The following is a 72,089-nucleotide window of genomic DNA, read 5'->3' as shown; positions in this document are numbered from 1 at the left end:
TTTAATAAATGCCTAACATCGGCAGGGAACCATTCCAAAGATTACGGGACACACTCATTCCGCATAGGCGCGGCCACGGAAGCAGCAAGAGCAGGAATGTCAGAAACGGAAGTTCAGAGGATAGGGAAATGGCGATCCACGTGTTTGGCAAGATACATAAGACTGGACTTGTTATGTTAACATGGTTTGTTTCTTTTGCAGGTGACGCTAAGCCAACAGTGTGGGTGATAGGCCACTCGTATATATATTGGGCAGAAAAAAGGGCGAAAGTCCGCCCAGGCGGGAGGAAATTAGAGTTTCATAACACATATTTCAACTGGAGAGGTATTAGAGGCCTGCAATGGCCACAGGTACTAATGGAGGTAATCAAGGTAGGGAGAGAGGCAAGAGGTCCGGTCATCTTAGTTATACAGGCCGGGGGAAACGACCTAGGTCATCACAAGAGCGCATAACTAATGGCAATAATGAAACTAGACACTGAGAGCTTCAGAGAATTTTTCACAAAACTAACTATATTATGGTCAGAGATTGTGCCAATAGCGGTATGGCAAGGTGCTCGAGACATCAAGGCCATCGAACGGACAAGGCGGATAATAAATATTCGGATGGTAAAATTTAGAAGAGACAGAGGCGGTGTAGTGATACGACACCGACAACTGGAAGGAGATAAATCAGGCCTCATACAGCCTGACGGTGTTCACTTAATGGATATTGGACTGGACATATTCCTGTCAGGACTCCAGGAAGTAGTGGAACAAGCGTTAAGAGTGATGGATGGGGGTCAGAGTCCTGCATACGAGTATGCAGGATCCTTCGTGGCCTGGAAATAGAAAGGACTTGTTGGAAAGTTACACTTGTTGGCCTACTTGCTGGTGTGGAGGCACAGGGCATGCTGCAACAAGCTGAATTATTTTAGAAATAAAATGCCTTTCTAATGGAATGAGTATAAAGAGTCAATAAAGCTGTGACCGATTCTCACCTATCCAGTTGTAAGAGTTACATTATTATATTGTCAAGGAAAGGGGGGCTGAGCGTCTGGGTTTGGTTGGGGATCCCCGAAGTCTACCTAGGCTAGATGCAGTTAAAAATTCTTATTAGATACACAGGCGGTGTAGCTTGCTTCAGAGCTGGGCTACTACGCTGACTAGCAGACACTGAAGCTTTGGAGCAGACCTCCGAGTAAACAGCTCTTCAGACTCAACCATCTGTGTTACCCCAAGCCATTGTGTATGTAGTTTCTTACGGTTAAAAGTGGGGGGGAGCGTCCCAACCCACCTGGAATTGACGATGCCAACATCACGTAAAACACTGCAAGGCGACTCCAAAGAAAGTCTCCATTTTTTCCAAAAATTGTGGCACAGACACCACTTCAGTAGCATCAATTGCCCCAGAGATGCTTAAAACGGTTGGTGAGGTGATTTTACCAAATCCTCAAGCTTTTAGTCTCCCCAGGATGACACAGGTGTAGAAAAGTCCTTGCGGATCCAAGATTTGTTCATCTTTATGAACGTGAGTCTGTCTACATTCTCAGTGGACAGCTGCGTGCGCTTATCTGTCAGCACACCACCAGCAGCGCTGAACACACGTTCAGAGAGAACGCTTGCTGCAGGGCATGACAAGATCTCCAAGGCGTGAGTGGCGAGCTCCGGCCATTTTTCCAGATTGGAAGCCCAAAATGAGCAAGGGTCCAGTGACACAGTCATGGCTTTGATGTTCACTTGGAAATACTCCTGTACCATGCTCTCTAGGCATTGACTATTTGTCAGATTTCTTGTCTCCTGTGGCCTTGCAAAGGATGGTCTAAAAAAGTGGTGAAACGATTCCACAAAATTGCTGTTACCAGCAGATACTGTGTTACTGTTATGGTTTGAGTGATGAAGACTCGACAGTCCCATGGTTGCAAGTTAGAACTGTGAGATTCACTACGTGCACCACTGGTGTTTTGTGGAAAAGCACATGTAAGATTCTGCAACAGCCTCTGCTGATACTCCTGCATGCGTGAATCCCTTTCTATGGCAGGAATTATTTTGGCAAGTTTACTTTTGTACCGGGGATCTAAGAGTGTGGCAACCAAGTAGTCGGGATTACTTTGAATTCTGACAATCCGAGGGTCATGTTGCAGGTAGTGCAGCAAGATGGCACTCATGTGTCTTGCGCATCCAGGAGGACCAAGTCCTTGTTGTGTTGGTAGCGAGGTAAGAATCATGCTTCCTTCCTCTGCCCTCTCCCCCCAACCTCGCACAACAGAAATGTGATCAAGGTCTCCATCATATGATGAGCCTTCCATGCCCATCGTCAGTTCGTACTCCACTTCTTCCTCGGCTCCTGTACCTTCCTCAACAGTTTGGATGCTACCATGCGCCCTGGTTAATCCCTCTCCCCCGCCCTCCCATGCCTGCCGCCTTGGTGCTGCCGACCGTCTGGACCTTGGAGATGTTATCCAATCCGCAAACGACTCCTCCTCTACACCTCCTCTTGTCCCACCACCTGACTCCGAATTCTGTTTAACGTGTGCTCCAGCATGTAAATCACAGGAATAGTCATGCTGATAATGGCATCATCAGCACTTAACATCTTCGTCGCCATTTCAAAACTGTGCAGAAGGGTTCATAGGTCCCTGATCTGAGACCACTCCTGCAGCATGATTTGCCCCACCTCTGGATCTCGTTGGCCCAGGCTATACGTCAGAACGTATTGCACCAGGGTTTGTCGGTGCTGCCACAGTCGCTGCAACATGTGCAGAGTTGAATTCCACCGGGTAGGCACATCGCATTTCAGCCGGTGAACTGGCAGGCCCAACGACTTCTGTAGAGATGTAAGTCGTTGAGCTGCGGGATGCAAACGGCGGAAGTGAGCACACAGCGACCGTGCCCTCTGCAGTAGGCCATCTAGTCCAGGATAGTGGGCTAAAAATTGCAGGTAAACCAGGTTCAACACGTGAGCCATACAAGGCACGTGTGTGACATTGCCCCAGCGAAGGGCCGCACCCAGGTTTGCAGCATTGTCGCACACGGCCTTCCCTGGTTGCAGATCCAGTGGAGACAACCATTCATGAAACTGGGTCTCCAGAGCTGACCACAACTCCTCAGCTGTGTGACTCTCATTTCCCAGACATTTGAAAGTAAACACCGCCTGATGCCATTGAGCCCTGCTGCCAGCATAGTAAGGAGGTGTGCAGGATTCCTTCTGCGCCGTTAGAAAGTGGGTGGCATTACCAGACAGGCTTTGGGTGCATGTGGAGGACCGAGAGGAGGTTGAGGAGGCAGAAGCAGTGGAGGAACTATGAGATAAGACGATTGACGCACAACTCGTGGGGACTGCAAGACTTGGACAGCAGCCCCTTGTCCTGCTGTCACCATAGTTACCCAGTGCCCAGTCAGCGACATGTAACGCCCCTGTCCATGCCTACTCGTCCAAGTGTCTGTGGTGAAATGCACGCTGTCACACAGAGTTTCTCAAAGTAGCGGTGATGTTGTGTGCGACATGCTGGTGTAGCGCAGGCACACCTTTCTTTGAGAAGTAGTGCCGACTGGTATCTGGTCTCGAAAATCCTCTGTGTCCACCAGGCGGAAAGGCAGCATTTCTGTAGCCAACAGCTTGCAGATGGTGAAATTCAACCTCTTAGCTTTGTCATGGCTAGGAGGAAATGGTCTTTTACTTGTCCACATCTGAGGGACCGAGGGCTGGCTGTTGTGTTTAGACGGGGTTGACTAGGGAGTCCCCGGCAAACTGCCGTTCTGTGAGGAAGATGCAGGCGGAAAAGTTAGGTTGCCTTGATCCAAAGGTGGTGCTCTTGATGTCGGAGAGCGCTCAACACCAGCTGGTGTTTCCACTTCCAAATGAAATGATGACATGCCAATCACACTGGCTGTTGCGGGTAAAAATGTGGCAGGTCTGCATCCAAAAACATGTGTGACTGCGGTCCCCCCAGCCACAGAGGATGAAGAGGCCGCGGATGCACAAGATGGGGCAGACAGTGGTTGGCCCGGCCCGCTAGGCCGCATTGTAGCACAGTGAGCTTCCCACTGCAACTTATGCTTCATATCCATGTGACGGTTCATGCATGAAGTACTCAAACTATGTATTTTTTGGCCTCTACTTAGCTTTTGGTGACAAATATTACAAATAACACCAGTTGGGTCATCCTTATCCATCTGAAAAAATGCCCAGGCTATGCAAGGCTTAGAGCCCATGTGACTTGAAGAGCCACCACGACATGTGGTCAGAGACAGAGTTGTGGTTGAGGATGCAGTTGTTGACATGCTTCCAGTACTCCGTCTCTGTCCAGGAAGGCGCAAACTAACCTCGTCTTCAATAGCATCCTCCTCCACCTCCTCAGCTGAACTCATTGACTGTCTGACTGTGGGTTGACAGTAAGTGGGATCTCCAACCTCATCATCATCACCCTGTGTGTTCTCACACCCGTCTTCCTCAGAGCCAACCTCTTCCTGCCCTGACCGAAAAGTCAAGTTGTCGCTCCAATCAGGTATTTGAGTCTCATCATCGTCTTCATCATTGTCTCCACTAACAAGAGTTACAGTATGGGAATGAGGGTCTACATTATGCTCAGAACCTTCTTCATCTGGTCCTGGATCCGACTCATAAAGATTCTGGGCATCAGTGCAGATCATTTCCTCGTCTGTATTAACAGAAGCTCTGGAGAAGACCTCTGTTTCCCAGGCTATAGTATGAGTAAACAGCTCTGCAGACTCAACCATCTGTGTTACCCCATGCTCAGACCGGCAGCTGGAGACTTGGGAGCTGTGAGGAAGCAAGTGCGATTGGGGTGACACCTCTGAAGACTGGAGTATTTGTGATGTTGAAGTTGAGGTGGAGGAGAGCCCACTTGAAGGAGCACTTGATATCCGATGAAGCACCTGCTGTTTTGTGCCTCATCTGGAACTTGTAGCGATGGGCATGTCCGTAAGAAAGGGATCGTATCACATTGTCCATGAAAAGAAGTAGACATCTTAGTTTGTCTGGAAGATGGTCTTTCTTCTGCAGATGTTACTCCCCCCCCCCACTGTGGGGGGGCTCGACCCACCAGCGGACAGGCACCAGTATTGGGAGAGGGGGGCTGGCTCTCAGGGTCCACCGCGGCTCTGGCACAAACCCGGCGACACGGAGGTCGCACTGGCAGGAACGGACTGGCCGTGTCGGCTTCACACTCCAGCATAGTCCATCTGCCCACTCGCGCCCGTAACCTCAAAGGGATGCGCAAGCGGCTTTTCTTCCCAGGGCTCTTCCCCGCCCAGCAGGAATGTGGGGGAGCTCAGGTCGGCCTTCCACTGTACTCCCTTACCTCCCTCGCCCTCTTTCCTTCTTCCGTTCTCCATCTAACCCCTCGGCTCTGTGGTGCCCGCTCTCCCTCCAGCTCTCTCCTTTTCACAGGTGGACTACCACGTGTATTCACACTGTGGTGAATCTTTTGGGCCCAGGCATAAGAAGTTGTCGAGGTAATGGATAATATGTGCGCCCATAGAAACATCCATTACAACCCATTCGAGGAAGCAACTCAACGCCTCAAATAGTGAGCAGGATCTGGACCACCCCATGGGCAAACAGCGATCTATATAGTATGCTCCTTCCCAGAAGCAGCCCAATAGGTGGACACTATTCGGAGGCACAGGTAGTAAGTAACCGGAACGCCACATCAATGTCTGTTTTGGCCATTAGGGTGACCCTTCCCAACTTCTTGATCCGCCTGATTGCCTGGTCAAAGGATGTACAGTATATACTACTGTACTTGGTTCCGCGTCGATGTTGTCGTTTACTGACCTGCCACTTGGATATGACAAATGGTGGATTAGTCCGAATGTATTGGGTTCCGTTTTTGGCACAACTCACAACGGGGATACCACTACGTCTTGTAAGGAAAGTGTTCTGAATGGAACCGCCATTCTACCTAAAGATATTTATTTTTTTAATTTTCTTGTCACGACGTCTGGGTATTGGTAGGCTGATTTTAGATTTTTACTCCAGCCTTTCTTGATTTTAGAAGGGCATGACATGCCTATATTTGTGTCTCCCCCTCCTTTTACTCCTCCACCTCTTTTCTTTTCGCATGACTCTATGTACTTGTCACTTTTCCATGTGTTAGTTGTGTCTTCTGAGCAGTTTGTCAGCTTTTGGACACCTTTGAAGGTGCTTTCTATGTGTTTCTATGTGTTTTTGTTTGCCTGCCATTGGTTTTAACGGTGTTCGACGGTGTTCGACGAACAGTTCGACGAACATACCGGTGTTCGACGAACCGAACCGAACTCGAACACTACGGGGGTGGCTCAACTCTCGTAATGTATCCTGGGAAAAGACCAGTAGTGAATTCCCGTCTTCAGTGTTGGAGGTGTGGCCGGACAAGACACTTCCAAAGGGACTGTCACAGCCCTGCTAGCCAGTGCACCACCCAAGCCCCCCTATCTAGAAATAGGACGCCCGGCCCACGAGACTCACAAGAAAATGTCCCCCAAGACTGTCCATTCTGAAATGGAGACCAAGCAGAGTCTGCCATCGTGATGCCTGTAACCACCCCCAGGCTCTGTTCATCTGTAGTTCTCCCAGTAGGAGGGAATTCGGTGAAGTTCATGGTAGACACTGGGGCGGCCAACTTCATTTTAAAATCCACTGAACTGCCCCAGGGTCTCTCAGTCCAATCTAATATTGATCGGTGTAGATGGCAGACCTAGCAAACACACTCTCACCAAACCTATTCCGATTGGCCCATTTCTGGAAGTAATGGCACAAATTGTCATATCCCTGACCTGCCTGGTAAATCTTTTAGGAGCAGACCTCTTGTCTAAATTCCGATCCCGAATTCAGTACCTGGACAATGGTCAGATGATCCTTACTGTAAAGGATCCAAACTCTGATGCACACATAGAGGAGGTCTGCATCTTACGGCGCTACCCACGGTTATGATTGACATATCAGATACGAATGGAAATCTCCCAAAAGATCTCAGGTTAGCTCCATACAGAGAGGAAATCCCTTCTCCTCTGTGGTCACAAGGCCCAGACAACATTGGGAGATTACCAGTAGGGCCAATACAGGTGTACCTCAAGCCCGGAGCGCCCTTTCCTAAGGTTTGCCAGTACCCGCTCACACATGCACAAGAACAAGGTCTACACCAGCAAATTCAGACCTTATTAGAGAAAGGGGCACTAATCCCCTGAGTCTCCCCGTGCAATACGCAGTTGTTTCCCATAAGGAAAAAATCCCAATCGGAGCAGCCGTCCGATTATTGATTGGTGTAGGATTTGAGGGCAGTAAATGCAGTGACAGTCTTGGAAACTCCTGTGGTGCCTAACCCACATACACTTCTCTCACAAATACCATCTACCGCAGGATGGTTTACAGTAATTGATTTAGCAGACGCCTTTTTCAGCATTCCACTACATAAAGACTGTCAGTTTCTGTTTGCATTTACCTATCAGGGCAGGCAATTGACTTGGACGGTGATGCCGCAAGGAGCGCAGAATAGCCCTAATCAGTTTGCAAAGAACATTTCTAGCTGTCTGCTGCCATGGCAGCTGGACAACTCTGCGGTCGTACTATTACAGTACGTTGATGATCTTCTTTTGTGTGCCCCCACGGAGCAAGTGTCCATCAGGGCCAGTGTTAGCCTCCTCAAGCATCTAGCAAAACTGAATTGTCGAGTCTCAGCCTCGAAACTTCAGTTTTGCCTCAGTCAAGTGGTTTTCTTAGGCCACTGCCTTACTCAGGGTGCCAGACATCTCACAGAAGAAAGAAAGACGGCCATCTACCTACTACCATTCCCAAAAGATCCCATAGAGCAGCAACGGTTCCTCGGACTATGTACATATTGCAGACAATGGATCCCAGACGCCTCACGTCTGATGCAACCCCTATATGATGCATCAAAAGAAGACACTCTGGCTGATGTAAACAACAAGGACCACCAAAAACTGCTGCAACAAGCCTTTGAGCAATTAAAATCAAGGATAATGACAGCCCCTGCCCTTGGAAACCCGGATTATGCTCAACCTTTCCATTTGTATGTCTCCAAGATGGGAGGGCATGCAGCCGGGGTACTCACACAGAGACACTGTACAAAGCAGCGCCCGGTCGGTTATTACTCAGCACGTCTGGACCCGGTAGCCAGGGCCTCCCCCAGCTGTCTACGAGTGGTTCACACCACACAGCAGTTGCTTGAAAAAATGGCAGACATCATCCTTGGACATGAGACTCACATTTATGCTCCACACGATATTGTGGCTGTTTTGGCTTTACAGCAACCTAAACTTCTGTCCACACAAAGACACTGGCAGCTGCAGTGTACGTTGATCTTGCCAGAAAATGTGAAATTACACCGGTGCACCACCATCAACCCGTCCTCCCTGCTACAAGCACCTGAAGGAGAGGGGAAAGTGGCTCCACCACATGATTGTCTGGAACAAATTACTGCGGAGTCAACACCACTTGTTTTAGTGGGGGAAGTACCCTTGGATGACCCAGAACTTACGTTATATACGGATGGATCCAGATATGCTGATACCTCTGACAGGTTTCATACTGGATATGCTGTCACAACTGAAAATACATTGGTAGAGGCTGCGGCCTTACCTTCCAGTATGTCAGCACAGGAAGCAGAGCTCAAAGCTCTGATTTCTGCTTGTCAACAGGCCGAAGGAAAACGTGTGAATATATTTACTGACTCAAGATACACCTTCTGGATTGCACATGACTTTGGGGAGATCTGGGCAAGGAGAGGCTTTGTCACGACAAAAGGTTCTCCTGTAAAAAATGCTGAAAGCATCAGACAATTATCATAGAATCATAGAATGGTAGAGTTGGAAGGGACCTCCTGGGTCATCTGGTCCAACCCCTTTCTCAAAGTAGGATTCACTAAATCATCTCAGACAGATGTCTGTCTAGCCTCTGTTTGAAGATGTCCATTGAAGGGGAACTCACCACCTCTCATGGCAACCTGTTCCACTCATTGATCACCCTAACTGTCAAAAAGTTTTTTCTAATATCTAATCTGTGTCTCCTCCCATTCAGTTTCATTCCATTGCTTCTAGTCTTTCCTTGTGCAAATGAGAATAAAGATGATCCTTCTACAATGTGACATTGAGATATTTGTAGAATGCTATTAAGTCTCCTCTCAGTCTTCTTTTTTGCAAGCTAAACATTCCCAAATCCTGTAACCGTTCCTCATAAGACATGGTTTCCAGACTGGTCACCATTCTGGTCGCTCTTGTAGCATCGGCGTCTCTGCCTCCTGCCCGGCGAGACGCCATCCCCCTTACCGCCGCTGTCCTGCTCTGCCATCTTCTGACCTCCCTGCTGCTGCTGCACGTAGCCTCCCCGGCTCTGTGCTTAGGGCGCGCGCGCGCTCCCTCCCTCTTAAAGGGGCCGCGCGTGCCATTCTAAAAAGTCCCCGGCCAATGGCCAGAGGACTTCCTCCAATATGGAGGTGCCCGTGCAAGGTTATAGCTTTGTGTGTGATACTCTGCTTCAGCCCTCAGGTCCCGCTGATAGCCTGACTACAAGTCCAGCCCGCCAGCCAGACTACAAGTCCAGCCCGCCAGCCAGACTACAAGTCCAGTCAGTCTGCTTGTCTACTCTCCAGCCTGACAGTCTGTCTACAGTCCAGGCCGCCAGTCTCTCTATGGGCTCTGTCCGCCTGCTTACCTGGAAGCACCTGCCCGTTATCTGCCGTGTCTACCTGCCAGCCTACCTGGTGGCTCCTGCCTGTTACCTGTCGTGCCTAGCAGCCAGCATACCTGGAGGCTCCTGCCTGTTACCTGCTGTGCCTGCCAGCTTGCTTACCTAGAAGCACCTGCCTGTTACCAGCCGTGCCTACCAGCCCGCCTACCTGGAGGCTCCTGCTTGTTACCTGCCGTGCCCGCCAGTCCGTCTGCCTGGATCACCCGTCAGCCTGCCTGCCGTGCTCATCTGCTGTACCGGTCAGTCCCTGCCTTCTGACTCGTGGGAGTCACCTGCTCTCATACAAGGTCGGTCCCCAAAGTAGAACCTGGTCCCTCTGCTCGGTCCTTCCCTGGTCACGGAGTCGATTGAGCCACCGTACGGACTTGGTCGCTCCGAATTTAAACCTAGTTACGCCCCTCTGGTCCCTCCTTGCACCGCAGCACAGGGGTTCCACCACCCGGACCCGTAACAGTTTGCATGGGCCATGGAACCCGGTGGCTCCCAGGCCCCTTCACTTGCTGACCTGTACCAGGAGGTTTCTCATCAGAGATCCCAACAGGAAACCATCCTGACCTACCTGCGGGCTGTCAACTCTCGCCTGGACATGCTGTCTGTCCCACCTGTGTCCGCCTCAAGTCAAGTGACACCCGCGCCGGAAGCGCCGCTACCTTCCAATACCACGTCATCCAGCCTAGGACCCCGGCCTTCTCCGCCTCCTCGTTTTGGAGGTGACCCTGTCCTATGTCGTGGCTTTCTGAACCAGTGCAGACTGCACTTTGAACTTCTGCCACACCAGTTTCCCTCCGACCGGGCCAAGGTGGCGTTCATCATGTCTCACCTCACTGGGGAAGCATTGGCATGGCTAAACCCTCTATGGGAGAGAGGGGATTCCCTGGTGTCCGATCTTCTGGCTTTCCTCACTGCCTTCCGGAAGGTCTTCGATGAACCCGGATGAAGGATCTCTACTGCCTCCTCATTGCTCCGTCTCCGCCAAGGGAGACTCACCGTGGCCCAGTATGCCATACGGTTCCGTACCCTCGCTTCTGAGCTTGCCTGGGACAATGAGGCCGTGGTGTCCACCTTCTGGGAGGGCCTTTCCGGTCGGATTAAGGACGAGTTAGCTGGCCGAGATGTTCCTACCACCCTGGATAACCTGGTGTCGCTAGCAACCCGAATTGACTTCCGTTTCCTATAACGTGCTAAGGAGACTACCCGGGAGAGAAGATTTCCTCGTCTTGCTCCTGCTTTCCAGAAACCGGCCTCCCAATCAGCAACTCCCCAGGCACGCTCGCCCGAACCTATGCAGATCGACCAGACCAAGATGGTCATATCTAGCCAAGAGACACGCCGAGCCGAGGGGAGCTTTTTCTACTTTGGTAATAAGGAGCACCTGATTCGTTCCTGCCCGGTGAAGCCGGGAAACTCCAGTATCTAGCACCGCTCGGAGAGGTTGTCCTAGGCAAAAAGTAAATCCTCTCCATTCTTGACTTCATCCGTCTCTATTTCCTGTGGAGAGAACCGCTTCTTTGAAACCGCACATCTGGATTCCGGAGCCACTGGGAATCTCATATCCCAGTCCCTTGTAGAGAAGTATCAGATTCCTACCAAACCTCTGGCCGAACCATTGGCAGTCGCTTCCGTGGATGGAAGACTCCTTCCGGTGACCATCTTGCTCGTCACAGAGCCCGTAACCCTGCAGGTGGTAATGCTGCACTCAGAGAGGATTTCCTTCCATGTGCTTTCCGGACTTTCTCACCCCCTTTTGCTAGGCCTACTCTGGCTACAGAAACATGAACCCATTCTGAATTGGCAATCTGATGAGGTGCTCCGTTGGGGGCAGGATTGCCATGAGACCTGTCTGATTCCGGTTCGCCCGGCTCGACCCTCATCTACTCCGACTAATTTACCCGGTCTACCGGCACCCTACTGGTCCTATGCTGATGTCTTCGACAAGAAGGAGGCAGAGACTCTGCCACTCCATAGGCCATATGATTGCCCTATTGACCTGATACCCGGTGCCATTCCACTGCGTGGGCGTATCTACCCGTTGTCGTTGGCCGAAACCCGGGCCTTGTCGGAGTACATCGAAAAAAACCTGGCTAGGGGATTCAGCTGGAAATCTTCCTCCCCGGCTGGAGCCAGATTCTTCTTCGTTAAAAAGAAAGACGGTTCACTACGTCCATGTATCGATTATAGAGGACTCAACCTAATCACTGTCAAAAACAAATACCCCCTGCCACTCATCTCTGAGCTGTTCGACCGCCTTAAAGGTGCGAAGATCTTTACCAAGCTCGATCTTCGTGGGGCGTATAACCTGGTCCAGATCCACCATGGAGATGAGTGGAAGATGGCATTCAATACCCTGGACGGTCACTATGAATACCGTGTGATGCCCTTCGGTCTCTGTAATGCTCCCGCCGTCTTCCAAGAATTAGTTAATGACATCTTCCGTGACCTCTTATATTCTTGCGTGGTGGTGTACCTGGACGACATCTTGGTCTTTTCTCCGGATCTTCCCTCACATCGGAGGGATGTTCGTCAGGTCCTGCTTAGGCTCAGGCAGAATCACCTATATGCAAAATTTGAGAAATACTTCTTCGAGCAGTCCTAGTTCGAGCAGTATTATCTCTAAGACAGGTCTACGGATGGACCCCGAGAAGGTCTCTGCCATCTTAAAGTGGCCCCGTCCGGAGGGGTTGAATGCGATTCAGCGATTCCTGGGCTTCGCCAACTATTACCGTCTCTTCATCCCACATTTCTCTTCCCGGACTGCTCCCATCTCTGCGCTCACCCGAAAGGGAGCAAATCCTAAGGAATGGCCGTCCGAAGCGGAGGAGGCCTTCCTCTCCTTAAAACAAGCCTTCTCTACTGCCCCTGTGCTGCACCATCCAGATAGCAACAAACAGTTCTTTCTGGAGGTTGGTGCTTCCTCTTCCGGAGCCGGAGCGGTGCTCACCCAGAAATCTCCATCCGGGAGAATGGTAACCTGCGGCTTCTTCTCTAAGCTCTTCTCCTCATCTGAGCGCAACTACTCCATTGGAGACCGGGAACTGCTAGCCATCAAATTGGCACTGGAGGAGTGGCGTTACCTGCTCGACGGGACTCTGCACCCAGTGGTCATCTATACTGACCTCAAAAACTTGGCTTATCTTCAGAACGCCAAAAGACTGAATCCGCGTTTGGCCCGGTGGTCTTTGTTCTTCGCCCTCTTTAACTTTACCCTACATTACTGCCTGGCAGACAAGAACGTTAAAGCAGACGCCTTGTCCCGATCCTTTCTGTCTTCCAATCAAGAGGAGGAGCCTATGCATATCATCCCTCCAAAGTGATGAATGTGGCCCCCTTGGATCTGTCTCATCTCCCACCCGGTAAGACGTTTGTAGTGGTTCCGGATCGTAAGAAGGTTTTTCACTGGGGTCATTCATCCAAATTAGCCAGCCATGCTGGCCAGAAGAAGACCTTCCTGCTCATTACCAGGCATTACTGGTGGCCTACCCTGCACCAGGATGTGGTAGACTTCGTCATGGCCTGTTCGTCCTGTGCACGCAACAAGGTTCCCAGACATCTTCCTGCTGGCCGTCTCCTGCCTCTTCCCGTACCTGCTGCCCCATGGCAACACATTGCTATGGACTTTATTACGGATCTCCCTGTTTCTGCCGGTTATACGATCATTTGGGTGATCGCTCACCGCTTTTCTAAAATGGCCCACTTCATCCCTCTGCCTGGTCTCCCATCTGCATCTGTGCTGGCTAAGGACTTCATCCATCACATCTTTCGTCTCCACGGCCTACCCCTCCACATTGTATCTGATCGAGGGGTCCAGTTCACTTTGCGCTTCTGGAGAGCTACGTGTAAGCTGCTGGATGTCACCCTGGATTTCTCCTCTGCTTATCATCCACAGTCCAATGGCCAAGTGGAGCGTATCAACCAGATCCTTACCAGCTACCTCCGGCACTTTGTCAACGCTCACCATACCGATTGGGTGGAGCTCCTACCATGGGCTGAGTTCTCCTACAACAACCATGAGAGCGAATCTTCTTCCAAGTCCCCGTTCTTTGCGGTCTACGGTCAACATCCCCGGATTCCATTACCCATCTCCGCTTCAGTGGACAACCCGGCCGCAGAGTCTATGGTCTGCGAATTTTCCACTATTTGGGAGGACACTAGATCCACACTTCTTCAATCCTCCGAGCGGATGAAGAAGCATGCTGATAAGAGACGTCTGGATCCACCTCAATTCCGTCTGGGAGACAAGGTTTGGCTCTCCTCCAAACATCCGAAAAAAATTAGCACCAAGGCACACTATAAAGTCCGTAATGACACTTGAATTTTTTCAATAAATTTTTATTGCCAACATCGTAGGACAGACTTCAAACCTTTTTTTCAATAAATTTTTATTGCCAATATCGTAGGACAGACTTCAAACCAACGTTAACATTGGTTTGAAGTCTGTCCTACGATGTTGGCAATAAAAATTTATTGAAAAAAAGGTTTGAAGTTTGTCCTACGATGTTGGCAATAAAAATTTATTGAAAAAATTCAAGTGTCATTACGGACCTTATAGTGTGCCTTGGTGCTAATTTTTTTCAAATATTGGTTCTGCATCTAATAGGCACCATCCAAAAGGAGTAGCATATATCCTTTCTCATGCTATATCTCCTCCAAACATGTTCGTCTCAAAATACCCTCCTATAAATTGGGTCCACGGTTCATCGGTCCGTTTGAAGTCCTCAAGCAAATCAACCCAGTAGCCTACAAGTTAAAACTCCCGGCCACCTTACGGATTCCCAACTCCTTCCACGTATCTCTCCTCAAACCAGTTGTGCTTAATTATTTTTACGACAATCCAGGTACCATCCCAGCTCCGGTCTCCACTGAGGACGTCTATGAGGTAGAGAACATTCTGGCCACCAAGAGGGTAAGAGGAAAAAACTTTTTTCTGGTGGATTGGAAGGGGTTTGGCCCAGAGGAGGGAACTTGGGAATCCAGGGAGAACATCCACGCCCCGCTTCTCCTTAAAAAAATTTCTTGCTGGCCTGAAAAAGAGGGGGCGTAAAGGGGGGGTACTGTAGCATCGGCGTCTCTGCCTTCTGCCCGGCAGAGACGACGTCCCCCTTACCGCCGCTGTCCTCCTCCGGCGTCTTCTGGCCTCCCTGCTGCTGCTGCTGGTGCACACAGCCTCCCAGGCTCTGAGCTTAGGGTGCGCGTGTGCTCCCTCCCTCTTAAAGGGGCCGTGCGCACCGTCCTAACAAGTCCCCGGCCAATGGCCGGAGGACTTTCCCTATAAAAGGCACCTCCTCCAATATGGAGGTGCCTGTGCAAGGTTGTAGCTTTGTGTGTGATACTCTGCTTCAGCCCTCAGGTCCCGCTGCTAGCCTGACTACAAGTCCAGCCCGCCAGCCAGACTACATGTCAAGCCCGCCAGCCAGACTACAAGTCCAGTCGTCTGCTTGTCTACTCTTCAGCCCTACAGTCTGTCTACAGTCCAGTCCGCCAGTCTGTCTATGGGCTCTGTCTGCCTGCTTACCTGGAAGCACCTGCCCGTTACCTGCCGTGCCTAACTGCTAGCCTACCTGGAGGCTCCTGCCTGTTACCTGCCATGCCTAGCAGCCAGCGTACCTGGAGGCTCCTGCCTGTTACCTGCTGTGCCTGCCAGCTTGCTTACCTAGAAGCACCTGCCTGTTACCAGCCGTGCCTACCAGCCCGCCTACGTGGAGGCTCCTGCTTGTTACCTGCCATGCCTGCCAGTCCATCTGCCTGGATCACCCATCAGCCTGCCTGCTGTGCTCATCTGCTGTACCGGTCAGTCCCTGCCTTTTAACGCGTGGGAGTCACCTGCTCTCATACAAGGTCGGTCCCCAGAGTAGCACCTGGTCCCTCTGCTCGGTCCTTCCCTGGTCACGGAGTCGATTGAGCCACCGTATGGCCTTGGTCGGTCCGAGTTGAAACCTAGTTATGCCCCTCTGGTCCCTCCTTGCACCGTAGCACAGAGGTTCTACCACCCGGATCCGTAACAGCTCTTCTCTGAACTTGCTCCAGTTTGTCAATGTTTGATGGAAGCGGTACAATTACCAAGACAGTTGGATGTTGTAAAGGTAAAAGCTCATACCCGACAAGACGCCCCTGAATCAAGAGGTAATGCACTTGCTGATCTCCATACGAAACAAGCAGCTCTTCTCCAGACATCCATGTCCATGGCTGTTTCGCGAAAGCAGACCAAACAGCTAAATTCCGTGCCAACTCAGGATCAACCTGCAGAAAATCATCAACCAGTCCCTCCAATCAGAAAACTATGCTCCACACAGCAGAAAGTCTCTAAAGAGGAATGCTAGTCATGGAAGGAAGCTGATGCTAAATTGATAGATGGGCTATGGAAAAAGGAACAACTAAATTGTTTGCCTCGACTCCTATATCCGGCCGTCGCAGCCTGGGCCCATGGACAGGTGCATCGAGGGAAAAACCAAGCTTTGCTACTGGTACAGAAACTTTATTGGGCCCCAGGAATTTCCACTGTGTTGAGCGCACAAAACAAAGGTTGCACAATATGCCAAACCTGCAACCCAGGCAGATTACAGAATGTACCGACAAAATACCTTGCTAAACCAGAGTATCTGTTCCAACGACTGCAAGTTAATCATATCACTCTCCCTAAAGCAGGACGATATGAATACTGCTTAGTGGTAGTGGATATGTTTTCCAGCTGGCCAGAAGCATTCGCAGTTCCAAACATGACTGCCAAGACTACCACCAAAAAGCTGGTCTCAGAAGTTGTTTGCCGGTACGGAGTCCCAGAAGTTGTCGAAAGTGATCAGGGACCAGCCTTTTCTTTATGCCTATATCAAGACATGCTTACTATGATCGGATCAACAGTGGCGCTGCATAGTCCTTACCATCCACAGTCAAGCAGCAAGGTGGAGAGATTGAATGGCACACTGAAAAGGCAATTGACCAAAATGACGCAGGAGACTACGGCCCAGTGGCCTGAGCTCCTTCCCATTGCACTATATCACATACGTACCACCCCCATAGGGAAACATAAATTGTCACCCTATGAGATACTATTTGGGTCGCAACCAGCTATAGCTTGATTTACCCCACAACAATTATCAGAAGAAACGGATTATGTTGCACAGAATGTGATTCAGCTTACCAAAGTACTAACTAACACCCATGCGTTAGTATCATCTTCTATTCCAGATCCAGCTGATGCAGAAGGTTGTCATACCCTCAAGCCTGGAGATTATGCGTATGTGAAGAGGCATGTTAGGAAACACGGACTAGAACCATTGTTTGACGGACCATACCCAGGACTCCCGACAACCCCAACAGCAGTAAAACTTGAAGGGAAGTCAACATGGATCCATGCTTCACACTGCAAACACCAACCATCCTGAGATGTTTTATGATAATATGTGTGGTTAGACTAGTCAATACCTGGAATAGCCTACAACAGAGTACTGACCCTTTTAATAACAAGTTCATTACTCACCACCAGATTTTGGTACAAGAATTGAGTCAATTAGAGAACAACCAGTTCAGTGACTGTTGGATATGTACTCACTCACCAGTTTCAGCGGCTAGTATGCCTTTTCTGGTGGTCCCAGTCACTCTGGAGGAATTACTAAACTGGACCAATTGTAGCGACGCCCTTGCTAATAACGCTACTAAGTTTAGTAGATTATGGAACACCACTGTAGGTATACCAGTAGTTGGGTGGGTGGATCTCCCCTGGTGGCAAGGAAATCTTACTGCCACCAGTAGACACCTACAATTTCTTGCCCTTAAAGGAAACAAATGGGTGCCCAGAAACAAGTCCTCCTTGACTAATTTAGGCTGCATACCAACTGAAGGTCTACAAATCAGTTTTGATGCTACCTCTAGTACGGCAGATGCTTTTATGCCGTCATAGTTGGAAAGATCCATTCATAATCACTTATGGGTACATGCAAATCTGTTTATAAAAGGTACCAATGACACATGTTATAAAATATCTGGTAACATCCCTTGTAATGAATCTTCTGAATATAAGCGTAGTGATCCAACATGTGGCAATCCGGATGTTGGATATTGTAGCCCCCTGGGACAAATGCCTTCATGGTGTATGTTATCAAATAACACAGTTTTTATTGATTTGGTACATAAATTAGTATTACAGCACTCCGCTTTATTGGATCTGCCATAAGCCACATATTGGGTCTGTGGGAATAATGCATATAAATGGCTCCCAGTCGGAGTAGGGGGGACTTGTACATTGGCCCGGCTAACACCAGCCACTTATCTTATTCCCCATAGTAAAGTAGATATGAGAGCCATCCCTCTTCATACCATCTATAAACGTGCCAAGGACAACACCCCACGCCAATCAGTAAGACCTCATTTAGTACAAATGAGTATACCCAATAAGATAGCCAGTACTGTCTTCCTCTACCCTATGGTAACACAAATGTGGGACAAATTAGTGGAAGTCACTTACTACTTAGATGACCAGATTTGGAGTGTATTGGAAGTAATTAATACTACTGTTGCAGTGCAGAATCAACTTATTATAGTAGCCAATCAACATACTTTAGTGTTGGACTATTTGACAGCAGCTCAAGGAGGGATGTGTCAGGTTATAGGCCCAGCCTGTTGTCACTATATTGACCCCGATTCAACCATACGGTTATAGACTAAAATGGAAGACATTAGGAAACTCAGGGAAGAATATAACAAACATAACGAATTGACCAAAGACAGTTGGTGGTCTGATACGTTCTCCTTTTTAAATCCTGCTAATTGGTTTAAAGGGATTGGTGGATGGATTGCTGGAACATTACAAGGAGTGTTGCACATTGCTGCTTGCATCTTGTTAATGTATGTCTTACTAAAACTAGTTTTTTTTTGTATCCCAATTTGCATGAGGAAAACCTGCCAGTCATCAGAGAGCAAGGAGATGTATGTCTTACTAAAACTAGTTTTTTTTTGTATCCCAATTTGCATGAGGAATACCTGCCAGTCATCAGAGAGCAAGGAGAACGCTGTCAACCAACATCCAGTGCTACTATACACGGACCTCCCAGATGAAACTCAGCATTGAGGACCTGGACGGCAAGGGAATGATGACCTTCACCCACACGCCCCGACTAACTTCACGTATCAAGATCAGAGCTTTATGATTATATCAACGGACAAGGGGAGATGGACATGCCGCGACGGCCTCAATTGGTAACAAGGACACTAATTGAGTGAAGACCAATGTCCCTCAGGCTCAAACCATGACCCTGGGAAAGCACCTCTATTTTTGATAATAACATAATTTTTTGGGGGGGAATGTAAAGGACATATCGATATTCATGCTATAGTTACGTTTACTTCATTTTTGATTGCTTGCTTCTAAAATCATGCTATTATTACTCCTTGCATAGCATACATTCATTTATTCTTTTCTCCTGCTTCACATGCAAATTTCTTACAAGAACCTTTTCTCTCAAGAACATTCTATGAAATACCCTGCTCATGTTATCTAACTAGTCTGAGCCGGGATGTATAACCTTGTAATTTTCCATCATGTGCCGAACTAACGATAATATAACCATATGTGTGTTTCCGTAATAATTGTACTAACATTGGTTTTAGCCTGTAGTATGGCTGTAGGTGATTGGCTATTGATATAAAACAATATATAATGCTAAGTAAAATAACGGGATTAGAGATTCTCCGAATCCTCCCATACAGAGCTCTGTCTCCATCTGGTTCCCTGATTACAATCAACCTTGTAACATAATAATTTGACACTCACTTGGTTAACCGTGAAGGGTCATTGTTGCCCTCCCTCAACACTGTTACAGACTCTGCCTGCTGCACTCCTGATATAGATTCTGCCTTCTGCACTCATGATACAGACTCCGCCTGCTGTACTCTGATACTTACTCTGCCTGCTGCACTCTGATACAGATTCTGCCTGCTGCACTTTGATACAGACTGCCTGCTGCACTCCTGATACAGACTCTGCCTGCTGCACTTCTGATACAGATTCTGCCTGCTGCTCTCCTGCTACAGACTCTGCCAGCTGCACTCTGATACAGACTCTGCCTGCTGCATTATGATACAGACTGCCTGCTGCACTATGATGCAGACTCTGCCTGCTGCACTCTGATACAGACTCTGCCTGCTGCACTTTGATACAGACTGCCTGCTGCACTCCTGATACAGATTCTGCCTGCTGCTCTCCTGCTACAGACTTTGCCTGCGGCTCTCTGATACAGACTCTGCCTGCTGCACTATGATACAGACTCTGCCTGCTGCACTATGATACAGACTCTGCCTGCTGCACTCTGATATAGACTCTGGCTGCTGCACTCCTGATACAGACTCTGCCTGCGGCTCTCCTGATACAGACTCTGCCTGCTGCACTCTGATGCAGACTCTGCCTGCTGCACTCTGATACAGACTCTGCCTGCTACACTCTGATACAGACTTTGCCTGCTGCACTCCTGATAGAGACTCTGCCTGCTGCACTCCTGATACAGGCTCTGCCTGCTGTACTCCTGATACATACTCTGCTTGCTGCACTCTGGTACAGACACTGCCTGCTGAACTCTGATACAGACTCTGCCTGCTGCACTATGATACAGACTCTGCCTGCTGCATTTTGATACAGACTCTGCCTGCTGCACTCTGATACAGACTCTGCTTGCTAAACTCTGATACAGACTCTGCCTGCTGCACTCCTGATACAGACTCTGCCTGCTGCACTCCTGATACAGACTCTGCCTGCTGAACTCTGATACAGGCTCTGCCTGCTACACTATGATACAGAATCTGCCTGCTGCACTATGATACAGACTGTCTGCTGCACTCTGAAACAGACTCTGCCTGCTGCACTCCTGATACAGACTCTACCTGCTGCACTCCTGATACAGACTCTGCCTGCTGCACTCTGATACAGACTCTGCCTGCTGCACTCTGATACAGACTCTGCCTGCTGAACTCTGATACAGACTCTGCCTGCTGCACTCCTGATACAGACTCTGCCTGCTGCACTCTGATACAGACTCTGGCTCCTGAACTCTGATACAGGCTCTGCCTGCTGCACTATGATAAAGACTCTGCCTGGTGCACTCAGAGACAGACTCTGCCTGCTGCACTCCTGATACAGACTCTTCCTGCTGCACTCCTGATACTGACTCTGCCTGCTGCACTCAGATACAGACTCTGCCTGCTGCACTCCTGATGCAGACTCTGCCTGCTGCACTATGATACAGACTCTGCCTGAAGCACTCTGATACAGACTCTGCCTGCTGCACTCCTGATACAGACTCTGCCTGCTGCACTCTGATAAAGACTCTGCCTGCTGAACTCTGATACAGACTCTGCCTGCTGCACTCCTGATACAGACTCTGCCTGCTGAACTCTGATACAGACTCTGCCTGCTGCACTCCTGATACAGACTCTGCCTGCTGCACTCTGATACAGACTCTGGCTCGTGAATAGTGTTGAGCCACCCCAGTAGTGTTCGGGTTCGGTTCAGTTCGTCGAACACCGGGATGTTCGAGGAACTGTTCGTCGAACTGTTCGTCGAACACCTTAGAACACCGTCGAACACCGTTAAAACCAATGGCAGGCAAACAAAAACACATAGAAACACATAGAAAACACCTGCAAAGGTGTCCAAAAGCTGACAAACTGCTCAGAAGACACTCTCTTTAAAAAAGCCGGCCGGCAAATTCAGCAGCGGCATACACCGGTACCCGACAATTTAGACAAGAAGGAATAGAGCATCACACATAGATTAGATAGATAGAAACATGTCAGTCACACATATAAGAAGCACAGTGACAGTGTTGGTTACTGCACTTGTCATTTAGTGTAAAGGATTTATTAAAAAAAATATTAGTGTTTTCATGCACCGTCTCTTTAAAAAAGCCGGCCGGCAATTCAGCATCTGTACCCGACAATTTAGAACAGAAAGAATAGAGCTTCACACATAGATTAGATAGATAGAAACATGTCAGTCACATATATAATAAGTACAGTGATAGTGTTGCTTACTGTACTTGTCATTTAGTGTAAAGGATTTATTTAAAAAAATAATAGTGTTTTCATGCACTGTCTCTTTAAAAAAGCCGGCCGGCAATTCAGCAGCGGTACCCGACAATTTAGAACAGAAAGATAGAGCATCACACATAGATTAGATAGATAGAAACATGTCAGTCACATATATATGAAGTACAGTGATAGTGTTGGTTACTGTACTTGTCATTTAGTATTAAAATAAAGGATTTATTATTAAAAAAATTGGCGTGGGGTTCCCCTTAATTTTAGGCTCTAGCGGAGGTTAAGCAGATGGCTGGGGCAGATGTTTGAAGCCTGGGAAGGGGGTAATACCCACGGAGCTTCCCAGGCTACTAATATCAGCCCCCAGCTGAATACATAGCCTTTACTAGCTATTAAAATGGGGGACCCCCCCAAAAAAATGACGTGGGGTCCCCCCCTAATTTAATAGCTAGCAAAGGCTAGGCAGACAGCTGGGGGCTGATATTAATAGCCCAGGAAGGGAGCCATGAATATTGGCCCCCTCCCAGGCTAGAAACACCAGCCGTCAGCCGCCCCAGAAATGGCGCATTCATAGGATGCGCCAATTCTGGCACTTAGCCTCGCTCTTCCACGCTGCCCTGGTGCGGTGGCAGGGGGTAATAGGGTTGGGGCTGATGTCAGCTTATAATGCCAGCTGACATCAAGCCCAGGTTAGTAATGGAGAGGCGTCTATAAGACACCCCCATTACTAACCCCATAGTCAAAGTTAAAAAAAACACAAACACCCAGAATAAAGTCCTTTAATTGAAATAAAGACACAATCCTTTATTGTTCTAAATTAAACCATACTTACCATCACGCCCATTCCAGCTGAAGCCAACGATCTCCTGCAATAAAAGAGAAATAATAAAGCAACCTCATCCTTACCTTTCCATGGTTCCCACGACAGCTTCAGCTCTGCTACATCGAGATGACAGGCTGGACCGCAGCAGAACGCTGCCATCCAGCCTGTCATCCCGCAGACACTGAGAAACGCAGGCTTGCTTGCGCTGCTCAGCGTCTCTCTGTGACGACATCCAGATGAGCCGAGTTCATGTCCAATGAACTCGGCTCACCTCATGCACGTCACTGACAGCGTGGGAAAATTCTCACGCTGAAGCGCTGATTGCAGGAGAATTTTCCCACGCTGTCAGTGACGTGCAGGAGGTGAGCTGAGTTCATTGGACATGAGCTCACCTCATGCACATCACTGACAGCGTGGGAGAATTCTCCTGCACTCAGCACTTCAGCGTGAGAATTTTCCCACGCTGTCAGTGACGTGCATGAGGTGAGCCGAGTTCATTGGACATGACCTCGGCTCATCTGGATGCCGTCACAGCGAGACAGTGAGGAGCGCAAGCATGCCTGCGTTTCTCAGTGTCTGCGGGATGACAGACTGGATGGCAGCGTTCTGCTGCGGTCCAGCCAGTCATCTCGATGTAGCAGAGCTGAAGCTGTCGTGGGAACCATGGAAAGGTAAGGATGAGGTTGGTTTATTATTTTTCTTTTATTGCAGGAGATCGTTGGCTTCAGCTGGAATGGGTGTGATGGTAAGTATGGTTTAATTTAGAACAATAAAGAATTGTGTCTTTATTTCAATTAATGGACTTTATTCTGGGTGTTGTGTTTTTTTTAAATACTTTACTAGAAATTCATGGCGGTCATGTCTAATACTGGCGTGACCCCATGAATTTTGGGCTTGGGGCCAGCTGATAATACCAAGCTGGCCCTAACCCCTTTATTACCCAGTGAGCCACCGCACCAGGGCCCTGGATGAGTTGGGTACAGCGCCAGAAGATGGCGCTTCTATGAACGCGCCATTTTCCGGGGTGGCTGCGGACTGCAATTTGTAGCGGGGGGGGGCCCAGAAAGCTTGGGCCTCCCTGCGCTGCAGATTCCAGCCCCCAGCTGCCTGGTTGTACTTGGCTGGACACAAAAATAGGGCGAAGCCCCACGTACTTTTTTTTTAATTATTTCATGAAATTCATGAAATAATTAAGAAAAAAAGGGCTTCCCTATATTGTTGTGTCCGGCCAGGTACAAATAGGCAGCTGGTGGATGGGGGCAGCCCGTTCCTGCCTGCTGTACCTGGCTGGACACAAATATAGTGCGAAGCCCCACTTCAATTTTTTTTAATTATTTCATGAAATTCATGAAATAATTAAGAAAAAAAGGGCTTCCCTATATTGTTGTGTCCGGCCAGGTACAAATAGGCAGCTGGTGGATGGGGGCAGCCCGTTCCTGCCTGCTGTACCTGGCTGGACACAAATATAGTGCGAAGCCCCACGTCAATTTTTTTAAATTATTTCAGGAAATTCATGAAATAATTTAAAAAAAATTGACGTGGGGCTTCGCACTATATTTGTGTCCAGCCAGGTACAGCAGGCAGGAACGGGCTGCCCCCAACCACCAGCTGCCTATTTGTACCTGGCCGGACACAACAATATAGGGAAGCCCTTTTTTTCTTAATTATTTCATGAAATAATTTAAAGAAAATTGACGTGGGGCTTCGCCCTGTTTTTGTGTCCAGCCAGGTACAACTAGGCAGCTGGGGGCTGGAATCCGCAGCACAGGGAGGCCCAAGCTTTCTGGGCCACCCCCGCTGCAAATTGCAGTCCGCAGCCACCCCGGAAAATGGCGCGTTCATAGAAGCGCCATCTTCTGGCGCTGTACCCAACTCATCCAGGGCCCTGATGCGGTGGCTCACTGGGTAATAAAGGGGTTAGGGCCAGCTTGGCATTATCAGCTGGCCCTAAGCCCGAAATTCATGGGGTCACGCCAATATTAGACATGACCACCATGAATTTCTAGTAAAGTATTTAAAAAAAACACAACACCCAGAAAAAAGTCCTTTAATTGAAATAAACACACAATTCTTTATTGTTCTAAATTAAACCATACTTACCATCACGCCCATTCCAGCTGAAGCCAACGATCTCCTGAAATAAAAGAAAAATAATAAAGCAACATCATCCTTACCTTTCCATGGTTCCCATGACAGCTTCAGCTCTGCTACATCGAGATGACAGGCTGGACCGCAGCAGAACGCTGCCATCCAGCCTGTCATCCCGCAGACACTGAGAAGCGCAGGCTTGCTTGCGCTCCACAGTGTCTCTCTGTGAGGGCATCCAGATGAGCCGAGTTAATGTCCAATGAACTCGGCTCACCTCATGCACGTCACTGACAGCGTGGGAAAATTCTCCTGCACTCAGCGCTTCAGCGTGGGAGAATTCTCACACTGAAGCGCTGAGTGCAGGAGAATTCTCCCACGCTGTCAGTGACGTGCAGGAGGTGAGCTGAGTTCATTGGACATGAGCTCACCTTATGCACGTCACTGACAGCGTGGGAAAATTCTCCTGCACTCAGCGCTTCAGCGGGAGAATTCTCACGCTGAAGCGCTGAGTGCAGGAGAATTCTCCCACGCTGTCAGTGACGTGCAGGAGGTGAGCTGAGTTCATTGGACATGAGCTCACCTTATGCACGTCACTGACAGCGTGGGAGAATTCTCCTGCACTCACCGCTTCAGCGTGAGAATTTTCCCACGCTGTCAGTGACGTGCATGAGGTGAGCCGAGTTCATTGGACATGAACTTGGCTCATCTGGATGTCGTCACAGAGAGACGCTGAGCAGCGCAAGCAAGCCTGCGCTTCTCAGTGTCTGCGGGATGAGAGGCTGGATTGCAGCGTTCTGCTGCGGTCCAGCCTGTCATCTCGATGTAGCAGAGCTGAAGCTGTCGTGGGAACCATGGAAAGGTAAGGATGAGGTTGCTTTATTATTTTATTTTTATTACAGGAGATCGTTGGCTTCAGCTGGAATGGGCGTGACGGTAAGTATGGTTTAATTTAGAACAATAAAGTATTGTGTCTTTATTTCAATTAAAGGACTTTATTCTGGGTGTTTGTGTTTTTTTTAACTTTGACTATGGGGTTAGTAATGGGGGTGTCTTATAGACGCCTCTCCATTACTAACCTGGGCTTGATGTCAGCTGGCATTATAAGCTGACATCAACCCCAACCCTATTACCCCCTGCCACCGCACCAGGGCAGCGTGGAAGAGCGAGGCTAAGTGCCAGAATTGGCGCATCCTATGAATGCGCCATTTCTGGGGCGGCTGACGGCTGGTGTTTCTAGCCTGGGAGGGGGCCAATATTCATGGCTCCCTTCCTGGGCTATTAATATCAGCCCCCAGCTGTCTGCCTAGCCTTTGCTAGCTATTAAATTAGGGGGGACCCCACGTCATTTTTTTGGGGGGGTCCCCCATTTTAATAGCTAGTAAAGGCTATGTATTCAGCTGGGGGCTGATATTAGTAGCCTGGGAAGCTCCGTGGGTATTACCCCCTTCCCAGGCTTCAAACATCTGCCCCAGCCGTCTGCTTAACCTCCGCTAGAGCCTAAAATTAAGGGGAACCCCACGCCAATTTTTTTAATAATAAATCCTTTATTTTAATACTAAATGACAAGTACAGTAACCAACACTATCACTGTACTTCATACATATGTGACTGACATGTTTCTATCTATCTAATCTATGTGTGATGCTCTATCTTTCTGTTCTAAATTGTCGGGTACCGCTGCTGAATTGCCGGCCGGCTTTTTTAAAGAGACGGTGCATGAAAACACTATTATTTTTTTTGATAAATCCTTTACGCTAAATGACAAGTACAGTAAGCAACACTGTCACTGTACTTCGTATATATGTGGCTGACATGTTTCTATCTATCTAATCTATGTGTGAAGCTCTATTCTGTCAGTTATAAATTGTCGGGTACCGCTGCTGAATTGCCGGCCGGCTTTTTTAAAGAGACAGTGCATGAAAACACTATTATTTTTTTTTATAAATCCTTTACGCTAAATGACAAGTACAGTAAGCAGCACTGTCACTGTACTTCGTATATATGTGGCTGACATGTTTATATCTATCTAATCTATGTGTGAAGCTCTATTCTTTCGGTTCTAAATTGTCGGGTACCGGTGTATGCCGCTGCTGAATTGCCGGCTTTTCATGTTTCACTGTTGGCACTGTTCCCATCGATTTGGGCAATCACTGTAATGCCACAACCACCATGGCTGTGGCATTACAGTGAGTGGCAGACAATCCCTGCATGATTGGTGCTCTAAATAGCGCCAGACATGCAGGACACGCTTTTGGTGCACGAACAGTTATCGAACATAACCTCGAATAGCCGAATTTTTTGCAAATCGTTCGGGTTCGTCGAACAACTCGAACACCGCCCAAAACAGCTCGAATTTGAGATTGGCGAACAGTTCTAGTCGAACACCGCTCATCTCTACTCGTGAACTCTGATACAGGCTCTGCCTGCTGCACTCCTGATACAGACTCTTCCTGCTGCACTCCTGATACTGACTCTGCCTGCTGCACTCAGATACAGACTCTGCCTGCTGCACTCCTGATACAGACTCTTCCTGCTGCACTCCTGATACAGACTCTGCCTGCTGCACTCTGATACAGACTCTTCCTGCTGCACTCTATACAGAAGTTGCCTGCTGAACTCTGATACAGGCTCTGCCTGCTGCACTATGATACAGAATCTGCCTGCTGCACTATGATACAGACTCTGCCTGCTGCACTCTGATACAGACTCTTCCTGCTGCACTCCTGATACAGACTCTGCCAGCTGCACTCTGATACAGTCTCTGCCTGCTGTGCCATCTAGTCTGTCCTACTGGGTTCAGCTGCTGCGCGTCCGTTGGTCTCTCCTGGAGTAGCACCTGGCGTTCTTTGGGATCCAAGTCTAACCTCACCATCTGAGGCTCTAGTGAACAGTCTGGTGCTCACTTAGTCACACCCCTCCAGGCTCTCTGGGGTCCGTGGCACAGTGGTTCCACAAATGACGTCTGTGACTCTGCGCACTCGCAGGCAGGGTCCTCTGTCCTGTTGTACCAGTCGGTGACCCCTTTTGACATGTAAAGCGCAACTGATTAAATGTCGCTGTCACAGTAATAATAATTATAGTACTTATACTCTGGGTCAATTGATGCCACTTCACTGGTGTCTACACCGAATTTGATGTGTTTTGTCAGCTTTTGGTCCCATTTCTAGGTGTTCTCTATGCATTTTTTTGGTTCCCGCATTGACTCCTATGGGTTTCGGAAATGATAGACGAACATTCGGCGAATGTTCGCACATGCCTAAATATAGCCCAAGGTCTGGAGGAGCATTTTTGTTTTTGGTTATTTATTTTGCCTTATATACAAGTCATTACCCTGGAAGGGATGTTCCTTAACATATTTCCCAAGAAAATCAATTTTGGTTTTGCTTTTGTATGTTTTATTGTGAGTCCGTAAAAGTGGCATAATACCTCTGACAGCGTTGTTGACAGCAGTCACCTGGGAGTCATAAATGCTTCCAAGGGTCTTCCCCATGCTGTTCCCATGTCATTTGAGCACTGTTCCCATCAATTTGTGCAATTTTTAGGCCCTTTGTAGACCGCCAGGGGGAGCTACCGGAAAAATGCTCGAGTTTCCCATAGACTTACATTGGACTTGTTACTCGGACCGAGCACTCGAGCATCCCAATTTGCTCGACTTGAACAATGAGTATATCAATATAACAGTTATAACAATAATAAGTGATGCAACTGTAATTATGATTACTTCATTGGAGCTGAGTTGATTTTTTCGATAGGTCACCCTAAGAAATATGCTAAGAAACTAAGCTAAGAAATCCTAAGACTGTATACTGTGGTTTGAGAAAGTATTTACCTCCTTTTCACTTTTATGTTTTGCTATTTCACAACCTGGGATTTCATTGTTTTTTTGAGGGTTTGCATCAGTTCATGTAAAGAACATGCCTACAAATGTAATCATTTAGTTTTCTTTTTAACGTGAAGCAAATAACAAATAGGATAAAATAACTGAAAACGTCAGTATGTCTAGCGATTCACCCCCCTAAAGTCAGTACTTTGTAGAGCCTCCTTTTGCGGCAATTAAAAAGTCTCTATGAGCTTTCCACATCTTTCCACTGGGATTTTTGCCCATTCCTCAAGGCAAAACTGCTACAGCTCCTTCAAGTTAGATGGCTTCCTCTAGTGAACAGCAATCTTCAAGTTAGACGATAGATTCTCAATTGGGCTTTGACTAGGCCACTCCAAAACATTAACACATTTCCCCTTAATCCACTCGAGCATTGCTTTAGCATTATGCCTTAGGTTATTGTCTTGTTAGAAGGTGAACCTCCCAGTAACAAATCATTGACAGACTGAAACAGGTTTAGCTCAATAATATTAATGTATTTCGCACCATCTATCTTCCCCTCAACTTGGACCATTTTCCCTGTCCTTGCTACCGAAAAACATCAAGCAGGAGGCTGCCATCACCATGTTTCACTGTGTGGATGGTGTTCTTGGGATGATGCGAAGTGTTGGCTTGGCATCAGATATTGTTAGAACCCTCCTGTTAGTTTTTTCTATCTTGTGTTTTGCGGTCACGTGACCATCTGCCTATATATTCCAGCTCCGCCCTTCTGGCTTTGCTGGATTTCAGTGTTGTTTGACTGTTTTGCTAGCCTGGTGCTTCGGTGCCTTTCTCCGTCAGTTTGCTTGGTCCTCTGGGACCTCTAATACTTTTTGTCAGTTTATCTTTTGTGTTCTACAACAATTTCTGTTTAGGAGGTGTCCCATTTTTGTCCCAGTCTTTATTTCTTTTAGGGACTCCTCCCTTAATTCTATAGGTTCAGACTAGCCGAGGACGAAGGCAGGTCTGTTCACTAGGAACAGGCAGCCCGCTACATCGTAGGAATTCAGCTTAGTCTTAATGTAGGGACAGCTTTCCCCTTCTTTCCTTAGTTCTTGCTGCAGATCATAACAGTAAGTCCAGCCCAAAAAACTTAAAGGAAAGAAATTCGGGGATCAGTATGGTTTTCATCCAGGATTGGGCTCAACGCTTGCAGGGATTGTCTCTGGAGGTGGCCGAGCTCCAGCAACTCGTGAGTAGCTGTTCTGGAGCGCATTTTGTCGAACCCAAGGTAGGACTGCCTGATGTTTTTTATGGTAAACAGCAAGATTTTTTTTCCTTTAAAAATGCTTGTTTGTTATATTTTTGGTTGAGACCAAGATCCTCTGGGAATGAATCACAGCGCATTGGTTTTATTATGTCACTTTTGCGCAAAGAACCACAGGGGTGGGCCTTTTCTCTCCAACCTAATGATCCATGTTTAAGGTCTGTTGAAGAATTTTTTTCTGCTATGGGGCTATTATATGACGACCCTGATCGAATCTCATCTGCTGAATCAGAACTTAGACGTTTGAATCAGGGGTCAGATAAAGGTTGAAAATTATTGCACACACTTCAGGAGATGGGCTTCAGTAGTTAAATGGACTGATTCTGCCCTGAGATGTTTATTTCTTGCTGGTCTGAGTGAAAGGGTTAAGGATTTGCTAATTGCATTCCCTGCACCTGAGACTCTGCAGGAAGCTATGCAGTTAGCTGTTCATGTGGACAGGAGACTGAGGTCCAGGGTGAATGATGTAAAAACTCCTGTAACGTCAGGTCCTAGTTCCCATAAAATCTGCTCTGACAGCGGAGAACCAATGGAGGTTGAGGCAATGTCACTCCGCTCTCAGTAAAGAGACCGGATATTTGCTGAGGGTTTATATCTTTATTGTGGTAAAGCTGACCATTTGATTAAGTATTGTGAGCGTCGTTTAAGTAAAGAAAAAAAAGGTCAGTTACGCCCGTATAGCTTGTTTACGCTCTGCAGGAGTGTTTCTTTCTGGGAGTACTACTCTGCAGGGAGATTTGATTGAATTTCAGGTATTTGTGGATTGTGGTTTAACACGTAATGTGATTGATAAAGGGTTTTTGGAAAACCTTAAATTGAAATCCAAACCTTTGTCATCACCTATTTCTGTGGTTGCAATTGATAACACTCCTTTGAAATGTATTACTCACAAGACTGCTGCATTTTCCCTCACTATCAATGGAGTTCACCAAGAAATTTTGGACTTGGTTGTTTTGGAAAACTTGCCCTCTCCAGTTGTTCTAGGATTGCCTTGGTTAAAACTGCACAATGCTTTATTGGACTGGTCTGCTAATGTGATTAAGTCTTGGAGTCCGAAGTGCTATGATAAATGTTGTAATGGTCGCTTTGCGGCTGTGGAAAAAGGGGAATTACCTGTACCTATTCAAGATTTTTGGAGGTTTTTTTCGGAGGAGGAGTCGCAAGTTTTACCTCCTCATGGGGATTATGATTGCGCCATTGAGTTTGTTCCGGGTGCTACTCTTCCCAAAAGTCGCTTGTTTAATCTGACTATCCCTGAAAGAAAGGCTTTGGAGGAGTACATAGAGACTAGCCTGGCTGCTGGTCACATTAGACCTTCTAAGTCGCCTGTGGCAGTTGGATTCTTCTTTGTTAAAAAAAGGACGGTGGTTTACGTCCATGTCTGGATTTTTGTGAAATTAATAAGATTACAGTACGCAATTCCTTCCCATTGCCGTTAATTCCTGACTTGTTTAACCAGTTAGTGGGAGCCAAGTGGTTCTCTAAAATTGATCTCCGGTGGGCATACAATTTGTTACGAGTGAAGGAGGGTGATGAATGGAAAACTGCCTTTAACACTCCGGTAGGTCATTTTGAGAATCTGGTGATGCCTTTTGGTCTTACCAATGCACCTGCATTTTTTCAGAACCTTATTAATGACATCCTGAGACCTTTGATTGGTAAGAATGTGGTTCTGTATTTGGATGACATTTTGATTTATTCGCCAGATCTGGAGTCCCATTGACAGAGTGTACGTGAAGTTTTGCAGTTATTGAGTGATAATTCACTCTTTGCTAAACTGGAGAAATGTGAGTTCACTGTGCATAAAATTAGTTTTTTGGGCTACATTGTCTCCAGCGAGGGCTTTGAGATGGACCCTGTGAAGGTTCAGGCTGTGCAGGAATGGCCTAGGCCTATTGGTTTGAAATCTATACAGAGATTTTTGGGTTTTGCCAATTATTACAGGAAATTCATTAAGAATTTTTCTGTAATTGTTAAACCTCTAACCGATCTCACCAAGAAAGGTGCAAATACGGCCCAGTGGACTACTGAGGCCATTGAAGCGTTTGAGTATCTCAAAGAGAGGTTCAGTTCTGCCCCTATACTTATGCAGCCTGATGAGACCAAGCCTTTTTTGGTCGAGGTCGATGCTTCATCGGTGGAGGTCGGAGCAGTTTTGTCTCAGGAGAACAAGGGGGGAGTACATCCTTGTGCCTTCTTTTCGAGGAAATTTTCAGAAACCAAACTGAATTATGATGTTGGAAATCGGGAGTTGCTGGCTATTAAACTTGCGTTTGAACATTGGCGTCATTTTTTGGAAGGCGCTAGATTTCCTATTCAGGTTTTCACAGATCATAAGAATTTGATGTATTTGGATGCTGCCAAGCGCTTGAATGCCCATCAAGCTAGGTGGGCACTTTTTTTTTCTCGGTTTCATTTTTCTGTTACCTATCTCCCTGGTACTAAGAATGTTAAAGCCGATGCTTTATCTCGCAGCTTCTCTCCTACGGTCGGTGCCGAGGAGGAGGAGAGCATTTTACAGAAAGGAGTTGTGGTGGCGGCTTTGGACTCCGTTTTGGAGAATGGGATTCTGAAAGCTCAAGATGATGCTCCATCTAACACTCCCCATGGGAGGTTGTTCGTGCCTAGAGCCTTTAGGAGAGATTTGTTTGTGGAGTATCATGTGTCTCGGTTGGCAGGTCATCCAGGAATTTCGGAAACTAAGAGACTTTTCAGTCACAGTTTTTGGTGGACTGGATGGCAGAAGGAAGTCATCAAGTGGGTGCGTCAATGTACTGTGTGTGCTAGGTCAAAGGCTTCACATACTCCTGCTGCAGGGTTGCTTTGCCCTCTGGAAGTTCCTAGTGTGCCTTGGACGCATCTCACAATGGATTTAATTACTGATCTTCCTTTGTCCGAGGGTTTTACTGTCATCTGGGTGGTCGTGGACCATTTTAGTAAGATGTGTCACTTGGTTCCATTCATTAAGTTGCCCTGCGCCAAGACACTTGCTAAGGCGTTTGTTATGGAGATTGTCAAGCTTCATGGCGCTCCCACAGATATTGTTTCTGATAGAGGACCTCAGTTTGTGGCTCGCTTTTGGCGTGCTTTTTGTGACAGGTTGGGAGTTTATTTGTCATTTTCATCTAGTTATCACTAGAGATGAGCGTTGTTCGACTCTAACTGTTCGCCAATCTCAAATTCGAGCTGTTTTGGGCGGTGTTCGAGCCGTTCGGCGAACGCGAAGGATTTGAAAAAAATTCGTCTGTTCGAGGTTATGTTTGATAACTGTTCGTGCACCCAAAATCATAACTGGATTTTTTCTCAGTAATGATGAAAATTAATGTTAATACGCAGTTTGAGTGCACAGCGGGGCGGGGGGAGGGACAGGGGATGGATCTCTGCAGGAATAATGAAGATCTCCATTTTTTTTTCTCTTTCCCGCATTTACAGTGGGGAGGTGCAATCTGTCAGCCTATCAGCAGCGCACACATGGAGCGTACTGCTTTTTTTCACACAAGCAAGGGCATGTGTCATTGGCAGTGTATGTCACATGTCCTTGCCCTATAAGACCCAGCCATTTTCCCCATCGCCACCATTTTCTCACTGCTGCAGCTGCGTGTTAGACGGCACCGCTGTTGCTGTGTGCGCTATACCTTGTTAATTTCAAGCCAATTTTCACACAAATCTACAGATAGCTTGGGAGTAGGGAATAGTTGTGATTGCAGTCCTTTTAAGGACTAGGTTACAGCATTTCCTACGACTTTTATCAGGCAGGTCTGTGCTCTTAAATAGATAGGTTGGGAGTAAAGACTAATTGTGATTGCAGTCCTTTTCAGGACTAAGTTACATCAGTTCCTATCAGTTTTTGCCAGGCAGGTCTGTGCCAGTGCTGTGCAAGTTTTTTTTCACAGCATTTGGATAAATCTACCAGGTTGCAAATTGAATATAATTTTTTTCTGCATCTAGCTCTGAAAAAAAAATTGGGCTTCTAGCAGTGTGTGGGACTTGGTCTATTAGTCCATCTATACTGACCTCCATCAGGTTGCAAATTAAAAATTTTTTTTTTCTGCATCTAGCTCTGAAAAAATATTTGGGCTTCTAGCAGTGTGTGGGACTTGGTTTATTAGTCCATCTATACTGACCTCCATCAGGTTGCAATTTAAAAATAATTTTTTTCTGCATCTAGCTCTGAAAAAATATTTGGACTTCTAGCAGTGTGTGGGCCTTGTTCTTTTAGTTCATCTATACTGACCTCCATCAGGTTGCAAATTGAAAATAATTTTTTTCTGCATCTAGCTCTGAAAAAAAAATTGGGCTTCTAGCAGTGTGTGGGACTTGATCTAATAGTCCATCTATACTGACCTCCATCAGGTTGCAAATTAAAAATATTTTTTTTCTGCATCTAGCTCTGAAAAAAAATTTAGGCTTCTAGCAGTGTGTGGGACTTGTTCTATTAGTCCATCTATACTGACCTCCATTAGGTTGCAAATTGAATATAATTTTTTTCTGCATCTAGCTCTGAAAGAATATTTGGGCTTCTAGCAGTGTGTGGAACTTGTTCTATTAGTCCATCTATACTGACCTCCATAAGGTTGCAAATTCAATATAATTTTTATCTGCATCTAACCCAGCCAATACTTTTGGCCTAATACCACAGTTTGGCCACTCAGCTCTGCTCTGTCCCATCCATTGTTTTTTTGTGCAAACAACTCCAGAGTTGTGATTTAGTTAACCACCAAAATGAGTGGAAAAAGGCCTGCTGCTGGTGGAAAGGGAAATAGGCGTGTTGGGAAGGGGAAAAAAGGTTGTGTCCGTGGGGTAGGTGTTAAAGCAACAGTAACATCTGCAGAAGAAAGACCATCTTCCAGCCAAACTAAAATGTCTACTTCTTTTAGCGGACAATGCGATAAGATCCCTTTCTTACGGCCACGCCAATCGCTACAAATTCCAGATGAGGCACAAAAACAGCAGGTGCTTCAACGGATATCAAGTGCTCCTTTAAGTGGGCTCTCCTCCACCTCAACTTCAACATCACAAATACTCCAGTCCTCAGAGGTGTCACCCCAATCGCACTTGCTTCCTCACAGCTCCCAAATCTCCAGCTGCCCATCTGAGTATGGGGTAGAACAGATGGTTGAGTCTGCAGAGCTGTTTACTCATACTACAGCCTGGGAATCAGAGGTCGGCTCCAGAGCTTCTGTGAATCCAGACGAGGAAATGATCTGCACTGATGCCCAGAATCTTTATGAGTCGGATCCAGGACCAGACGCAGAAGGTTCTGACCATAATGTAGACCCTCATTCCCAAACTGTAACTCCTGTTGGTGGAGACAATGAGGAAGATGATGATGAGACTCAAATACCTGATTGGAGCGACAACTTTAGTTTTTTGGCAGGGCAGGAACAGGTTGGCTCTGAGGACGACGGGTGTGATAACACACAGGGTGATGATGATGAGGTTGGAGATCCCACTTACTGTCAACCAACAGTCAGCCAAGAGATGAGGTCAGCAGAGGAGGTGGAGGAGGATGCTAGTGACGATGAGGTCAAGTTGCGCCTTCCTGTACAGAGATGTAGTACTGGAAACAAGTCAACAACTGCATCCTCAAACACAACTCTGCTTCTGACCACAAGTCGTGGTGGCTCTTCAGGTCGCATGGGTGCTAAGCCTTGCATAGCCAGGGCATTTTTTCAGATCGATAAAGATGACCCAACTCGTGTTATCTGTAACATTTATCAGCAAAAGCTAAGTAGAGGCCAAAAAATACATAGTTTGAGTACTTCATGCATGAACCGGCACATGGACATGAAGCATAAGTTGCAGTGGGAAGCTCACTGTGCTACAATGCGGGCTAGCCGGCCGGGCCAACCACCGTCTGCCTCATCTTGTGCATCCATGGCCTCTTCATCCTCTGTGACTGGGGGGACAGCAGTCATACCTGTTTTGGGACGCAGACTTGCCACCTCTTTACCCGCAACAGCCAGCGTGATTGGCAGGTCATCATTTTCTTTGGAGGTTGTAACACCAGCTGGTGTTGAGCTCTGTCCGACATCGATAGCACCACCTTTGGATTAAGTCATCCTAACATGTCCGCCTGCATCTTCCTCACAGAACGGCAGTTTGCCGGGGATACCCTTATCAACCCCGTCTAAGCACAACAGCCAGCCCTTGGTCCCTCAGATGTGGACAAGTAAAAGACCATTTCCTCTTAGCCATGAGAAGGCTAAGAGGTTGAATTTCACCATCTGCAAGCTCTTGGTTACAGAAATGCTGCCTTTCCGCCTGGTGGACACAGAGGATTTTCGAGACCTTATGTCCGTCGCCAGGGAAGGCCGTGTGCGACAATGCTGCAAACCATGGTGCAGCCCTTTGCCGGGGCAATGTCACACACGTGCCTTGTATGGCTCAGTTGTTGAACCTGGTTGTCCAGCAATTTTTAGACCACTATCCCGGAATAGATGTCCTTTTGCAGAGGGCACGGTCGCTGTGTGCTCACTTCCGCCGTTCGCATCCCGCAGCTCAGCGACTTACATCTCTGCAGAAGTCGTTGGGCCTGCCACTTCACCGGCTAAAATGCGATGTGCCTACCCGGTGGAATTCAACTCTGCACATGTTGCAGCGACTGTGGCAGCACCGACAAGCCCTGGTGCAATACGTTCTGACGTATAGCCTGGGCCAACGAGATCCAGAGGTGGGGCAAATCACGCTGGAGGAGTGGTCTCAGATCAGGGACCTATGCACTCTTCTGCACAGTTTTGAAATGGCAACAGAGATGTTTAGTGCTGACGATGCCATTATCAGCATAATCACTATTCCGGTGATTTAAATGCTGGAGCACATGTTAAACAGAATTCGGAGTCAGGTGGTGGCACAAGAGGAGGTGGAGGAAGTAGAGGAGGAGGAGTTGTATGCGGAATTGCTAACATCTGCAAGGTCCAGACGGTCGGCAGCACCAAGGCGGCAGGCATGTGAGGGTGGGGGAGCTGGTTTTACCAGGGTGCATGGTAGCAGCCAAACTAGTGAGGAAGGTGCAGGAGCCCAGGAAGAAGTGGAGGACGGACTGATGGAAGACTCATCAGATGAGGGAGACCTTGATCACATTTCTGTTGTGCGAGGTTGGGGGGTGAGGACAGAGGAAGGAAGCATGATTGTTACCTCGCCACCAACACAACAGAGACTTGGTGCTCCTGGATGCGCAAGACACATGAGTGCCTTCTTACTGCACTACCTGCAACATGACCGTCGAATTGTGAGAATTAGAAATAATCCTGACTACTGGGTTGCCACACTGTTAGATCCCCGGTTCAAAAGTAAATTTGCAGAAATTATTCCTGCATTGAAAGGGATGCACACATGCAGGAGTATCAGCAGAGACTGTTGCAGAATCTTACATGTGCTTTTCCACAAAACACCAGTGGTGCATGTAGTGAATCTCACAGTTCCAACTTGCCAACCGTGGGAACGTCGAGTGTTCAGCACTCAAACCGTAACAGAAACACAGTATCTGCTGGTAACATCAATTTTGCGGAATCATTTCACCACTTTTTTATCCCATCCTTTGCAAGGCCACAGGAGACAAGAAGTCTGACACATAGTCAACGCCTAGAGACGATGGTATAGGAGTATCTCCAAGTAAACATTGAAGCCATGACTGTGTCACTGGACCCTTGCTCTTTTTGGGCTTCCAATCTGGATAAATGGCCGGAGCTCGCCACTTACGCCTTGGAGATCTTTTCATGCCCCGCAGCCAGCGTTCTGTCTGAACGTGTGTTCAGCGCTGCTGGTGGTGTGCTGACAGATAAGCGCACGCGGCTCTCCACTGATAATGTAGACAGACTCACGTTCATAAAGATGAACAAATCATGGATCCGAAACAACTTTTCTACCCCTGTGTCATCCTGGGGAGAGTAAAAGCTTGATGATTGGTTAAAATCACCTCACCAACCGTTTTAAGCTTTCAAATTACTAATCATGTTTATCTGTATCTTGGCTGGAAAATTATTTGGGCTTTGTAGCAGTGTGCAGCACTGATTCTATTAGGCCATCTATACTAAGCGCCACCAGATTTAAAATTACTAATCATGTTTTTCTGTATCTTGGCTGGAAAATAATTTGGGCTTTGTAGCAGTGTGCAGTAATGATTCTATTAGGCCATCTATACTAAGCTCCACCAGATTTAAACCTAATAATAATTTTTAGCTGCATCTAGCCCGGAAAATAATTTTGGGGCTCCGAGATGCGCAAGACACATGAGTGCCTTCTTGCTGCACTACCTGCAACATGACCTTCAGATTGTCAGAATTCGAAGTAATCCTGACTACTGTGTTGCCACACTCTTAGATCCCCCACACTCTTCGATCAACATTTTCATTTTAATAAAGAACAAAAAAATGGTCATTTTTGAAATTATAAGCATTAGCAGGTTATTACAAACTGAAATCAAACAGTTTTCAACTCAAAACTTTATTCTAGGTGATGTTACATTTGCACATAGGACCCATTGTTCGAAAGGAGCTTCTGAACTCTCTCGTCCATTGAATTTGTCAGGTTTTGGATGGTTTCTGCCTCAATTGTTTTGCATGAGGACAGAATACCCTCCCAGAGCTGTTGTTTAGATGTGAACTGCCTCCCGCCATCACAGACACTCCTTTTGATGATGCACCAGAGGGTCTGAATGGGGTTGAGGTCAGGGGAGCATTGGGGTCACACCATAAGTTTGTCCCCTTTTATGCCCATATCAGCCAGAGATGCAGATGTGTTATGTGCAGCATGAGACGGTGCATTATCATGCATGAAAATGATCTTGCTGTGGAATACACGGTTTTTCTTCTTGAACCATGGCAGGAAGTGCTGTTTGAGAAACTCCGCATACATTATGGAGTTCATCTTTACCCCTTCAGGGATCCTAAAGGGGCCAACAATCTCTCTCCCCATGTTTCTAGCCCAAAACATTACTCCACCTCCTCCTTGTTGGCGCTGTAGCCGTGTTTGCGTGGGGTGTCCATCAACCAGCCATCCTCCACTCCATCCATCTGGACCATCGAGCTTTGCACGGCACTCATCCGTGAACAAAACAGTTTTGATGTCAGTCTTCATGTATTGTTTGGCCCACTGGAGCCGTTTCTGCTTGTGTGCAGTGGATAGAGGAGGTCGACAGGATGGCTTACGCACAGCTGCCAACCTCTGAAGGACCCTGCATCTTGTTGTTCGGGGGACGTTGGAGGCACCAGCAGCTTCAAAAACTTGTCTGCTGCTATGACAAGGCTTTTTTGCCGCTGCTCTTTTAACCTGATGTAATTGCCTGTAGGAAAGAGTCCTCAATTTGCCCTTATCAGCACGCACACGTGTGTACTGTGAATCAGCTACATACTTCTTGATTGCCAAGACACTTCATCCTGATCATCGCACAATGTTGATTGTAGTCATGCCTTGACCTAAACACTCCACAATTTGTTGCTTCTCAGCAGCCGACACATCCTTTTTCTTTCCCATGTTGGCAGAAAATGTAGGCTGCTTAATAATGTGGGACAGCCTTCTTAAGTAGTCTTGTCTTTCATTGGACACACCTGCCAAACTAATTAGCACAGGTGTCTGCAGTGGCTTACAGTGATATAAAGAGCCCTGACACACACCACCATCAATGAGTTTAACTGACAAACAAACAAATTCTTCCCTTATGACTCCTAAACACTTTTTGCATAATAATTTGGAACACAGTGTACATGTGCTTTTCCACAAAACATCAGTGGTTCACGTAGTGAATCTTACAGTTCTAACTTGCCAACCGTGGTCTGTATGGAGTTTTTCAATAAATGGCCCAAAATTAAGATAACATAGACGGGAGAGGTCTCTATGAATAGGAATTCCTAAGTATTTGATACCCTGTGAGGGCCAGGCAAAGGGAAAGTTGGACTGGATGGAATCCTGTATGGATTTGGGGAGGGAGACATCGAGGGCCTCAGACTTCGCTGCATTGATTTTAAAATTTGACCATGTAACAAAGTGATCTATTTCAGCCATAACAGCAGGGATGGATACATGTGATTGAATGATATATACTAGGACATCATCAGCAAATGCAGAGCACTCGTACTCGGTGCCTCCCACCTCAATCCACCTAATATTGGGGTTATGGCGAATTGATGAGAGCAGGTGCTCCGTCACTAGGATGTATAAGAGGGAGGACAGAGGACAGCCCTGCCTTGTCCCATTGATGATTATGAAAAGTGATGAAAATGTTCTGACGTGCCCCCTGGGCCTTGGGACACCCGGAGCTGGACCCTTTTTGGTGGATGCTGGTGGTTGTAGTCTCCGTGGCGGCCGCCGGTTCCGTGGCTCAGGGTGGTCAAACCAGTGGCGGAACTATTTATGTGGTTTTGATGTTTAAATGTCTGACTACGCCACCCGTGGATTGCGGTCAGAGTGAACCGCCGCTGCAGGGCAGACCGCTGAGGCTGGTGTTGTGGGTGCAGCAGAGCGTAGTTTAACTCCCCACGGGAGGAGTATAGCCTCAGGGCAGTGTATGCAGATGATGGGGGTGATGGTGCAGGGCAGCAGCATTAACGAAACGGAGTCAGTAATGCAGTCAAGGGCCTTTACTCACAGTTCTTATTATCCAGACCACTTCTGCAGATAACGGCTGCCCACGTCGTACTGTGCTCACCAGGTGAGGGGCTCAGACAACTCCCAGATAACTTTGGAGCGCTTCACAGGACCCCCTTTGTGTGTCCATTGTCTGGCCTTTCTTACCAACGCTTCTGTCCGGCTGCCTCGGGCCTCCTCTTCGTAAACTTGGCGCCAGTTTCCCTGACCATATGTGGTGCCTTCCTAGCGGGTGTAGCGAGGGGCTGTGCCACATAAAATGTCACAGCCTCCAGTTTCTGGCTGAGGGTCGTTTCCCGCCTCCACTAGTTTCGGGGACCGGTCTCCCCCTTTGGCCTGACCCCTCCACGCAGGTGGATTCGGGCGTGTGGTGGCGACTCGCCCGTCCGCACCCCTGGGATCCCTTCGTTCCTCGTTCCTGGTGCCTTCTCCGCTCCTCTTTCTTCCTTCTCCCTCTTCCAGGCCTCTTCCAGGCCTTGCTCCCTGTCACTTCTGCTCAGACTTCTCTGCACTGAACTAAGAAGGTGCCCACCTTTTATACTCCCTTCTCAATGCACCCAGGAACTGCTTCCTCCCTTCTAGGTGATGTATTGCGATACATTGCCGTGATTTTTGGCTATAAAAGGGTCCCCTAGACCTCTACCCAGGCTTTTTAAGAGATTAATATATAGAATCATAGAATCATAGAATGGTAGAGTTGGAAGGGACCTCCTGGGTCATCTGGTCCATCCCCCTGCTCAAAGCAGGATTCACTAAATCATCTCAGACAGATGTCTGTCCAGCCTCTGTTTGAAGACGTACAATGAAGGGGAACTCACCACCTCTCGTGGCAGCCTGTTCCACTCATTAATCACCCTAACTGTCAAAAAGTTTTTTCTAATATCTAATCTGTGTCTCCTCCCATTTAGTTTCATCCCATTGCTTCTAGTCTTTCCTTGTGCAAATGAGAATAAAGATGATCCTTCTACAATGTGACAGCCCTTGACATATTTGTAGACAGCTATTAAGTCTCCTCTCAGTCTTCTTTTTTGCAAGCTAAACATTCCCAAATCCTGCAACCGTTCCTCATAGGACTTGGTTTGCAGACCAGTCACCATTCTGGTCGCTCTTCTCTGAACTTGCTCCAGTTTGTCTATGTCTTTTTTTAAAATGTGGTGCCCAAATCTGTACACAGTATTCCAGATGAGGTCTGACCAAAGAGGAGTAAAGACCGATAATGACTTCACGTGATCTAGACTGTATGCTTCTGTTAATACATCCCAGAATTGTATTTTCCTTTTTTGCTGCTGCATCACACTGTTGACTCATGTTCAGTCTATGATCTATTAGTATACCTAAGTCTTTTTCACATGTACTGTTGCTTAGCTCTATTCCTCCCATTCTGTATATGCTTTTTTCATTTTTGTTGCCCAGATGTAGTACTTTGCATTTTTCCCTGTTAAAAACCATTCTGTTGGTTGCTGCCCACTGCTCCAGTTTATTTAGGTCTTTTTGAATCCTCTCTCTCTCTTCTCTAGTATTAGCTATCCCTCCTAGCTTTGTGTCATCAGCAAATTTAATCAGTTTACCCTCAATTCCTTCATCTAAATCATTGATAAAGATGTTGAACAATACAGGTCCCAGGACGGAGCCCTGTGGTACCCCACTTGAGACATTCATCCAGCTGGATGTGAAGCCATTTACAACCACCCTTTGAGTCCGATCACTAAGCCAGTTATGAATCCACCTAACAGTTGCCTGGTCCATTGCATACTTGGTCATTTTTTCAATAAGGGTGGTGTGAGATACTTTGTCAAATGCTTTGCTGAAGTCAAGATATACTATATCTACAGCATTTCCCTGATCCACCCAGTCAGTGATTCTGTCATAGAAGGAAATTAAGTTAGTCTGACATGACTTGTTAGTTACAAACCCATGCTGACTCTGGTTAATCACTTCATTCTTATCCATGTACTTACATACATGTTGTTTAATAATTTGTTCAAAGATCTTTCCTGGTATAGAAGTCAGATTCACCGGCCTATAGTTCCCTGGGTCCACCTTCTTCCCCTTTTTGAAGATAGGAACAACATTTGCTCTTCTCCAGTCTTCTGGGACTTCTCCTGTTCTCCAAGAATTTTCAAAGATTATGGAGAGTGGTTCTAAAATTTCTTCTACGATCTCCTTCAGTACTCTGGGGTGTAATTCATCTGGACCTGGAGACTTGAACTCATTTATGTTAGCTAAATATTCCCTCACAATCTTTCTGTTTACAGATAACTTGGATTCTTCTATTCCTTTAAAAGGACAGTGAAGATCAGTTGATGTTACATTTTCTTTCTGAGAGAAAACAGATGCAAAATAGGAATTAAAAAGTTTGGCCTTCTCAACATCCTCTCTTACCATTTCTCCATTTTCATCCTGTAAAAATCCTATAGCATCTTTGACTTTTCTTTTACTTTTGACATACCCCCAAAATCCTTTTTTATTGCTTTTGACATCTATTGCAAGCCTTAATTCATTGTCAGCTTTAGCTAACCTGATACGTGCCCTGCAGGATCTGCAGACTGCATTATAATCTTCTTTAGATATGCCTCCCTCTTTCCATTTAATAAACATTTCTTTCTTTCTTTTTAGCATGTGTTTAAGTTCTGTGTTCATCCATCCTGGTTTCCTTAAATGCTTCCCATTCTTCTTACTTTTCGGGATTGTTAACGATTGTGCTTTGAGAATCTCATTTTTAAAATTTTCCCATCCTTCCTGGACATTTTTGTCCTTAAGGACATCCAGCCATTGGATCCCTCCTATTCTCTTTCTGAGTCTCTTAAAATCTGCCTTTCTAAAATCTAACCTTGAAGTTTGAGTCTTCACATGTCTTCCTCCTCTAGTTATCCAAAATTCTATAATAGCATGATCGCTGCCTCCTAGGGTCCCAGCCAACTTTACCTCCTCAACCATTTCCTCCCTGTTTATAAGGATTAGATCCAAAGTAGCAGATCCTCTTGTTTTCTCACCTACCTTTTGGAAGATAAAGTTGTCAGCAAGAGAGGATAAGAATTTGCTTGACCTGTTAGTTTTACTTGAGAGAGATTCCCAACAAATGTCTGGATTGCCAGGAGACTCTATGGAATGCTTTCTCAGCATCCAACAAGAGTATCTAATTACAAATTTTTAACTGCATCTAGCCCAGGAAATACTTTGTGCCTAGTAGCAGTGTGTGCTAGTCAGCAGATTATCCCAGCTGTTAAGCAAGCTACACCACCTGTAGTTTGGACACTTAATTTTTTCAAAGGAAATGCTTCGGGACCCCGGGATACTCAGTGAAGAGCATCAGGAGGCACCCCAAGGCATAGGGGCTGGGACTGGCGGTAGGACGCCTTGCGGTGGACCGCTGAGCTCGATCCTTATAAAAGCCTTTTAACTGCAGCAGCTTTAGTGGACGCTACTCGAGCTGGAATTACGCGGCTGCTGGCATGAGACTTGCCCTCCAATAGATCCTTGTAAAAGAATTTAAAGTGTATTCATTCAAATTAGAGAGACAATCTAAATTAAAAAGCTTAGAGCTGCCTCCACCACAGGGGGGCTCGCTCGACCCACCAGCGGACAGGCACCAGTATTAGGAGAGGGGGGCTGGCCGTCAGGGTCCACCGCGGCTCTGGCACAAACCCGGCGACACGGAGGTGGCACGGGCAGGAACGGACTGGCCGTGTCGGCTTCGTACTTCTTTGCTTTTAGAAGGGCATGGCATGCCTATATCTGTGTCTCCCCCTCCTTTTACTCCTCCACCTCTTTTCTTTTCACATGACTATATGTACTTGGCACTTTTCCATGTGTTAGTTGTGTCTTCTGAGCAGTTTGTCAGGTTTTGGACACCTTTGAAGGTGTTTTCTATGTGTTTCTATGTGTTTTTGTTTGCCTGCCATTGGTTTTAACGGTGTTCGAAGGTGTTCGACGAACAGTTCGACGAACAGTTCGGCGAACACAAGGGTATTCAACAAATTGAACCGAACTCAAACACTACGTGGGTGGCTCAACACTAGTTATCACCCTGAGTCTAATGGACAGACTGAAAGAAAGAACCAGGCCTCTCGCAGAATTTACTCTTAACAATCACCTCTAACAAACACCTCTGCTGGGTGTTCTCCTTTTTTTTTTTGCACTGGGAGACATCCATCTTTTGGTTCGTTCTCCAAATTAGGGTCGGCGGTGCCAGAGGAGGAGAATTTTTCCGGTGGTTTGGAGAGAGTTTGGACTAGTGTACGTTGCAACCTTCAAGAGGCTAACAAGAAGTCCAAGAAGTATTTTGACAGGAAACGTAAAGAGGTTTTGTTTACTGTGGGTGACATGGTTTGGTTGTCTTCGAAGAACCTGCGGTTGAGGATTCCCTCTTAAAAACAGGGTCCTAAGTTTGTGGGTCCATTTAAAGCGCTTCAGGTTGTTAACCCCTCTGCTGTTAGATTGGATGTCCCTACTTCCTGGAAGATTAATCTTGTGTTTCATGTTTCCTTGTTGAAAAAGGCTGACGTATCTGATAGGGACACCACTGTCACAGTTCCCCCTGTGTTGGAAGACAGCGAATTTGAAATTTCGCATATCTTGAATTCTAGATGGCATAGAGGAAGATTACAGTATCTTGTCTCCTGGAAGGGTTTTAGTCCTGAAGACAACTCCTGGGTAAGGACTGATGATGTCTCTGCTCCTAGGCTTGTTAAAGCTTTCCACAGGAGGTTTCCGGATAGGCCCGGGCCTGGAGGATCCGGAGGATCTTCATAAAAGATGGGGTACTGTTAGAACCCTCCTGTCAGTTTTTTCTATCTTGTGTTTTGCGGTCACATGACCATCTGCCTATATATTCCAGCTCCGCCCTTCAGGCTTTGCTGAACTTCAGTGTTGTTTGACTGTTTTGCTCGCCTGGCGCTTCGGTGCCTTTCTCTGTCAGTTTGCTTGGTCCTCTGGGACCTCTAGTACTTTTTGTCAGTTTGTCTTTTGTGTTCTACAACAATTTCTGTTTAGGAGGTGTTCCATTTTTGTCCCAGTCCTTAGTTCTTTTAGGGACCCCTCCCTTAATTCTATAGGTCTTCGTTCAGACTAGCCGAGGACGAAGGCGGGTCTGTTCACTAGGAACAGGCAGCCCACTACATCGTAGGGATTCAGCTTAGTCTTACTGTAGTGACAGCTTTCCCCTTCTTTCCTTAGTTCTTGTTGCAGATCATAACAGATATAGTGTTTACCTTGGTGGCCAAAAAGTTTAATTTTGGTCTCACCTGACCACAATACCTTCCTCCATACATTTGGGGAGTCTCCCACATGTCTTTTGGCAAACCCAAAATGAGCCTTACAGTTTTTGTGTGTGAGTAAAGGCTTTTTTCTGCCCACTCTTTCATAAAGGCCACCTCTATGGAGTGTATAGCTTATTGTTGTCATATGGATAAATACTCCAGTCTTCTTGAGTACTTTGCAGCTCCTTGAGGGTTACCATTGGTCCCTGTGCTGTCTCTCTGATTAATGCCCTCCTTGCCCAGGCTGAGAGTTTTTGTGGGTTTGCTGTGGTACCATGTTCTTTCCATTTGATGATAATGGATTTGATGGTGCTACGAGGGATCATCAGAGATTGGGTTATTTTTTTGTAACCCAAACCTGACTTGTACTTCTCAACAACTTTGTCCTTGACTTGTTTGGAAATCTTCTTAGTCTTCATGATGCTGTTTGGTTAGTGGTGCCTTTTGCTTAATGGTGCTGCAGCCTCTGTGGCCTTTCAGAAGAGGTGTGTATATGCTGACAGACCATGTGACCCTTAGATTGCACACAGGGGGACTTCCTTTCACTAAGCATGTGACTTATGAAGGTAATTGCTTGCACCAAAAATTTTTAGGGGCTTCATAGCAAAAGGGGTGAATACAGATGCACATGCCAATTTTTAGTTATTTGATCCCATAAATTTAATTTATAACTATATTTTTCTCACATCACTTTACCAAATTAAACTATTTAGTGCTGATACATCACACACAAATCGGATTACAAAAATATTTAAACACAGGTTATAATGTAACAAAATAGATAAAAAGCCAAGGGGCTGAATATTTTCATAAGCCACTGTATGTAGATAGTTGATCTTTCCTAACGTTCCCGATGAAGACTCTCCTGTTACTGAATAAGCTTGGCATAGTGATGATAAAGCTCACATCTGAGCTGACACCGATGAAGCCAGAGGAAATGTTCACGCAAATACAGCCACTGAGGAAGCAGCAAAAAGATCTACAGTCGAGAGTCTAGTATCAATGCAGACCAAGACCTCAGCAGCACCTGTCTCTCCTGATATTCCTAAATTCCTACAGAAGCAGAAGAAGTGGGAGCCACAGGGAGCCCAGCTGACTGAAGAAGGTCTGTGCAAAATGTGTAGTAAGCTTTGTCTGACACAAGTTCTCAACTTGTACTACTCGAAAAACTGTATGAAAAACTGTAAAGATCCCATAGAAACACCGCCCTCGTCCACTCTGCCAGTTCCAGAGATTGCAGATTGACTATATACAGCTACCACAACTAGGGGTATATGAGTTTGTGCTTGGTTGTGTTGATCTCTTTCTAGCTTTGCCTGAGGCATATCTGGTGCAGAAAGCTACTGCTCAGGTTACTGCTCAAAAACTCATGAAGGAGGTGGTATTTATATATGGGTTTCCTGAAGTGATAGAAGTACACATCTTACAGGAGAGATGAAAAGGGAGATTTGAAATCTCTGGGAATTGAGCATGCTTTCCACACTCTTTTTCATCCACATAGCAGTGGGAAAGTGGAAAGGCTAAATGGAACATTAAAGTTAAAAATCCAGAAGGTAAAGGAGGAAACTGGCAAGCCATAGACCGAATGCTTACTTTTAGCTCTTTCTTTAATAAAATACACTCACGTAGAAAATAAGTCTCTTAATGAGAAATCTCCAGTTTGATGTTGATGTACAGAAAATATCTGAAATAAGGGAGAAATGTTTACAAGAACACAATGCAAACAAAGACTAATGGTGGGAGAAGCATTCCCTTTCCTGAACCTGTCACATAATATAAGGGTCCAAGCCGGAGGCTCAGGAATTACACAAAGCTGTATGCAACTATTATTGTTTTGTCTTTGGGTACATGTAGCTGTAAAAGCACTAATTTGAGTTATACCCAAGGTAATAGAGTCCAGATATAAGGGAAACCTTGTCAAAGAACCCTTTGTTGTATATTATGGACCACAGATGAGTAAAGATCCATTGTTGTGATACAAATATGGGTGTTTAGGTAGGGAACTGAGGTGAATTAAGTAGGAAATTCGTTGGTATCACGCTCCTGTATACCTCCTGAAATATCTATAATTGGTCACAAAAGGGGGGAATGTGAGAGAAAAGACTCCATTTTGTGTCTGTGGTCTCCATCTTGTCTTATAACTCCTGTGTCATGGTGATAAAATAATACTGCTGGGTCGGGAAGTTTCACATTTCTATTCAAGTTCCTAAAGTTGACATTGGCTCATATTTCACAGGGAACTTTGTCTGCCACACTATTTAACTAGCTCACATGTGCTAATAAACCAGAAAACTTGAGTATACCATACAATGCAATGCTGTATTGATTTCTCAAGCGCTCAGGAAAATAAATCTTATTAATTTGGAGTTCTAAAGGCAAAGAAGAGAGAGTATTTTTGCTCAAAGCTATAATAGAGAGAAACTCAGCAAAGCAGATCGTACCTTGACATACCCAGCCTGTAAATTAATTATATGGTTCAGCCTTCATTTACATGACCACCATATGATTTGGTCTTCCAATGTTGCAAAAGCTGGATCTGCTAAGACCAGCTCATGTTTGCACCAGACTTCCATTTTAACTATCTTGCTACTTACCATGTTAATGGTTATCACTTTATGTTGTAATTCTTGAGAATTACAGTTTATTTTATCTTAATAATATACAGTACAGACCAAAAGTTTGGACACACCTTCTCATTTAAAGATGTTTCTGTATATTCATGACTATGAAAATTGTACATTCACACTTAAGGCATCAAAACTATGAATTAACACATGTGGAATTATATACTTAACAAAAAAGTGTGAAACAACTAAAAATATGTCTTATATTCTAGGTTCTTCAAAGTAGCCACCTTTTGCTTTGATGACTGCTTTGCACACTCTTGGCATTCTCTTGATAAGCTTCAAGAGGTAGTTACCGGAAATGGTTTTCACTTCACAGGTGTGCCCTGTCAGGTTTAATAAATGGGATTTCTTGCCTTATAAATGGGGTTGGGACCATCAGTTGTGTTGTGCAGAAGTCTGGTGGATACACAGCTGATAGTCCTATTGAATAAACTGTTAGAATTTGTATTATGGCAAGAAAAAAGCAGCTAAGTAAAGAAAAACGAGTGACCATCATTACTTTAAGAAATGAAGGTCAGCCAGGCCGAAAAATTGGGCAAACTTTGAAAGTGTCCCCAAGTGCAGTTGCAAAAACCATCAAGCGCTACAAAGAAACTGGCTCACATGAGGACCGCCCCAGGAAAGTAAGACCAAGAGTCACCTCTTCTTCTGAGGATAAGTTTATCCCAGTCACCAGCCTCAGAAATCGCAGGTTAACAGCAGTTCAGATTATAGACCAGGTCAATGCCACACAGAGTTCTAGCTGCAGACACATCTCTTCAACAAGCAGAAGAGACTTGTTTGGGCTAGAGAACACAAGGAATGGACATTAGACAAGTGGAAATCTGTACTTTGGTCTGATGAGTCCAAATTTGAGATCTTTGGTTCCAACCACTGTGTCTTTGTGCGATGCAGAAAATGTGAACGGATGGACTCTACATGCCTGGTTCCCACCATGAAGCATGGAGGAGGAGGTGTGATGGTGTGGCAGTGCTTTGCTGGTGACACTGTTGGGGATTTATTCAAAATTGAAGGCATACTGAACCAGCATGACTACCACAGCATCTTGCAGCGGCATGCTATTCCATCCCGTTTGCGTTTAGTTGGACCATCATTTATTTTTCAACAGGACAATGACCCCAAACACACCTCCAGGCTGTGTAAGGGCTATTTGACCAAGAAGGAGAGTGATGGGGTGCTACGCCAGATGACCTGGCCTCCACAGTCACCAGAACTGAACCCAATCAAGATGGTTTGGGGTGAGCTGGACCGCAGAGTGAAGGTAAAATGGCCAACAAGTGCTAAGCATCTCTGGGAACTCCTTCAAGATTGTTGGAAGACCATTTCTGGTGACTACCTCTTGAAGCTCATCAAGAGAATGCCAAGAGTGTGCATAGCAGTCATTAAAGCTAAAGGTGGCTACTTTGAAGAACCTAGAATATAAGACATATTTTCAGTTGTTTCATACTTTTTTGTTAAGTATATAATTCCACATGTGTTAATTCATAGTTTTGATGCCTTCAGTGTGAATGTACAATTTTCATAGTCATGAAAATACAGAAAAATCTTTAAATGAGAAGGTATGTCCAAACTTTTGGTCTCTACTGTATTTCATGTCTATAATGTGTCATGTTTAGTTTTATGATTTATGGAGTCCTATTCAGTGAACCTTACTGCTTATTAAGCAAAAAAAACATATTTAATGCAATTTACTTTAATTCATGTTTTCAAACTCATCTCAAGAGACACAGCTCTCGAGAAATTTTAGCATAATAATTAATCTCAAGAATACCGAGAGCTCTCAAGAGTACATTTATTTTGGTTATATATTGGGTAAAAAGGGGATGCCAAGATACACATTATGGAAATAAAAAGAACAAGTGAAGCAGAAAACTAAAAGGCGAGCCATTTATTTTTATGATTACGTTTACTTCTATAAAAGAATACATTGTAATTTTATATATTTTCCTATTGATTTCATTTTGATTTCTATATGTGTCTTTACTACAAATGTAGTTTATTTGACCTAAACTCAGAAAAGACAGCACTGGGATATCACGGCAGAAAAAGAAGTGTAACTTGACATTGACATGTGTAATGTTAAATAATCCTAATCATTTTAAGTGAGATAATCTCCTGTGATGAGTTATCGAGGTGGTGTATTTTTTATCAAGTTACCCTTTGCTACCTTTGTGGTTTATATTTGCTCCTTTTTCTTTTACAGTAAAACAAACACATGACCATTTCATAGACATGGCAATTTTTGCTGTATTGTTTTGTCAGAGCCATAACCTTTTTTTTTCTAATGCAGGCCATGGTTTGTCCAGTAGCAGTATAGAAAACGAGTAAATTCCTGCAGCAGAAAGTTTACAATGTTCAATAGCAGCAAAGTTAATAGAGAAGTAAATGCAGTCTACATTGGGTACACAATTACTAGGCAAGTGAGTATTTTGACCATCCATAAGCCATTATTCTCCAGTGCTGTCATATTCCCGAACTGCAACCTCCCTAAAGTGCCCAGAAGTACAAGTTGTTCAGTTCTCAGAGACATGGCCGTGGTAAGGAAGGCTGAGACATGACCACCGCTGAACAAGACGTGAAAGTAGAAACGTCAAGACAGGGCCAAGAGATAACTGGAGACAGATTTTTTAAAAGGTTTTATGAACTGATGAGACGAGAGTGACTCTTGACGGACCATGCACATGCCCATTGCTAAAGCTGGCCTTTAAAGGTCTAGTGTGATGACATGAGAGCAGTTTGCTGGGCTACTAGGGATTTTTTTTGCAGACAACAGCAAAGAGGCAGCAATAGAAGAAAGGAGGCAGGTCCGGCACTCGTGCGGGAACAGGTGAGTGACAACCATACAACCTCTTTCTTAAAGCATTTTCTATCAATTAATCTTGAATAGAAATAAGTTTATCTAAAAAGGGACTAAAATATTAAAAAGGAAAAAACAAAACTGTTGTAATTTATTTAATTATTATTTTTTAACGTTGGTTTGTGGCAGTGAATTGGAAATATTTTAGTGGATTCAAAAACAATGATAGGACCATGCAAAAGAAATGTTTTTGATAAAATGACTTTAGTATGGATCACTTGCTGCTAGGGTCCATTCAAATTTTTAGGTTACTTCTAGTTTTCTTGCAACTCACATATAGTATGTAATACATAAAATTAAAACTCTGTGATTAATCAGTCTTTTTAGATAATATGTCCTGGGTCAGGAGTAGACTTATCATTGGTGCAACTTGTGCAGCCACACAGGGGCTCAAGAGGAAAAGTTGCCTACTCCAAATCAGCAAGCAGCTTGTGTCACAGACACATTATTGAACTGTAAAGGGCCCATACACTGTTCTTGCCCACGGGTCCTCTTCTGTCTGTGATAGTCCCTGGCTTGGTATTCTGGTAACAAGTAAGCAACAGTACTCAATGTCAAGCAGCAGCTGCAAAAGCAATTTGAAATAAGATATTAGGGTGTAAAAAGAGAGATTGTCATCCTTGGCAGGACATCATCCTGTGTAAAAGGGACCTGTTCTGCCAAAAACAATGGCAGGTCTGTTTACATGGATTGATGAGTGGCAATAAATGAACACCAAATGTAAAAATTATATGCACTGAACAATCTGTAGTAGATCGCTATTTGTGCATAGGCTGCCATTGTTCTTTGCAGTATAGGTCCTGTTTACACAGGATGATATGCTGCCGAGAATGAATATCTTTTGTGCCACATAAAAGATCTTTTCACCCAATGAATTATGCTTGTTCTTCATGTGATCTGCAGCTAGTTTTATAGATGGTTTATTGTCAAACCAGAGTTCTTAATAACACTTGTTCACGATAATCTTTCAGTCTAAATGCATCTTAAGGCTCCATCTTGAATATTGGATTAAGTTTTGTCATCCATATTTTAAAAAGATATTCGAAAGTTAATCAGTTCAAAGGTGGAATACTAAAGGGGATTCACCTATAATGAGAGATTAGAAAAGTTGGGCATATTCAGTTTAGAATAGAAGATGTCACGGAGGTGATCTAATTTCCTCGTGGAAGTACATGTTGGGTCAATACAAAGAATTGGTTACCTTCGAGGAACCTCTTAAGGACCAAGGGACATTCATTTTGTGTGGAAGAAAGGAGATTCCAGCATCTAAATAAGAAAGGGTTCTTTACAATTAGTGCAGTCAGACTGTGGAATGCCAGATAATATAGGGCCAGATGCTTTTTTCATAACAAATGGCATTATGGGTTATTTCTAATCTTGTTAATTTTTTAATTGATGGAGAAAGGTTGTACTTGGTGGACTTTTGTCTTTTCCCAACCAATGAAAGTGTTGTTTTGGAATTGATAAGAGATAGATTTGGAATGTCTTCTCCTTTGCAATCAGATATTTCATGAATATTTTTTGGAAATGCCCATTGTATCACTCAATAAGTCTTTTAATCAACTCAACCATTTTCTTTCAGGGACAATATGGAGGTGGAAATCACAAATCAGACCACAATTGTGACATTTTATATTACTGGGTTAACTACAGACCACTTGATTCAATTGACCCTTTTTGTACTATTTTTGACCATTTATGCCTGCTCCTTCATATGTAACCTTTGTATGATGCTACTGATAAGGATGATGCGCCATCTTCATTCCCCCATGTATTTCTTTCTAAGCCATTTATCCTTCGTAGACTTATGTTTCTCGTCAAGTATTACGCCGAGGATGTTGGCAGATTTCACTTCCAAAACAAAGTCTATTCCCTCCATAGCGTGTGCTACACAAATGTTTTGCTTTTCCTTCTTCGCGGCCTCAGAGAGTCTTTTAGTGTCAGCAATGGCGTACGACCGTTATGTTGCGATATGTCGACCATTGTTCTATCATCAAATTATGAACAAGACAATGTGTTGGATCTTGGCATTAGGAGCCTATTTTTGTAGCTTTCTTGCATCCATTACCATCACTTTACTTGTCTTTCCTCTTTGCGGTTCCAATGCCATCATCAATCATTTCTATTGTGATATCCCCCCACTTCTGAAACTTACATGTGGCCACTCTCAAATAAAAAAATACATTGTCATTGCATTGACTCGTTCAATAGGAAGCGCCTGCTTTCTTGTAATACTATTGTCTTATGTGTATATATTACACACCATCCTAGGAATTCACACAAAAGAGGGCAGATCCAAAGCGTTTTCAACCTGTGTGTCCCACCTAACCGTCGTCATCACCTTCTACACCACCGCACTTGGAAATTATTTTAGACCAAGCTCGGGTTTAAATGCAGATAATATCGGCAAGGTCTTCTCCATTTTTTACACTGTGACTCCCCCTTTATTAAACCCTTTTATATACAGTTTTAAAAATACAGATGTTAAAAGTGCCGTGTTGAAATGTTTTTCTTTTAGATCAGGCTCAAAAATAATCTTAACAGTAAATTAAAGAATAAAAAATAAAATAAAAATGTTAGCATATCAAAAATTAGAGCAGTTGGCAACATGTTTAGATCTGTACTACTTATGTACCATATAATAGTGACATTTCTCTGTTTTGTTGTGAAAACCCTTATTTTTACAAAGTTGAAGTAAAAGTCCAGCTCACAGATCATGCAATCTACTCCTGGTCCAAGTGAATGGTCACAGGAGCATATGGGTAATGATGAGCAAAAGAGAGGATATCCAGCACTCCGAGAATAGACTTGAAAAACTTGTATCTTTTATTTCAGGAACGTAGACATGAACATAAAAAAGGCTGCGTCTGTTCAGCAAAAAACAATGTATTTCAACAGTCATGATTAAGACCTTATGGTTGAAACGTGTTGTTTTTTTGAGGAACAGACACTGCCTTTATGTGCATGTGTATGTTCCTGAAATAAATGATACAAGTTTTTCAAGTCTATTCTCGGAGTGCTGGATATCCTCTTTTTAGCTCTTTTTTAATTAACACGAAGTGCAGACATATTGGTTGTCCTTGTCAACAATTGTGATAGAGTAGCACTTTGTAAGTTGCTTGGTTATAGTTTACCATTAAAATTTAAATAAAAAAAATAAAATGCCAATAGCTATGTAAGTAAAAAATCAATAGAAATTAATAACTCTGGATATTGTTCTAGCTGATTTACTTATACATGACCAAATATTGTATCCATTTTGGGAGAAAATCTTATTTAAAGTTTTATAGTAAATCTGTAAATCAGAGTCTGATATGGAGGAGAAAATGCTGCGCAGAAAAGGTAATAAGGAAATTGTTTAATGTTGAAACAAGCAAATCCTTACTTAATTTACAGGAGACAAAAAACAAAAGAAAACCCCCTATAAAGTGTATCTCTAATTACAGTTGTGCTCAAATAATAATAAATAATCTTTTTATTTATATAGTGCCAATCAGCTTGTCTTTAGAGTTTGGAAGGAAACCGGAGAACCCGGAAGAAACCCACGCAAACATGGGAAGAACATACAAACTCCTTGTAGATGTTCTCCTTGGTGGGATTTGAACCCAGGACCCCAGCACTGCAGTGCTAACCACTGAGCCACTGTGCTGCCCATGAAGTTCATGGCTCAAAAGTTTACATACCCTGGCAGAATTTTACCTTCCTTGGCCTTGTTTTAAAGAATATTAATGATAACAAAAAAACATTTTCTCCACTCATGGCTATTGGTTGGGTGAAGCCATTTATTGTCAAACTACTGTGTTTTCTCTTTTTAAATCTTAATGACAACCAAAAGCATCAAAATGACCCAGATCAAAAGTTCACATAACCAGGTGATTTTGGCACAGAATTTGACACAAATGGGTTTAAATGGCTACTAAAGGTAACATCCTCACCTGTGACCTGTTTGCTTGTAATCAGTGTGTGTGCATAAAAGCTGAGTGACTTTCTATGATCCGGAAAGAGTCTTGCATATTTCATTCAGCCGCTGACGTTTCTGGATTGTGAGTCATGGGGAAAGCAAAAGAATTGTCAACGGATCTACGGGAAAAGGTAGTTGAACTATATAAGACAGGAAAGGGATACAAAAAAATATCCAAGGAATTAATAATGCCAGTGAGCAGCGTTCGAACTGTGATTAACAAATGGAAAATCAGGGGCTCTGTTAAAACCAAACCACGGTAAGGTAGACCAACAAAAATTTCGGCCACAACTGCCTGGAAAATTGTTCGGGATGCAAAGAAAAACCCACAAATAACATCAGCTGAAATTCAGGACTCTCTGAAAACTAGCGATGTGGCTGTTTAAAGATGCACAATAAGGAGGCACTTGAAGAAAATGGTCTGCATGGTCGAGTCGCCAGAAGAAAGCCATAACTGCGCAAGTGTCACAAAGTATCTCACCTACAATACGCCAAACAGCAAAGAGACAAGCCTCAAACCTTCTGGAACAAGGTAATTTGGAGTGATAAGACCAAAATTGAACTTTTTGGCAAAAACCATAAACGTTACATTTGGAGAGAGGTCAACAAGGCCTCTGATGAAAGGAACACCATTCCTACTGTAAAGCATGGAGGTGGATCGCTGATGTTTTGGGGATGTGTGAGCTACAAAGGCACAGGAAACTTGGTAAAAGTTGAAGGAAAGATGAATGCAGCACGTTATCAGCAAATACTGGAGGCAAATTTGCACTCATCAGCCCGGAAGTTGTGTATGGAGCGCAATTGGACATTCCAATGTGGCAACAATACAAAACACAAGGCCAAGTCGACCTGTCATTGGCTAGAGCAAAACAAAGTGAAGGTTTTGGAGTTGCCATCTCAGTCTCCTGACCTCAATATCATTGAGCCACTCTGGGGAGATCTCAAGCACGCAGTTCATGCTAGACAGCCCATGAATTTACAGGAACTGGAGGCTTTTTGCCAAGAAGAATGGGCAGCTTTACCATCTGAGAAAATAAAGAACCTCATCCACAACTAGCACAAAAGACTTCAAGCTATCATTGATGTTAGAGGGGGCAATACACGGTATTAAGAACTGGGGTATGTGAACTTTTGATCAGGGTTATTTGGATGTTTTTGGCTGTCATTAAGATTTAAAAAGAGAAAACACAGTAGTTTGACAATAAATGGCTTCACCCAACCAATAACCATGAGTGGAGAAAAAGTTTTTTTGTTATCATTCATATTCTCTGGTACAAGGCCAAGAAAGGAAAAATTCTGCCGTGGTATGTAAATTTTTGAGCAAAACTGTATATATTTCTAAAAAGACACTGAAGCACCTAAATGTACAATGGGGAAAATAAGTATTTGATAACTGACGATTTTGCAAGTTTTCCCACCTACAAAGAATGGAGAGGTCTGTAATTTTATCGTAGGTACACTTCAACTGTGAGAGACAGAATCAAAAAAAAAAGCCCAAAAAAACAGAAAATCACATTGTATGTTTTTTACATAATTAAATTGTATTTTATTACATTAAATAAGTACTTGATCACCTACCAACCAGCAAGAATTCTGGCTCTCACAGACCTGTTAGTTTTTCTTTAAGAAGTCCTCTTACTCTGTGTAGCATCGGCGTCTCTGCCTTCTCCCAGGCAGAGACGCCGTCCTTCTCACCTCCTCGCTCCCCGCTCTCCTTCCCAGCCTGCTGTCGGAGCGCGCAGCCCTGTAGCTTCGGCGTCTCTGCCTCCTGCCGGGCAGAGACGCTGTCCCTCTCACCACGCTCCCCGCTCTTCTTCTCAGCCTGCTGTCTGCGCGTGCAGTCCCCCGGGAACTGGGCTTAGGGCGCACGCGCGCGCTCCCCCCCTTAAAGGGGCTGCACGCGCCGTCCTAAGGAGTCCGCTGCCAATTGCCTATGGTACTCCCATATATAGGGCACCCCCTCCAAAATGGAGGTGCCCGAGCAAAGTTGTTGCACATTTTCTGATCTCTGCTTCAGCCCTCAGGTCCCGCTGCTAGCCTGACTCCTTGTCCTGCCTGAAAGCCTGTTATCTGCCCGTTACCTGCCGAGCCTGCCAGCCTGCTCTCCTGAAGCGCTCACCTGTTACCTGCCTGTTACCTGCCTGTTACCTGCCCTGTCTGCCAGTCCGCTCACCTGGGAGCATCCGCCTGTTACCTGCCCTGTCTCTCTCTCCGCTCACCTGGGAGCATCTGTCTGTTACCTGCAGAGTCCATCAGCCAACTCACCTGCGAGCGCTCACCTGTTCCTGCTGTGTCTGTCATACCGCTCACCTGGGAGCACCCGCCTGTTACCTGCTGTGTTCGTCTGCCCGCTCACCTGGGAGCGCCCGCCTGTTTCCTGCCAGCCTGCCTGGAGGCTCTGCCGTCACTCACTGTGACCACCTGCCTGGTAAACCTAGAGACTACTACCTGCTCTCCTGTCACGTACCGTGACCACCAGTCAGCTACGAGAGACTTCTGCCTGCTTGCTGTGTCCATCTGTCATACCGGTCAGTCCCAGCCATCTGACCCGTGGGAGCCACCTGCTCTTTTACAAGGTCGTCCCCAGAGTAGCACCTGGTCCGTCAGCCCGGATCCTCCCTGGTCACGGTGTCGCTTGCTGCCATCCGACCAACGTCGTTTCGGGTTGATACTTAGTCACGCCCCTCTGGGTCCCTCCTTGCATCTCGGCACAGAGGTACCACCACCCGGACCCGTAACACTCTGTACTAATTATCTGTATTAATTGCACCTGTTTGAACTCTTCACCTGTATAAAAGACACCTGTCACACTCAATCAATCACACTCCAATTTCTCCAACATGGCCAAGACCAAATAGCTGTCTAAGGACACCAGAGACAAAATTGTAGACCATCACAAGGCTGAGTTGGGCTACAGGACAATAGGCAAGCAGCTTGTTAAGAAGGCAAGTGGAAGAAACACAAGATGACTGTCAATCTTGTCAATCTTCTTCGGTCTGGAGCTCCATGAATGATCTTGCCTTGTGGGTTAAGGATGATTCTGAGAATAGTCAGGAATCAGCTCAAAACTACACAGGAGAACCTGGTCAATGACCTGAAGAGAGCTGGGACCACAGTGTCAAACATTACCATTAGTAACACACTACGCAGTCATGGCTTAAAATCTTGCAGGACACTTAAGGTCCCCCTGCCTACATCAGCACATGTCCCGGCTCATTTGAAGTTCACCAATGACCACCTCAATTATCCAGAGGAGGCATGGGAGAAGGTCATGTGGTCAGATGAGGCCAAAATAATACTTTTTGGTATCAACTCCACTCGCTGTTTTTGGGAGAAGAAGGATGAGTACAACCCCAAGAACACAGTCCCAACCGTGAAGCATGGTGGTGGAAACATACTTTGGGGGCGCTTCTCTGCAAATGGGACAGGACTACTGCACCGTATTGAAGGGAGGATGTTGGGGTCAGGTATTGCGAGATTTTGGCCAACAACCTCCTTCCTTCAGTAAAAGAGCATTGAAGATGTGTAGTGGCTGGGTCTTCCAGAAGACAATGACCCAAACCACACAGCCAGGGCAACTAAGGAGTGGCTCTGTAAGAAGGATTTCAAGGTCCTAGAGTGGCCTAGCCATTCTCCAGACCTGAACCCAAAAGAAAATCTTTGGATGGAGCTGAAACTCAATTTTGCCTAGCGACAACCCTGAATCCTGAAAGATTTGGAGAAGGTCTGTATGAAGGAGTGGGCCAAAATCCCTGCTGCAGTGTGTGCAAACTTGGCCAAGAACTAAAGGAAAACCGCTGACCTCTGTAATTGCAAACAAAGGTTTCTGTACCAAATATTAGGTTCTGTTTTTCTATTGTATCAAATAATTACCATATATACTCGAGTATAAGCCGACCCGAATATAAGCCGAGTCACCAAATTTTACCACACAAAACTGGGAAAACATATTTACTCGAGCATAAGCCTAGGGTGGGAAATTCAGCAGCTACTGGTAAATTTCCTCATCCCGGTAAGTTTTGCCTCCTCATCCCCAATTCTTGTATGCATGGCCCCCTCTCATCCCAAATCCTGGTATGCACAGCTCCCTCATCCCCGATCCTGGTATGCATGGCCCCCTCACCTCCAATCCTGGTATGCATGTCCCCCTCATCACCAATCCTGGTATTCATGACCCCTTCATACCCAATCCTGGTATGCATGGACACCTCATCCCCAATCCTGGTATGCATGGCCCCCTTTTCCTGGTATACATGGCTCCCTCATCCCAAATCCTGGTATGCATGGCCCCCTCATCCCCAATCCTGGTACGCATGGCCCCTTCATCCCCAATCATGGTATACATGGCCCCGTTATCCCCAATCCTGGTATGCATGGCCCCTTCATCCCCAATCCTGGTGTGGATGGCCCATTGATCCCAATCCTGGTATGCATGGTCCCCTCATCACCAATCCTGGCATGCATGGCCCCTTCATCCGAAATACTGGTATGCATGGCCCCTCATCACCAATCCTGGTATGCATGGCCCCCTCATCTCCAATCCTAGTATGAATGGCCCCCTTATCCTTGTATACATGGCTTCCTCATCCCAAATACTGGTATGAAAGGCCCCCTCATGACCAATATTGGTATGCATGGCCCCATCATTCCCAATCCGGGTATGCATGACCCCTTCATCCCCAATCCTGGTATGCATGGCCACCTCATCCACAATCATGGTATGCATGGCCCCCTATCCTGGTATACATGGACCCCTCATCCCCAGTCCTGGAATGCATGGCCCCCTAATCACCAATCCTGGTATGCATTGCCCCCTCATCTCCAATCCTAGTATGCATGGCCCCTTCATCCTCAATCCTGGTATGTGTTAAGTTCTGCTACCAAAGCTAAGGAAAGAGAGGAGATCTGTCCCTACTATAAGACTCAGCTGAATCCCTACGATGTAACAGGGAACCTGATCCTGCGATCAGACCTGCTAAAGTCCTAATCTAGTCTGTACGGAGACCTATAGATTTGGGGAGGGAATCCCTACAAGTACTAAGGACTGGGAGGAAAATGGGACACCTCCTAACAGAAATAGCAGCAGACAGACGAACAAACAAAATAGATAGAACCTAGAGGTCCGAAGACCAAGCAAACTAACAGAGTTAGATACAGAGCACAGGCTAGCTAGAAAGTAGATATACAATGAAGTCCAGCAAAGCCAGAAGGGCGGAGCAGGACTAAATAGGCCAACAAGGTCATGTGACCAGCAAAGGAAAAAAAACCTAACAGCAAGGTTCTAACAGTACCCCCCCTTCTAAGAGGATCCTCCGGATCCCCTAGGACCAGGCTTATCAGGAAATCTCCTGTGAAACGCTCTGATAAGTCTGGACGCGGAAACATCATCTGACCTCACCCAAGAGTTATCCTCGGGTCCGAAACCTTTCCAGGCCACAAGATACTGCAAACTACCTCTATACCGTCTAGAGTCAAGGATGCGAGAAATTTCATATTCCCCGTCCTCCACCACCGGAGGAACAGAGGCAGAGGCGTCACCATCCGACACAACAGCTTTTTTTAACAGAGAGACATGAAAGACCGGATTAATTCTCCAGGAGGTAGGAACCTCCAACCTAACAGCAGATTGGTTGACAACCTGAAGCACCTTAAAGGGCCCTACAAACTTGGGACCCAATTTCTTAGAAGGAATCCTCAACCGCAGATTCCTAGAGGACAACCAAACCATGTCACCAACAGCGAACAAAACCTCCTGTCGTTTCCTATCAAAGTAGTCTTTAGATTTTCTGTTGGCCTCCTGAAGATTACCACGCACATCCGTCCAAACTCTTTCCAAATCACCGGAAAAACTCTCCTCCTCAGGCACGGCAGATCCCAACTTGGAGAACGACCCAAACGACGGATGTCTCCCAGAACAACAAAAAAAAGGCGAACAACCAGCAGAAGAAGATGTATGATTGTTCAGAGCAAATTCGGCAAGTGGCAGAAACTCAGACCACCCCTCTTGATTGTCTGCCACAAAACAACGCAAGAACTGCTCAACATCCTGGTTTTTCCTTTCTGTCTGGCCATTAGATTCAGGATGATATCCGGACGAAAACGACAAATGAATTCCCAACCTGTCACAAAAGGCACGCCAAAAACGAGCCACGAACTGAGGACCCCTATCAGAAACAATGTCAGTAGGAACGCCATGAAGTCTGACAATTTCCTTGACAAAGGCCTTAGCGAGAGTTTTAGCGCAGGGCAGTTTGACGAAGGGAACCAAGTGACACATCTTGCTAAAACGGTCCACGACCACCCAGATGACAGTAAAACCCTCAGAGGGGGGAAGGTCAGTTATAAAGTCCATAGCCAAATGTGTCCAAGGAGCACTGGGGACCTCCAAAGGACAAAGCAACCCCGCAGCAGGAGTATGTGAGGACTTAGATCTAGCACATATAGTACATTGGCGCACCCACTTAATGACTTCCTTCTGCCATCCAGGCCACCAAAAACTGCGACCCACCAGTCTCTTGGTCTCAGAGATTCCGGGATGACCTGCCAACCGAGATTCGTGACACTCAACAAACAAATCTCTCCTAAAGGTCCCAGGCACAAACAACCTCCCATGAGGAGTGTTAGATGGGGCATTCTCCTGAGCTTTAAGAATCTCATCTTCCAAAACGGAGTCTAAAGCAGCTATCACAACACCTTCTTGTAAAATGTTTTCCTCTTTCTCAGCACCGACTATGGGAGAAAAACTGCGAGACAAGGCATCCGCCTTAACATTCTTAGTACCAGGGATGTAAGTAACGGAGAAATTAAACCGCGAGAAAAACAGTGCCCACCTAGCCTGACGGGCATTCAGGCGCTTGGCAGCGTCAAGATATATCAGATTTTTATGATCCGTAAGAACCTGAACGGGAAATTCCGCACCTTCCAAGAAGTGGCGCCAGTGTTCAAATGCGAGTTTAATAGCCAATAATTCCCGATTACCAATATCGTAATTCAATTCAGTCTCCGAAAATTTTTTTGAAAAAAATGCACAGGGATGTAATCCATCCCCGTTATCCTGAGACAATACTGCGCCAACCCCCACAGAGGAAGCATCAACCTCAACCAAAAACGGCCTAGTAACATCAGGCTGCATAAGGATGGGAGCAGAGGTGAACCTCTCCTTGAGATACACAAAAGCTTCAATGGCCTCAGAAGACCACTGAACCGCATCAGCACCTTTCCTGGTGAGATCAGTCAGAGGTTTGACAATACTAGAAAAATTTTTTATGAATTTTCTATAGTAATTGGCGAAACCCAAAAACCTCTGTATTGATTTCAAACCAATAGGCCTAGGCCATTCCTGCACAGCCTGAACCTTAACCGGATCCATCTCAAAACCTTTGCTGGAGATAATGTAGCCCAAAAAACTAATTCTCTGTACAGCGAACTCACATTTCTCCAGCTTAGCAAAAAGCGAATTGTCCATTAATAACTGTAATACCTCACGCACGCTCCGCCAATGAGACTCCAGATCTGGCGAATAAATCAAAATGTCATCCAAATACACAACCACATTTTTACCGATCAAAGGTCTAAGGATGTCATTAATCAGATTCTGAAAAAATGCAGGAGCATTAGTAAGACCAAAAGGCATAACCAGATTCTCAAAATGACCCACAGGAGTGTTAAAAGCAGTCTTCCATTCATCACCCTCCTTCATGCGCAACAGATTGTATGCCCCCTTAAGGTCAATTTTAGAGAACCACTTGGCCCCCAATAACTGGTTAAACAGATCAGGAATCAATGGCAGTGGGTAAGGATTGCGTACCGTAATTTTGTTAATCTCACGAAAATCCAGACAAGGACGTAAACCGCCGTCCTTTTTTTTTTACAAAAAAAAATCCAACCGCCACAGGAGACTTAGAGGGCCTAATGTGACCGGCGGCCAAACTTGTCTGTATGTATTCCTCCAAAGCCTTCCTCTCAGGAATAGTAAGGTTAAATAAACGACTTTTAGGAAGAGTCGCTCCAGGGACAAATTCAATAGAACAATCATAGTCTCTATGGGGAGGCAAAACCTGCGATTCTTTCTCAGAAAAAACTCTCCAAAAATCCTGAATAGGAACAGGCAATTCTCCCCTATCCAAAGCTGCAATACGCCCGTTACAACACTTGTCATAACATTTATGGCTCCAGGATTTAATTTCACTGGTAGACCAATCCAGTACAGGATTGTGAAATTTCAACCAGGGCAAACCCAATATTACTGGAGAAGGCAAGTTATTCAACACTACCAAATCCAATTTCTCATGGTGAACACCATTAATAGTGAGAGGAAATTCACTGACCTTGAGAGTAATATTCTTCAAAGGGGAGCCATCCACAGAAACCACAGCAATGGGGGATGATAAAGGTTCAGGTTTTAAATTGAGTTTTTCCACGAATCCCCCATCAATAACATTCAGTGTAGACCCGCAATCAACAAACACCCGAAATTCCATTAATTTTTCCTGAGCAATCGTGGAAGCAGCTAAAAATATACCCTTGGAATTTAAACAGGCAATACGGGCGTGACTGACCATTTTTTTTTCTTTCTTCATACGAAGCTCACAGCCTTTAATCAAATGACCAGATTTTCCACAATAGAAACACAAGCCTTCTGAAAAACGACGGTGTTTTTCTTGAGAGCGAGGTGCCACCGATCCAATCTCCATCGGTTCACCACTGTTAGTACACACATTATCATAACCAGAAACTGACATAGCAGAGGATTTGCTCTCATTAACCCTAGCACGCAGTCTTCTGTCCACCCGTATAGCTAATTGCATAGCCTGTTGCAAATCCTCAGGTGTAGGATAAGCAATTAGCAGGTCTTTAACCTTTTCACTGAGCCCAGCAAGAAATAGACTTTTCAGAGCAGAATCGTTCCACCCTGTTTGAGTGGACCAACGACGAAAATGTGTACAATATTTTTCCATATTACCTGATCCTTGTTTTAAACGTCTCAACTCAGTCTCAGCTGATGCCACACGGTCAGGATCATCATATAATAGTCCTAAAGCAGAAAAAAAACTATCCACTGATCTGAAGCATGTATCACTAGGTTGCAAAGAAAAGGCCCACTCCTGAGGCTCTTTGCGCAAAAGTGACATTATGAACCCTACGCGCTGGGATTCATCCCCAGAGGACTTGGGTCTCAAACGAAAATACAATAAGCAAGCATTTTTAAATGAAAAAAATTCTCGATGTTCACCAAAAAATAAATCCGGCAAACATACCTTAGGCTCCAAGAAATATGCTCCAGGACAGTTACTCACGTGCTGACGGAGCTCGGCCACTTCCAGAGAGAGTCCCTGCAGGTGTTTAGCCAAATCCTGAACCGACACCATGATGGAACAAAAAAAAAATCTTTCCTTAGAGAATTTACAGGCTGGACTTACTGTTAAGTTCTGCTACCAAAGCTAAGGAAAGAGAGGAGATCTGTCCCTACTATAAGACTCAGCTGAATCCCTACGATGTAACAGGGAACCTGATCCTGCGATCAGACCTGCTAAAGTCCTAATCTAGTCTGTACGGAGACCTATAGATTTGGGGAGGGAATCCCTACAAGTACTAAGGACTGGGAGGAAAATGGGACACCTCCTAACAGAAATAGCAGCAGACAGACGAACAAACAAAATAGATAGAACCTAGAGGTCCGAAGACCAAGCAAACTAACAGAGTTAGATACAGAGCACAGGCTAGCTAGAAAGTAGATATACAATGAAGTCCAGCAAAGCCAGAAGGGCGGAGCAGGACTAAATAGGCCAACAAGGTCATGTGACCAGCAAAGGAAAAAAAACCTAACAGCAAGGTTCTAACAGTATGCATGGCCCCCTCATCCCCAATCCTGGTATGCACGGCCCCCTTATCCTGGTATACATGGCTCCCTCATCACCAATCCTGGTATGCATGGCCCCCTCATCCCCAATCCTGGCATGCATGGCCCCCTCATTCCCATTCCTGATATGCATGGCCCCCTCATCCCCAAACTTGATATGCGTGGCTCCTTCATCCCCAATCCTGGTATACATGGCCCCATCACCCACAATCCTGGTATACATAGCCCCTTCATCCCTAATCATAGTATACATGGCTCCTTTATCCCCAATCCTGGCATGCATGGCCCCTTCATCACCAATCCTGGTATGCATGGCCCATTGATCCCAATCCTGGTAGGCATGGCCCCCTCATCACCAATCCTGGTATGCATGGTCCCTTCATCCCCAATCCTGGTATGCATGGCCCCCTCATCACCAATCCTGGTATACATAGTAACATAGTAACATAGTTTTTAAGGTTGAAGGAAGACTAAGTCCATCTAGTTCAACCCATAGCCTAACATGTTGATCCAGAGGAGGGCAAAAAAAAAACCACGTGGCAAACACTAAGCTCCACATTGGGGAAAAAAATTCCTTCCTGACTCCATAAGACAATCAGACTAGTTCCCTGGATCAACGCCCTATCAAGGAATCTAGTATTATTATAACCTGTAATATTATACTTTTCAAGAAAGGCATCCATGCCCTTCTTAAATTTTAACAGTCAATCACTCATTACAACATCATGTGGCAGAGAGTTCATAGTCTCACTGCTCTTACAGTAAAGAACCCCCGTCTATGATTATGATTAAACCTTCTTTCCTTCAGACGTAGAAGATGCGCCCTTGTCCCCGTCTCAGGCCTCAGAGTAAAGAGATCAGTAGAAAGGTCTTTGCACTGTCACCTCATATATTTGTACATAGTAATAAGATCACCCCTAAGCCTTCTTTTTTTCACAGTAAATAATCCCAAGTGTAATAACCTGTCTTGGTATTGCAGACCCCCCAGTACTCTAATAACCTTGGTCGCTCTTCTCTGCACCCGCTCTAGTTCAGCTATGTCTTTCTTATACACCGGAGACAAGAACTGTACACAGTATTCTAAGTGTGGTCGCACTAATGACTTGTATAGAGGTAAAATTATGTTCTCCTCATGAGCATCTATGCCTCTTTTAATGAATCCCATTATTTTATTTGCCTTTGCAGCAGCTGCCTGACACTGGCCACTAAACGTGAGCTTCTCGTCCACCAATACACCCAGGTCTTTTTCAGTTACAGTTTTGCCCAGTGTTTTACAATTAAGCATATAATTATACATTGTATTTCCTCTGTCCAAGTGCATTACCTTACATTTATCCCCATTAAAGCTCATTTGCCATTTATCAGCCCAAGCTTCTAGTTTACATAGATCCTCCTGTAATATAAAATTGTCCTCCTCTGTATTGATTACCCTGCAGAGTTTAGTGTCATCTGCAAATATTGAAATGTTACTCTGTATGCCCCCTACAAGGTCATTAATAAATATGTTAAAAAGAAGGGGGCCCAATACTGACCCCTGTGGTACCCCACTGTTAACTGAGACCCAGTCTGAGTGTTTTCCATTAATAACCACCCTTTGTTTCCTATCACTGAGCCAATTCTTAACCCACATACATATATTTTCCCCTATCCCCATTGTCCTCATTTTATGTATCAACCTTTTGTGTGGAACCGTATCAAAAGCTTTTGAAAAGACCATATACACAACATCCACTGCATTTCCTTGGTCCAGTCCAGAACTTGCCTCCTCATAAAAACTGATCAGATTAGTTTGACAGGAATGGTCCCTCATAAACCCATGTTGATATTGGGTCATGAGGTTATTCTTCTTCAGATACTCTAGTATAGCATCTCTTAGGAAACCCTCCAGGATTTTACCCACAGTAGAGGTTAAGCTTACCGGCCTATAATTTCCAAGTTCAGTTTTTGTCCCCTTTTTGAATATTGGCACCACATTTGCAATACGTCAGTCCTGTGGTACAGACCCTGTTATTATGGAATCTTTAAAGATTAAAAATAATGGTCTATCTATGACGTTACTTAATTCCTGCAGTACTCGCGGGTGTATCCCATCCGGGCCCGGGGAATTGTCAACTTTAGTGATTTTTAGATGCCGCCATTCTTCCTGCTGGGTTAAGCAAGTGACATTTAATGGAGAATTTTTGTTATCACTAATCATGTATTCTGTCATGCGATTTTCTTTTGTAAATACGGTTGAAAAAAAATCATTTAGCATATTGGCTTTTTCCTCATCCTCATCCACCATTTCACCCAGACTATTTTTAAGGGGGCCAACACTATCATTTTTTAGTTTTTTACTATTTATGTAGGTAAAGAATATTTTGGGGTTATTTTTACTTTCTCTGGCAATGACTCTCTCTGCCTCAATCTTTGCAGCCTTGATTTGTTTTTTACATAATTTATTTAATTTTCTATATTTATTTAATGCCTCATCACTACCTACTTGCTTTAGTTCTCTAAATGCTTTCTTTTTGTCACTTATTACGCCCCTTACAGCTCTATTTAGCCATAGTGGTTTCCTCCTATTTCTAGCATGTTTATTCCCAAAGGGTATATATTGTGCACAGGTCCTATTCAGGATGTTAATAAATGTCTCCCATTTGCTTTGTGTAGCTTTATGTCTCAGAATATCGTCCCAGTTTATTGAACTAAGATCATCTCTCAACCGTTGGAAATTAGCCTTCCTGAAGTTTAGTGTCCTTGTAACCCCTCTACTACACATCTTATTAAAAGTTACATGAAAACGTATTATTTTGTGATCACTATTACCCAAGTGACCCCCAACTCGTATATTTGATATGCGGTCTGGCCTATTGGTTAATATTAGGTCTAGCAGTGCCCCCCTTCTTGTTGGGTTCTGAACCAGGTAATTGTCTCTCACAGTTGTCAAAAACCTATTACCTTTGCTTGAACTACATGTTTCTGTCCCCCAATGTATTTCAGGGTAGTTGAAGTCTCCCATAATAATGACTTCTCCTTGAGTTGCTGCTTCATCTATTTGCTTTACGAGGATATTCTCCACTACTTCCATTATTTTTGGAGACTTATAACAAACCCCTATCAGTAATTTATTATTTTTTCCCCCTCCCCTTATCTCCACCCACAGGGACTCTACATTTTCATTAGATTCACATATATCCTCCCGCAAGACAGGTTTTAAGGATGATTTTACATATAAACACCCCCCCCTCGCTTGTTTGTATGGTCATTTCTGAAAAGACTATAGCCCTGTAAATTAACTGCACAGTCATGGCTCTCGTCCAGCCACGTCTCAGATATCCCTACCATGTCATAATTATTTTCCAACAAAATTAATTCTAATTCCTCCATTTTGTTGGTGAGGCTTCTGGCATTAGTGTACATGCATTTTATGTATCTCTCTGTACCGCTATTCCTTCTTACTTTATTGACTATTCTAACCCCACCCCCAATTTCTTTATTTGTGCCCAGGTCACTATCTGCACTATCTTCCCCACCTATAAAATGAATACCCTCCCCCCCAATCCCTAGTTTAAACACTCCTCCAACCTTCTAGCCATTTTCTCCCCCAGCACAGCTGCACCCTCCCCATTAAGGTGCAGCCGGTCCCTAGCGTAGAGTCTGTAGCCAACTGAGAAGTCGGCCCAGATCTCCAGGAACCCAAATCCTTCCTTCCTACACCAGTTCTTGAGCCACTTATTTATCTCCCTAATCTCCCGTTGCCTCTCTGGCGTGGCACATGGCACCGGTAGTATTTCAGAGAATACCACCTTAGAGGTCCTTGCTTTCAGCTTGCAGCCTAATTCCCAGAAATCATCTTTAAGGACCTTCCACCTACCTTTAACTTTGTCATTTGTGACAATGTGCACCATGGCCGCTGGGTCCTCACCAGCCCCTCCCAGTAATCTGTCAACCCGATCAGCGATGTGCCGGACTCGAGCGCCAGGTAGGCAGCACACTGTTCGACGATCCCTGTCTTTGTGACAGATTGCCCTATCTGTTCCCCTAATAATTGTGTCCCCTACTACCAGCACCTGCCTGGCCTGCCCTACTCTCCTATTTCCCTCTTTACTGGAGCTGACGCTCCTCCGGCTTTCAGGGGACATGCCTTGCTGCAGCAGTGCTACCCCTGTACCGTCACTCCCCTCATCTGCCAACTTTGCAAACTTATTGGGGTGTGCCAGATCAGGACTAGCCTCCCTGGCACTCTTCCCCCTACCCCCCCTTCTGACTGTCACCCAACTAGCGGCCTCACTGTCCTGCAGCTCCTGACTACCACCTTCCCCCACATCTACCCCAGTGAGCTGCTGCTCAGTGAGCAGCCGACTCCTTTCCATGTTGTCAATGGATCTCAGTGTTGCCAGCTGCTCATTTAGATCCAGAATCAGGGCTTCCAAACGCACAACGTGCACACATCTCGCGCAGCATTAAGCAACCTTGACCGGCTGTTCAAGGAATGCATACATGTGGCAAGATGTGCACTAGATAGCATTGTCAATAATGGAGCTCATTTCCTAATGGGGATTGCAATAGACAAAATGTTAAGTAAAAAGAAAAGTAAAGAATTAGTGAAATACAGACAGCAATTCAGTCCAAAGTCCTTTCGTTCACACTTACGCTCGGGTCACACTCAGCTCGTTCACACTCGCAAATTAAGAGATTTAAAGAGTTTTTTTTTCCCTTTTCCAGCAATGCACCCTTCACCTCAATGCACTTCCAAAGGACTGGATGCCCAACTAGCTGCCCCTTATAAACCCTTAATTATGATCCCTTCCCCTTAATTAACCCCTTGTGAGTGAAGCTACACCTCAGGATTTTAGTGCAATGTAGTTAACCCTTAAATACACAGGTAGTAAACTAAGAAACTGTAAAACTGTAGTGAGAAAATAGGTTTTAAAAAGCCCAATAAAACTAAACAGATAGAAAAGCACTCAGCAGGTCACAATGCAACAACTCACCGCAATTCACACAGGTATTTTCTGCAGGATTCCCAAATACAGTACCTCTTCACTGAAAAACAAGTCACACACTTATTTTCGTTCGCATTTACGCTCCGGTCACACTCAGCTCGTTCACACTCGCAAATTAAGAGATTTAAAGAGTTTTTTTTTTGCCCTTTTCCAGCAATGCACCCTTCACCTCAATGCACTTTACATGGCCCCCTAATCACCAATCCTGGTATGCATGACGCCCTCATCTCCAATCTTGGTATGCATGGCCACCTAATCACCAATCCTGGTATGCATGGCCCCCTCATCTCCAATCCTGGTATGCATGGCCCCTTCATCCTCAATCCTGGTATGCATGGCCACCTCATCCCCAATCCTGGTATGCATGGCCCCCTTATCCTGGTATACATGGCTCCCTCATCCCAAATACTGGTATGCATGGCCCTCTCATCCCCAATCCTGGTATGCATGGCCCCCTCATCCCAAATACTGGTATGCATGGCCCTCTCATCCCCAATCCTGGTATGCATGGCACCCTCATTCCCAATCCTGGTATGCATGGCCCCTTCATCCGTAATCGTGGTATGCATGGCCCACTTATCTCCAATCCTGCTATGCATGGCCCCCTAATCACCAATCCTGGTATGCATGGACACCTCATCCCCAATCCTGGTATGCATGGCCCCCTTATCCTGGTATACATGGCTCCCTCATCCCAAATCCTAGTATGCATGGCCCCCTCATCCCCAGTCCTGGTATGCATGGCCCCCTCATTCCCAATCCGGGTATGCATGGCCCCTTCATCCGTAATCATGGTATGCATGGCCCACTTATCTCCAATCCTGGTATGCATAGCCCCCTATCCTTGTATACATGTAAAATAAACACATTCCTTCTTTCTGCTCCAGTGCTGCGTCCTGTTGTGCCAGCAGCTGATCTCATCATCTGAGCAGCGCATGACATCACTGTCATGTGACTTCAGACGCTGAGGTGAGCTGAGGGGATATTCTCTCCTCTCCACGCTGGGACTATGAGCATGGAGAGGAGTGAACATTAATTTTCTTTAATAGCGCACAGTGTCAGCAGCAGCAATGTCAAGAGAAAGTGAGAGTGAGCGAGAGAGAGCTCCTGCTGCGGCTCAGCGATCCTGTGTGCCCACTACTATAGAGAATGAATATTCATTCTTCTCCTTGCCCATGGGAGTGGAGAAGAGTGAATATTCTTACACTCTAATAGCGGTCACACATGACTGCTGAGCCACAGCAGGAAGCCGGCGGCTGTGGGTACAATGTGCTCTATTTAAGAATATGAATATTCAATCCTCTACTCATCCATGGGCATGGAGAAGAGTGGCTATTCATTTTCTTTAGCAGCGGGCACACGTGGTAGCTGCAGCAGCCGGCTACTGCCTGTGCCCCGCTCCTCCGCCGCCACAACCCCCCTACCACTCTCCACAGGCGGAATGTAAGTATATACTCGAGTATAAAAATGTGCTGAAAAAATTGGTTTATACAAGAGTATATACAGTATTTCATGCAATAAAATGCAAATTAATCATGTAAAAATCATACAATGTGATTTTCCGTTTTTTCTGTATTTTATTTTTAGATTCTGTCTCTCGCAGTGCAGTGTACCTACAATAAAAATTACAGACCTCTCCATTTTTTGTAGGTGGGAAAACTTGCAAAATCGGCAGTGTATCAAATACTTATTTCCCCCATTGTATATACTGTAGATGCAGAGGCATAATTAATAATCACAGCTGCAGAGGGTGTGAGTATGACAGGGCCCATGCTGGAGGGGGATATGCTGATGCCAGTACCTAGTTCAGCTGGATGTGCATCTGAGTGTCTTGCAGAGCAGGGACCCTTCATCTCCCTTCGCTGTAATACTCGCTTCCTACCAATCAGAGAACGGCAGCTGATGCCAGCTTGCCAGGCAATCGCGTTGCAAAGCAGTGATGTTATGCATTGCCATAGCTGGCATGCCAATGTCAGCTGCCGGCCTCTGCGCAGGCTACAAGGCTACAGAAAAGGTTGCTATGACTCCAACTATGCTTCATCAATTGACATAATTTCAGCTCTTTGTCTTCCGCTTACGTAATTCCTATTCTCCACCCTGTGTCCACTCCGTGAAAAAATTGGTCAAAGGTTTTTGAGCTCAGGTCATTGTTCCCAATAGTCTATGAACTCAGGTCATTGTTCCCAATAGTCTTTGAGCTCAGGCCATGGTTC

The 72,089-nt window shown here is 45.5% G+C and overlaps 1 protein-coding gene and 2 pseudogenes across 1 annotated transcript; 2 read left to right on the top strand and 1 right to left on the bottom strand.

The window, feature by feature from the left end:
* The first annotated feature begins 16,397 nt into the window (after positions 1-16,397).
* Positions 16,398-47,318, top strand: LOC141167361 (uncharacterized; annotated as a pseudogene).
* Positions 47,319-52,657: 5,339 nt separating this feature from the next.
* Positions 52,658-53,620, top strand: LOC141167360 (olfactory receptor 5G26-like). Its single transcript, XM_073654774.1, has one exon. The coding sequence runs from the start codon at positions 52,658-52,660 to the stop codon at positions 53,618-53,620; it is 963 nt and encodes a 320-aa protein (XP_073510875.1).
* Positions 53,621-72,037: 18,417 nt separating this feature from the next.
* The window catches only part of LOC141167359 (olfactory receptor 5AR1-like), a 1,540-nt pseudogene continuing 1,488 nt past the window's right edge, over positions 72,038-72,089 (bottom strand).

Source organism: Phyllobates terribilis, unplaced genomic scaffold (assembly GCF_046119375.1).
Source record: "Phyllobates terribilis strain yellow unplaced genomic scaffold, ASM4611937v1 Scaffold_11__3_contigs__length_659146591, whole genome shotgun sequence".
Lineage (NCBI taxonomy): Eukaryota > Metazoa > Chordata > Amphibia > Anura > Dendrobatidae > Phyllobates > Phyllobates terribilis.
Note: the sequence above shows the minus strand (reverse complement) of the source record. Positions and strands in the feature narration are given on the sequence as shown.

Excerpts from the sequence above, each read along its gene's own strand:
- LOC141167360 (XM_073654774.1), top strand. The coding sequence starts at position 52,658 with ATGGAGGTGGAAATCACAAATCAGACCACAATTGTGACATTTTATATT.